Source organism: Vidua macroura, chromosome 32, assembly GCF_024509145.1.
Source record: "Vidua macroura isolate BioBank_ID:100142 chromosome 32, ASM2450914v1, whole genome shotgun sequence".
In the NCBI taxonomy this organism is placed as follows: domain Eukaryota; kingdom Metazoa; phylum Chordata; class Aves; order Passeriformes; family Viduidae; genus Vidua; species Vidua macroura.
Genome location: NC_071602.1, coordinates 771,709 through 841,929, shown reverse-complemented (window position 1 = coordinate 841,929; position 70,221 = coordinate 771,709). Strand labels below are relative to the sequence as shown.

At 52.7% G+C, this 70,221-nt stretch overlaps 2 protein-coding genes across 2 annotated transcripts; both read right to left on the bottom strand.

The window, feature by feature from the left end:
- Positions 1–27,657: 27,657 nt before the first annotated feature.
- On the bottom strand, positions 27,658–31,740 carry LOC128820888 (uncharacterized). Its single transcript, XM_054001727.1, has 12 exons — positions 31,677–31,740; positions 31,207–31,354; positions 30,774–30,961; positions 30,549–30,686; positions 30,159–30,273; positions 29,845–29,985; positions 29,474–29,650; positions 29,185–29,340; positions 28,924–29,025; positions 28,575–28,677; positions 28,246–28,302; positions 27,658–27,955 (listed from the first exon to the last, which is right to left on the bottom strand). The coding sequence occupies exons 1-12, from the start codon at positions 31,709–31,711 to the stop codon at positions 27,756–27,758; spliced, it is 1,560 nt and encodes a 519-aa protein (XP_053857702.1). The 5' UTR covers positions 31,712–31,740; the 3' UTR covers positions 27,658–27,755.
- Positions 31,741–49,800: 18,060 nt separating this feature from the next.
- LOC128820905 (olfactory receptor 14A16-like) lies at positions 49,801–51,246 on the bottom strand. Its single transcript, XM_054001747.1, has 2 exons — positions 51,078–51,246; positions 49,801–50,808 (listed from the first exon to the last, which is right to left on the bottom strand). Exon 2 carries the CDS (start codon positions 50,783–50,785, stop codon positions 49,853–49,855), a length of 933 nt encoding a protein of 310 aa, XP_053857722.1. The 5' UTR covers positions 50,786–50,808; positions 51,078–51,246; the 3' UTR covers positions 49,801–49,852.
- Between the last annotated feature and the right edge of the window lie 18,975 nt (positions 51,247–70,221).

Here is a 70,221-nt window from a genome sequence, read left to right as displayed (position 1 = left end):
GTGCGGGGGCGAGCGGGCAACGGACAAACGGACACGGGGACAAACGGCCCCGGAGCTTCAGTTGCAGCGGCAGCAGCGGCAGCAGCAGCAGCAGCAGCAGACAGAGCAGCGAAAGCAGCAACTTTGTGGAGTCCCTCTTGCTCCTCCTCTCCCTCTCCCGCTGTCCCGCAGCCTCTCCCGCTCTCCCGTTCCCCCTGTTCCCTCCTCTCTCGGTCTCTCTCTCCCCATGCCCCGCCGGGCCATGCCCCCGGCCCCCACCTGCATTTTACTTCCCAACTGCTCCCTCTTTTCCCCCAGTGAGTTCCCAGCACGTGGCAGTCTCCATCACACTGTTGCCTTCCTTGATGCCCCTCACCACGAGGAAGGCCAAGCCCCTGGCTTAGGGACTCATCCTGTCACTGGCTGAGGAGCAGCAATGTCTCAGAGGTCTGGTTGGATTTTAGTGGCATTCAGAGCTGCTCTCCAGCCCTCAACTCTCCTCACTGCTGAGCTCCCACTCCCTTTTCCTTGTCCTTTCAGCAGGATGAGCTCTGTGAATCCCCTTGGGCCTCCCCACTCTTCCCAGCCCATGCACCCACCTCAGCTAGGCTGAAGCTGCAGCTTCTCTGTCTCCTCTGGCACACCAGTCCAGTCCCCTGTGCGGGGAGCCCCAGCCCCAGAGCGCAGCACCCAACAGTGCCGTCCGGGCTGGAGCAGCTGCCCTGCAGCCCTGGCTTGGCTCTTGGTGGCAAGGGAATGCTCCCTGTTTGCAGCTGTCCCTGCAGGATGGCCCCAGGGCAGAGACCAGCTCCCACTGCAGCCCTGAAGCTTGGGGCAGACAGTGGTCCCAGAGCTGAGGTTCATGGGGAGCACCCGCAGCTGTGCCTGGCACTCTGTTGCCGTGTGTCGCAGTGCAGGCTGCCTTGTACTGGGTGAATGGACCAGCCCCTGCTTTGACTGACAGGGGCCTCGCCCATCACATCTCTCCCAAGGCTGCAGGCATTTCACAGGCCAGAATCTGAAGGGGCGCAGAGATCCGACCAGTGAAATTATCCAGACTGGCTTTTTCAAAGGCCCCTTAGAAGGAAGGGCTTGAGCACAAACGCTCTCTGTTTGCCCCATGAACATTGGGCTGAGTGGTCTCTTTGGCTCCAACCCACTTTCCTCCTTGAGCCAACGTTACCCACTGCCTCCCACATCCCCCCCGTGCCTTCCCACTGCCTTGTCCTGTCAGGGCTTTCACAGCCCCTCATCCCTTGGTGGCCCCATCCCCTCAGGGTCTCCCTCAGCCCGGCCAACCTGCCCGGCAGCAGCGCCGCAGCCCCACAGGAGCTCCCGAGGAGCCCCATCCAGAGGCACCTCGGAGCCCTCAGCAATGCAGCCAGCAACACACGGGCAGGAGGACACAGATGGCAGTTCCTGCCTGGGACAGGGCTTGTGGCCATCTCCAGGCACCGGTCTCACAGGGATCCCTGGAACTCCGGCCCCTGCCCACCAGCTCTGTTGGCAGCACAAAGGCTTCAGCAGAACCACCAAAGGCCAAGGGGCTTCTGGCCATTTTCCCTGCAAGCCTGCACGTGCCTGGGCAGCTTGCTGAGCCCAGGCACCCTTTGCTCCCTCTTCCCCTATGCCCTGCAGAGCCTGGGCAGCAAAAGAAAGATCCTGGGAGTCTGTCTATTACAACACATCCTATATTTATATTCTACAGAAAAGCAAAAAGAACGAAAGAACAATCTTGAAGATATTAAACACTCCTGCTGGCTCAGGTGGCCCCAGCAGACAGAGCCTCTGGGATCAGCACTCTGCACAGCTCCGGCAGCGCAGCCAGCCGAGCCCCAAGAGACGAGGCCGTGTCCTCCATGCCCTGCGCAGCTGATCATGCAGGCTGTCCAAGAGGGAATATCCACCTCTCTCTACTGCCTGGAGGATGTACAACGTTTGAATTGCCAGGCTTCCAACGGCGACGCTGATGTCATTTGCCGTGCCTTCAAGGGCTGAAAGAGAGAGCAACAGAGCCATGGTCAGATCCCGGATCTGAGGGGACCCGAGGAGACCTCCCTGCCAGGGCCATCCCAGCCGGCTCCGGCCACGGCCAGCAGGGAATAATGGACAAATGGGATCAGCCCGAAGCTGCTGGCCACGAATCCCCCAGGTGGCCCTGAAATCTCCGTGTGCTCTGCCCACGCCGCCCCTCGTCCGCACAGGGAGCAGAGCCCTGCGCAGCCGGGGCACGGCTTGCAGCTCCCCCGCCAGCCCCGCTGACAGCCCGCTGCCCTCACTCACCCTCACAGATGAGCTGGAGCTCTTCCTTCTTCCCCCTCAGCTGCCGCCCGGCCATCCCTGCCAACACAGAGCCTGTTACGGCCCAGCGGCACAGCTCCCTGCCAGCGGCGCTGCCAGCCCTGTGGCCACACGGCCTCCTGGCCCGGCAGGGCTCAGCCGGGCCCTTGCCGCACGCTGCCGCCCAAGGGCACGGCTGCGAGAGGGCGGCAGCAGCGCCCAGGCCAGCCGGGGCTCCACCCCGCCGGGCCCGGATGGCGCTGCCGGGGCAGCAGGCGGGGCTGGGGCCGAGCTGCGGCGGGGCGGGGAGGGAGCCCGGGCTCGCGGCTCACCCAGGAACCTGATGGCTGCCTCTCGCAGGGGCTCCTCTGGGCTCTCCAGGTAGGGCATGGCCTGGCGCAGGTGCTCGGCCGCTCTGCTGCTGTCGTCTGCCAGCTGGAGAGAGCGGCAGGAGGGAAGGCTTGGCGCGGGCTCAGCCCCTGGACCGGGCACTCCCTGCGCCCAGCCCCAGCCTCCCCTGCCCGCACCGCCGTGAGCTCGGGCCCACAGGAGCCTGGAGAAGAGCCCGCGCCGCCTCTGGCTGCAGCAGCGGGCAGGGGCACAGCTGCCAGCCCCGCACACTGAGCACCGCGCTCAGGGGGATTCTCCAGCCTGAGGCTGGCACTTCCAGGCCATCCTTACCAGGCACTCGGTGAACTTCCACAGCTTCTTCTTCTTCACCACTTTTTCCAGATCCCTCCTCTTCAGGAACTGGGCCACACAAAGTAGCGTTTCCTGAGAAGCCTGGAGAGCAGCAGAGACGCGGAGATGGCCCCACAGCCCAGGGCGCAGGACCTGTGTCCCTGTGCCAAGGCCTGGAGGAGGCTGCAGCCCAGCAGGCGCCAGGGCAGGAGGCAGCTGAGCCGCCTCCCAGGGGGACAGCAGCAGCCCACGAGTCCTCACCTGTGCCACACGCCCATCCTCATCATGGCAGTGGAAGAAGAGTGGCAGCAGACTCTGGTGCACGTGTGTCTTCAGGGCCTTTTTGTCCTTTTGCAGTGGAAGAGACACCAATGTTTGGAAGAGCAGGATGGAGAGCAGCTGCACCTGGCTATTGTCCTGTATGAAAGGAAGAAAAAAAGACCTGAGCATCGGCTGCATGGGGCTCAGCTTGTCTCAGGCCTGGAAATCCACAGGGCACAAAGTGTCCGGGCAGCAGCCAGTGGCTGTGGCTGGAGGCAGCGAGCCTTACGTGGTCAAAGAGTGGCAGGAGGGCCTCAACCAGCCGCAGTGCAATGGAGCTGCCTATCAGCATGTCCTTGTCCCGGGAGATAAAGCTGAGGAGCGTGACTGTCATGCTAACTATCTCTCCATCTGCGTCGCACAGGAGCTCCACAAGACTTTCAGTCAGGCTCCCCATTTTTTCACTCTGTGCGGAACACAAGTTTGTGAAACGCCATCCTGCTGCCGCAGGGCCTAGAGGCCAAAGGGCTGTTGCGGAGCACTTGGGCAGCTGAAGCAGGAGGCAGGAGAGCTGGGAGCAGCTGCCCCAGTGCCTAAAGCCCAGCAAAGCCCAAGCGACTGCATTCCCGAGCGCAGCCTCAGCCGCTGCCCCCTTCTCACCATCGAGGGATTGTCAATGAGCTTGAGAAGGGCCCTGAGCGCCAGGCGACGCCTGTCCCTGCACTTGCTGTGCAGGTGCCTTGACAAGATTTGCAGGACTCTGTTAGCACTGCCTCCACTCAAGTTCAGGCACTCGAGGACCTGAAAGGCACAGGGCAGTGACAGGGGACCCGGCCGGCAGGAGCCCGGAACCGCACAGGGCTGGGCCCAGGCAGCAGCACAGGGCGCGGGCACCCGTCCCAGGCAGCTGCGGCTACGAGAGGGCAGAGAGCTGGGAGGCAGCTGAGCGAGGCAGCGCTGGCCATCAGGCTCACCTCCACAAGGAAGGCCAGGGCGGGCAGCTCCCAGCGTGGCTCCAGAGTGTTGAGCAGCTGGAGCAGGTAGCGAGCGATCCGGGAGCACAAGGGGATGGAGACACGGGATATCTCCCTGGCAGGAGAAAAAGTAACCAAGACTTTGGGCTGGGGGACAAACCTCTCCCAGGACAGACTCACAGAGGTCTGGTCTTTCCCCAGCATCCTGCAATTTGGGGATTCCCAAATCCCTGGGCTATTTGGGAGGCAGCTCCTTGTGGGTACCCTCCTCTGCCAGCCTTTTCCAGTCTGCTTGGCTGTGCCTCGGTGACAAGGCCGTCTGGCCCACGACCACTGGGACTGTGTGGGGCACCCTGGGCACAGAGCACAAATGTCAGAGGCAGCGGGGAGAAGGGGGTCTCACCTGGCCAGCAGACCCACGGCATAGTGGTGGGTGTCAGCACACAGCAGCGTGTCCCAGCCACGCTTGCGTTCCATTGCCAGCACCACATCCTCGTGCTCCATTTGGCAGAGCAGGGACTTCAGGGTCCGCACTGCAAACCTGCGTGCAGAGCAAAGCCCAGGTCATGCTGGGAGCACTGGCTCCTGCACAGGGATGTGGCAGGGACAGAGGAGTGGGATGGAGTACCTGTTGGGGCTGGTGGCAAGGCCGTATTGCTGCTGGCATCCCTTCCAGAAGGTATCGACCTCCTCTGGCATATCCAGAGTGCTGAAGAACACTTGGAAGAGCAGATGCACAAGTAGGTGGGGGAAATACACCGTCACCATCTGTGGGACACAGGGCACCTGGAGGATCTTCCACATCACCACAGTTGCCTGCAAAGGACAAAGCCCCCCGAGACAGCGCTCAGTGCCGAGGTGTCCGTGTGGCAGGGCCCGAGCACGGGAGGGAGAGGCCCGGAGAGACGCAGGGGGAGCAGCGGGCCTGGTGCCCCTGAAGCTTCCCCGAGGCCGGGTTTCAGCCCAGCGCCTGAGGCAGGGAGATGCAGTGGGGCAAGGAGGATGGAGAACTGCTGGGCAGGTGGCCTTGGGGCCAGCAAAGGCCAGTTGCAGAAACTCACAGCCAGGACAAAGACACCAGTTTTGTCCCCATCAGAGGTGAACGTGCTGTGCTCTGGCCAACTCCCCAGCACATCGAGGAGTATCAGCTGCACTGGCTCGGCAGTCCTGGGCGAGCACATGATGCTCTTCCACATGGTGAAAGCAGCTCTGTGGGGTTAGAGCTCTGTCTCAGGGGGGTCTGGGACACAGCACTGTGGCCTGGGCAGCAGCGGGGACCTGAGCTGGCTGCCAGCTCTGCCTCTGCCCACTGCCCCTCGCCAGCAGCGCCCAGGCAGCCCAGGCCTGTGGGGACAGGCCCCTGAGGGGCAGCGAGGGAGCATGGCAGCAGGCTCGGGGGCTGAGGTGCCAGGGCTGGCAAAGGGAGCAGCCAGAGGGCCCTGGGGACTCTCTGTTGGTCAGACACCTGGCACAGGCTGTACAGGCTGATGGGCTGGGGAGCCCTGAGCCCTCTGGGCAGGTGGCCCCATACCTGTCACAGGATGGGGCCACACACAGGAGCGTCATTACTACATTGGCAGGCTCTTCTTCAGTGAGATCCAGGAGGGCCCTGTTCAGTCTCTGCTCAGCAAACTGATTGTCCATGAGCCACTCGTGGATGTACCTCACCATGGCGGGCACCTGGAGAAGGCACGGGGAGACTTGGAAAGCTGCCAGAGGGAGGAATGTCCCCAGCTTCCCCAGAGAAGTGCTTCCCTTCCCACCACACTGCCATGGCCTCAAAGGCTTCCAGGGACCAGCAGATGTGGCTTGGGAGGCCAGGCAATTCCTGGGAGGATCAAACCCTCAAACCACAGGCTGCTTATTTGCTTTGGATTGCAAAACCCCCCCTCTATGAGCATATCCAGCAGGGCAGCACAGGTCTTGGTTTTGAAGGTGTGTGAATATGCTCTGAGCCCTTTGCCCATGGTGCTGGTCTCTTTCTCCTGAATCCTCTTGATGAATTTGCAAACCAAGTGTAGGAGAAGGGCAGGAAGCCAGGGATGTTCCACGGAATGCTCCAAGCGCGGTGCTCGGCTGAGCGGTGCCAGCAGGCCCAGCCCAGGTGGGGATGGCTGCAGGTACCTCCACTGTTCTGCGGAAGAGGCCACGGGCGGGGTCCTGCTCTTGTGTGCGGTCCACGGCTGCATCTGGCAAAGAGCGAGCGCAGCCAGAGCTGAGGGGCTGCGGGAGAGGCTGGAGAACACGGCCCAGCCCTGAGCTCCCCAGGCAGGGACAGCCCCGGGATGCCCCAGGGGATGGAGCACAGCCACTGCGGGGTGTCTGCCCAGCCCCTCTTCTGTCCTGTCCGTGGGCATGTCCCCAGGGGATGGGATGGGATAGAATGGGATGGGATGGGATGGGATAGGATGCCATGGGATGGGATGCAGTGGGATGCCATGGGATGGTGCCAAGCTGGCTGCAGGCACCAACCCTAAGCCCAGCTCTGCCACTCACCCTCCTGTAGAGTCTTGAACCGCACCACCTCTTTGATCTCCTCTACTGGGGCAGCTCCAGGGCCTTCTTCCTCCTCCTGCACCCAGGCCAGCTTGGGCCCTCTCAGGGATCTCTGCTCCATGGCAGTGACTGGATTTGAGGCGAGTTGCAGGAGAGATGCCTTGGAAAAGCTCCGAGTCAGCAAGTCCTGCAGTCGTGCCTGGAAGGCACCTTCAAGAGAGAAGCCTCAGGAAGGCTACAGGACAGCAAGTCCTGCACTCTGGTCTTGAGGGCTGCTGCCACAAGGACAGGAGACTCCTGTCAAGGATTGATTGTGGTCAGGCCTCGAGGGCACCGGTGGCAGGGATGGGAGATGCCTCCGGGGCACCAAGTCCCACGGTCTGCCCTCAAGGGCACCTGCAGAAGAGAAGCCTCGGGAAGGCCACAGGTCACCAAGTCCTGTGGTCTGGCCTCGAGGTCAGCTGCAGGAATAACGCCTGGGAAAAGCTCCGGGTCAGACACGAACGAGTGCGCTGTGCGGGGGCTCCTCACGGCACCGCTCTGTCCCGTCCTGTCCCGTCGCGTGCTCCAAGCACTCTGGCGTGGTCTTGTCACCGCCAGCTCCTATGTCACCCCGTGTCACAAAGGGCCCTTGGACACGCTGTCCCGTTCCATGACACGGTGACCACGCAGCACCGTGTCACAAAGGGCCCCTGCACACACTGCCCCCTGCCCTGGGGCCACCCCCGACCCACCCAAAGTGGCCCATGTTGGAAGGAATTCCTCACCCCAAGAGTCTAAGAGAGCCCAACAGGGTCTTTAGGAACGGCTGAAACCATCAGCAAATGCTGCCCTGCTCTGTGGGCTCAGGGCAGCAGAAGGAGCCCCCAGGGCTGCCGACACAGCTGTGCTGGGAAGGGCACGGGGCCTTCCACAGAAGCTGGCACGGCCTCCTTGGGACACGTCCCGGCTGGTGGCCATCCTAAACCCGCGGGTGTGACACAGACAAGGAACGTGTGGGCCAGAGCACCAATGCTGCTTGGACCCCTGGGGCCCGGGGAGCGCTGACATCAGCAGGTGTGGCAGAGTCCCTGCCCAAGCAGACCTGCCACCCCCCGGGCCCTGGTAGCTCTGGTGCCCTTCTCCTGCCCCAGAGACCTGTGCCCGTTGGGGGCTTCTGTGCCAGAGGGAGCCAAAGCCCACGTGCATTGGGGGCTGCGCTCCTGCCTGCAGGGGCTCTTGGCAGGAGCACCTGGAGCAACTGCTGGCAACACTTGGTCTCTGTCAGAAGCTCTTACTCCATGCTGAAATTATTTTCTCATTGAAGTTCTTGCCTTCTGCACAAAAACACCTTAGTGGCCAAGGCACGGAAGAATCTGGCAAGTAAGAATCCTCAGTTCAGGAAACCTTTCCTTCCTGTTGTTCAACTCAAGTAGTTCCAAAAATTTGCAAGCTTCCCAAATTAATTGGGATGGCCTGAGGAGGTGAAGATTTGGAATTTTGCTTCCCATCTCAAAGCAGCAACTCATTTGCCTTAACCTCATCCACTGAGGGTCACTTCACAGAACCTAACACTACACAAAAAAAGGGCAAAAACAAGGGCCATTCTTTGGTTTTCTATGAAGGGATGATAATATCCTAATTCTCTTAAGGAATAAAAGCTCTCAAGAAATCAAAGTCCACTCAGTGGTACAAAATTAGCCCAGAGAAATGAGTAGATGGCAAAAGGGCGAATCCTCCCCCTGGTACAGATATCAAAGTGGCCAGTAAAGTGCAGCTCTCTCCTCTTGTTCCCTGCAGCAGAATCAGGAGCATGAAGAGGAAAAGTCACAGATATTCTTTCTGCCCTCCCTAACCAAAGCTGTGCCAAAGCACAGATGCTGCCTTCCAACTGACTCCAATTCCAGCCTAGACCTCTCACCTTCCACACAACTCCTTCTCCAACACCCCACCAGCACCAACCCCCCCAAACTCCCGCACAGAAGCCCTCAACACCCTGCCAGGAGCCCCAGGTGTCCCCGTCCCTCCGCAGAGCTTTCCCAGCCTCCAGCAGACGCCCTGGTTCCCTGCAGGTGCCGTGGGATGGCACTCAGGAGGATCTGCTCCAAGGCCTTCCCCTGGAGCAAGCTCAGGCTGCCAGGCCTATGGTTCCTGCATCATCCTTCCCACCGAGCCTTCCTGTGCACGGCTGTTCCATTTGCACCTTTGTGCTCAGCTCGGACTTCTCCACTGAACCACGAGTGCTGGGGAAGGATGGAGAGCAGCCTGGCAAGCTCTTTCTCCAGCTCCCTCTTTACTCTCAGGGAGGTAGAACATTCCACAGGAAAGCAACTGCTGCCACAAGGAGCGGGTGGCCTCAGGCACCTTTGGCAAGGAAACAAGGCCTTTGTTTGACAGAAGGAAGCACAAGCAATTCACAGGAGTAAACAAGTAATGAGCACAGACATACTGAAGTACTTAGCAGCAGTTAGCATAAGAAAAACCTGGCAGGCCTAACTTGACCTGAGAGTGACTTGACAAAAAGCTTTAGCCATAGTCTACCAGAAGAACTAAGGGCAAGTGTGGAGTCAGGCCTGTGCAGGGAAGCCATGAGGAAGACTGTGCTGCTTTGGGGCATGGAGACGGCTCCTGGCCAGGGCCTGGACATCAGCTTCAAGTACAGCAATCTGACACAATGTATTTCTAACCCCCTGCCTATCGAATCACCTCAGCAGTGTAAAGATGGATGGTATGTTTGATACAATTCCTACATCAACCCCCTGAAATTTATAGGTGGTGGAGAAACATTTCGGTGGGTGCAGACCCCTGCCCTCTTGCCAGGTCAGTAAAAGGGCTTTTGGCAGACAGTGCATTTGTCTGCCGATTTCTTTGAATAAGGGAGACCCCTCAGGACTGCTGTATCCTGAGGGAACACCGTTGACCTTGACCTGTAGGCACCTGCACCAGCTTAAAATCAGCTGCCTCAGCTTCCAGGACCTCTCTTGGCCAGCATCCTGATGTGGATGCAGGACTGCTGCGAGGCACTGCTGGGACCCAGCGGGACGGGACCGGCTGTCTCGTGTCCACGTAGCCCCCCCTGACACAGCCAGGGTCATCCCGAAACCAGAGAAACGCTCACGTGTCAGCACAGGGGAGCAAGGAGCACTGGGCTCCTCTCAGGGTATCTCAGCTGGGCTGGCTCCACAACACAGCCCCATTTCAAGGCCTGCTGATGCCCAGCTGCCAGAAATGCCTACCTTGCTCTCTCCAAGATGCACAGGGAGAGCCAATGAGCAGGATGCCTTGGGAGGCAAACCTTCCCAGCCTTTTCTGAGGCCAGGGACACACCAAGATCAAACAAGACTCTCCACGCTGCGTGGTCCACACAGCCCAGCTCTGTGCTGGCCCTGGGCCACAGCAGCATCCCCCAAGCAAGAGGCAAATGCATATTGCCAAGAGTTGAAACCCAGCAGACAGGGAAGATGTGAAAAGTGTATGCATAAAGGCCTTTTAATTCACAGCTCTCAAAGAGAGCTTTGGGGCTCGTGGCTGGACAGAGGCGCTCCTGCTCACACCTCTGTCCAAAGGGGGGAACACACCCTAATGCTGGTGCTTGGGTTGGTCTGCATAGGTCCAGGCGGATGCCAAACCTGCTCTTCACAGCCTTCTCCCTTGCCCTGCCCCTCTGCCAAGTGCAACGAGCCTCAAAGACTGAAAGGACCACAGAGAGACAAAGGGGGACACTTGCACCTGCCTCCCTGGGAAGCACTTCCCTTGAGAAGCAAGCCCCTTTCCTCCAAAGGCATTTCCCCAAACGTGTAGCTTTCCTGGGGAACACCAACACACTCTTAAGAAAAGCTGGCAAGGCTGAATGACTTCAGGTCCTTTCAGGACAGGCACTCCAGCTGTAGCTCCTATTCCCCCAAGTGTGTTTCCAGGTGGAGGTTCAGAGGTGCAGCCCCAGGCCCTCTACAAACACAAGCTGCCCGCTGCCTTTTCAGCTGTCTGAACGCCTGCCTGGGGTCACGGCAGCAAAACCAGGCTGTTCCAGCCAGAGCCCAGAGCCCTGTTCCTGCAGGACACTCTTGCCACCATCTTCCTGCAAATGAATATCATCTAGGATATCATGCCCTGGTTCCACGAGAAATTCCCCTACACATTCCCCTTTTTCTTTCTGGACAAGCCAGGCTCTATTTACAATAGACTCTAAACTTTTCTTCATACACAAAAAAATACTGCCAAAGATAATAAGCACAGCAAAAGTGACAAGAAGGATTCTACTTCCTTCCATCAAGAAGGTTTTCAGCCATCCAGAAATTCCACATTTCTTGAGCCATTTGTCCAAAGGATTTTCAACAATAGTAAGCTTTTTCATATTCTCTTGAAGTAGGGAAAGTCTCTTGGGAATGGAAACAGAGTGATCAGAAAGATTCATGCAACACATTCCTTCAAAATCCTCACAGCTATGTCCTTGAGCCAGTAACAAGAAATCAGTTGCGGCACGATTCTGAAATCCAGCGTGTCGTCTACTGCCAACGTCAGTGGTGAGCTCACTTAATATTTTGGAGGTGATATTACTTTGTTTCCCTGTCCAACAAGCCAGTCGTCTCATTAGTTCAAAAGCTCGAGCAGAAGCAACTCATGGTGCAAAAATTGATGCTGAAATGACAGATGGTCGTCCCCACAATTGAACATCATCTCTACAGTCAGGTCCTAATTCTAATTGGCGTACGCTACGCTTAACACATTGAGACTTGTGACTTATGGTGAGTACCTGTTGGATGCTGGGGGCAAATGATGTTAATTTGCCAAAGTAACATGGTCCTCCTGCTGCTTTAGCAGGTATGGCAGGCCAGGCACGATCCGCACAAATGAGGAATACTCCTGGAGGTTACATCTGTGCCGTGGCCCTAAACCATGGAACAGGCCAAATCCAATTGTCACAAACAGCAGGAATGTTGTTGTACCAAGGGGATCCAGGGGCAATGCAAGTACTATTACTTCTTGGTTTGAATGCCTGAAGGTTTTCGGAGCTAATGTCCTTTCTCTGAAATCCAAAAACTAGACAGTAATTTCCTGGAGCAGACCCTAACATGTCAAGCTCCTGAGGTTCTTTTTATACCTGTAACATTCAGTCCTTTTTGCAATTAAGAATGCTCGGGACCCTAGGGGGGTTGGTTGAAATGTTGAGTTGTTTGCAGCAATTAATTGGAACGCCTTTTGTTTCATTTCATTGTTGTGGATATTCTCAGTTCAGTCAGAGAGAAAAAGAGAGATTTCTACCAGGCTGGGCCTGGGAGAGAGTTGGAAAAGAATGTAAAGAATTCAGTATGTCTCTTGTTGTTCATATTGTTTATAGATATATTCTGCCACCGTGCGTCATTCAGAGCGCACCAATGGTGTGAGATGATTTTACTTTAAGACCAATGAAATTTGTCTGCACAATGTTCTCTCTAAAGAGAGTGGTGCATTTGAAATAAATCAGTTTTCCTTCTCGCCTTCTGAACTGGAGTTCTTTGTTCCTGTCCTGCTACAACAACAACAACAGGCGGTAGTACAAAACTCTTCTGCTGCTTGTTCAGGCTTGGGATATACTTTACTTTTTGTCCAAGGCCTGAATTCTGTGAGATTGTTCAAAGGAACTCTGATTAAAGAAGTACAAAAGGGATCAGAGGGGGTAGCTAGTGATAAACAGAATGATTTTTGCCCTGTCTGATTGGCCCAGGTAACCCACATATTTGTTCATGATTGGATGTTAATCCATGCTGTCTTCTCCAAGGACAGTTTTGTCAGTCCTAACAGCCCTATAATCAAATGAAACAAGAATTTTGTAATTCTTGTTCCTAACTGGCAAAATGAACACCACAGGCTAAGAGCTTGCGTTCTTTTTGTGGCTAAGACAACAGTGTAAGCCTTGGTTAAAAGATGCCAAAAGAAAGCTTCGTATAGGCCTTCAATATTTTCTGGTATCCATGTTTCTGGAAAAGGCTGATCTGGCTCAAGGTTCAGAAATGCCCTACCAGGTTCTTCAAAGGTAATACTAACAATGACATCTCAGCAGTCTGAGCACAAAGCATGATCATTTTGCAAGTGGTTCCACTGTATAACAAAATTCTTTCTACAACTACTGCAATGTACCACTATGTCAGCTTGCTTTCCACAATTCTCACAAGCAGAATTTTTATAGCACTTTCTTAACACAGCATTACAAGCTAGCAGACCAAATGATTGTCCTGCTATTATTTTTGACACGATGTCTTCTATGGAAGGTGGGATTGGTCCGAGTTCTTTGTGGAGTCTCTTGAAGATTGGGAAGAAGTAGAGTTGATATCGATATTCCCTTCATTCTTCTGAGGTTGACATGCAGGGCAGACAAATCTGCTAGGGACCCACAAAGGTTCTTTACCTGTGGAAATACAGAAATATCCTTGACCAATAAAGAACACTGGACTTGGTCCCTCCCAGTTGCCCGTAGTCATATGTTTTTATAATGAACTTGCATCCCTGGAATGGTTTGATTTTGACTGTTTTGAATAGCCTGATGATGTATAACAACAGGAGGCCCCTCTCTTCTTTCTGTTAGAGACAAGTAATTCCATGTAAAAATTACTTTATTTAACCGTTTACTTGCATCCATCTCAGTTGTCTTTTCTTTCCTCAAGTATTCTTTTATTGTGCGATTTGCTCTCTCGACTATGGCCTGTCCTGTAGGGGAGTGTGGAATTCCCCTGACATGTTTCACCCCCCATGTTATCATAAATCTAGCAACCCATAAACTACTGTAAGCAGGACCATTATCTGTTTTGATTTCTGCAGGCACTCCCATAACTGCAAAACAGGCTGTTAAATGTCTTTCAACATGAACTGCCTTTTCTCCAGCCTGGGCAGTGGCCCAAATGAAGTGAGAGTATGTATCAATTGTTACATGGACACATCTAGACTTTCTAAATTCAGGAACGTGTGTTACATCCATTTCCCAAATTTGGAACGCTTTTAAACCTTTTGGGTTTAAATGCTATACCAGAACCACGATGACTACACTGAGGACAGGAACGAACAATTCCTTTTGCATCTGCCAAAGGGATTCTGTTCTGTCGATGCAATGATTTTGCATTTTGATGAAACATTTTGTGAAAAATGCCAATCACTTGTTTTTAGAATTTTTAAAAGTTTAATAATAATAAAATGGTTATAAAAATAGCAATACAATTAGAGCAATAAAAATTTAGGGTTGGGTCAATTACAAGACAATTGAAAGCAATGACTTACAGACATCCGGATGTTCTTGGGCGCTAAGCTGCCAAAAACATGCCTTGAGAACAAAGGAATAACCCTTAAAAGCAACAGCCTGTTGCATATTCATCTATCTCATATATGATGCATAAATTCCTTGCTACTTAAGAACTTTTCTGGTTTTTGTCAACTTCTTCCCCTTCATCCTGGTGCTTCCATAAAGATGGAGAGAAGGTAGAAGGATCTTTGTCGTTTCCAATAAGGAGGCCGTAACTCTTTGTGTCCTGTCACTGCTATCTCTCTGCGGAGTTTCTTGATTACCTTATTGTTGTGGTGTGTCTTCTCCCTCCTAGATGTATAAGCCCTTCCCCAGCGCTGCCATTGAGCTCAGCAATGGGGCAAGCCTGGGCGTGTTCCCACAGGAAATATTGGTGTCCCCATTATCTTATCCCTTTCTTGAGCTAGTAAAAAATCTTACATTGCAGAGTTTCTATGTTAACATTATGTTATAACCTAAAACTATATTTAACACACCACTCGAGAGAATTAATACAGCATAACTTTCTACTATTACGCATATCATATTCATTTTAATATTTGTGAAAAGCCAGTCATAAAAGATGCATTTTCACAATTTCATGGCTGTTTCGGGCTTCTTCGAATTTGTTTCTTGGAGGTCTTATTGCAAAACAACTGACTGCTTCATCTGCTTGTGCGTTGCTTTCGCCTAATCTAATGTTCTACTGATTGCTTCTGATATGCATCATGCAGAATTCTTGCTCTCTTTGCTGAAGCGTGGTATGTAACTGTACAAACAGTTCACCAAGCTGCTGCTTTTTTCTTTCTCGTAGCAAAGCATCTTCAATGCGCTGCACTACGCCGACTACACACAATGAATCTGATGCTATGTTTACAGGCGTATCTTTCCAGTTTCCAAAAGCCCAGCACATGGCTTTCAGTTCTAAGGTTTGGAGGCTGTGTCTCTGTTGCCCAAGGATGATGTGCTTCTGCCAGTGATTTTCTGATTGCCACACACATGCAGCCTTCTTCATTTTTCGCCCCGCATCTGTAAACACCGTTGGCCCTTTGACTGGCCTTTCAGAACAGAGTGTCCTTTTGACCCGTATCATTCAAGCATCTTCCAAAGAGGCCCTTTTGGTCGATTATTATGTACAGTTCCTGTAGAGCCTATCAAGGCTTCTTGCACTTCAATCGAATGCCACAAGAGCCATTCCAAATCATCTCCATGGACCAGGATGCTGATGTCTGCAGCCTCAGCTCCATCTAGTTCAATGATTCTGTCCCTCCCTTTTCTTACCAAAGCTGCTAATGCTTCTGACCGACACAAAATACGATGCCATAGTTGCATTGGCAAAAACACCCACTCAAGAATGATGGCCGTGTCCTCCCCCTTTTTCTTTTGGCATTGTAGGATAATGGCAAGGGGAGAAGTGGTGGCGTTGCAGATCAGAAGAGATAATGACTGATCTGGCAATCGGCGATTACTCCATCCTGTTTGAATCTTACGAGCTACTGCATCCAGGGCAGCCTGTTGTTCTGGTGAACAGGTGTGGGGTCTATGTGCCTCGGTGCCATGCAGCCAAGACTGGAAGGGGAGGAGGTCATCATTGGTGATGCCAACTAGATTACGAACCCATTGTAAGTCTCCCAAAAGCCTTTGAGCATCATGCAGGGTACCGATCTGTGCAGTGATGGTTACCTTTTGTGGCCTGATCTGAGCGTCCGAGACGAGCCAACCCAGGTATTTCCATGGTACAGAACGCTGGACCTTTTCAGGGGCGACAGTCAGTCCACAGGAGTGCAAATGGTTGATGATCCACTCGAATTCACTATCTGTTAAAGCAGATTCGGCAGCAAACAAAATGTCATCCATGTGGTGATAAATGAGCATGTGAGACCATCGCTTTCGCACAGGCTGAAGTGCCCAATCCACAAAGATTTGACACATACTTGGACTCTTTCTGGACCCCTGGGGTCAAACTACCCATTCATAGTGTTTGGCAGGGGCTGCACAGTTGACAGATGGCAGAGTAAATGCAAACCTCTGTGTATCATCAGGGTGTAAAGGAATTCTGGAAAAAAAAGTCCTTTAAGTCTATTATTATTATGATTTGCCAATTTTGTGGGATCATTGTAGGAGCAGGAAGGCCACTTTGCAGTGCACCCATACCTAACATTTGATCATTAACTTTTTGTAAATCATGTAAAAGTCGCCACTTGCCAGATTTTTTTCAGGATGACAAATATAGGAGTGTTCCACGGGCTTGTGGAAGGTTGAATGTGACCTGCTTTTAGCTGCTCCTGCACTAACTCTTCTGCAGTGCGCAGCCTTTCTGAGGTCTTCAGACACTGGTCTACCCACTCTGGTTTTTCAGTTAACCATGTAATTTTTAGAATGGGCGGCTGCCGCCCAGTGGCCGTGGCACAAAATGCTGATCTGTTGTCAGGACCAGTCCCGGTTGTGACAAAACATCCCGTCCAATCAATCCTGGTAAAGTGTGTGGAAGTTGCATTACATAAGGTTTAATTACAATTGTTTGGCCGCCTTCAAACTGCAAAGTAATTAAGTCTTTACTTTGTTTTGGTGCTTTTGCTCCTCCCACCCCCACTGCTTGGGCAACTGGAGATTGTAATTCCCATGTCCGAGGCCACATATGTTGATTAATGATGGTGAGATCTGCTCCAGAGTCTGGTAATGGTTCTAAACTAATTTGTTGACTGCCCTTTTTCAGTTGAATTTTCGGATATGGTCTTTGATTAAGGTCCAATGTGAAAAACACACCATATCCAGAGGATCCAAAACCTTTATTTCCTCTTACTTTAGCTACTTGGCCTTGTTTTTTGAGTTTTTCATAATACTCTCAATGTGTAAGAAAGTTTTCATAGGGAAGTATTTGTGCAATCTTGCTGCCTTTAGGAATTGTTACAGGTGGTTGTAAAGCACAGGCCATGATTTGTACTTGCCCTATGAAATCTGCATCTATTACTTCGGGTAATGCAATTACTCCTTGTTTGCTTGTTGACGACCTGCCAAGTAAAAGCCCTCCGGCTGGAGACTCAGCCCTGAGCACAGGGCCTTTTACTTCAGCTGGAATCAATGTTACCTCTTTGTTGCTCAGGGTTACCTCTACTGTGGTTGCCACGTCCACTCCGAGACTCCCTCGGGTGGCTGGGACGCGCTGGTATAGGAAACCGTATTTTTCATCTGTGTCGAAGGGGTGTGTTGGGTTGAAGGGTTCTGTACTTGTGTCTTTGTGCGGAGACAGGTCGTGCTGCTCTGCATGTTTCTTGATGGTTTGTGAGCACAGGCAGCGGTGGCATGAGTGTCAGAGTTACACACATGACACCAAACGGTTTTGGAACAGCTTCGCCACATATACCCAAATTCACCGCATGGGAAGCAGGTAGCAGTTTTAATCTTTCTGTTATTTTGACCTTTTATTTTATCTTGCTTGCCTCTGTTTCCAGACAGAGCAGCTGCAATTACATGACCTTGTTCCTTTAATGTTTCTTCCATCGCTGCCGTGAAGGCGGCTGTCTGATTATTCTGTTCTGCCCGAGTGGCTCTTGTAAGCATTTTGTCAACTGGGCTCCCTTGTGGTAATGTTGCCAGGATTGCTCTCGTTCTGGCATTTGTTCCTTCAAAAGCGAGAGTGCGGAACATATGTTCCTGGAGTTCAGGAGGCAAATCTGCATTATCTTTTATTGCTGCTGACAAACGGTCTAGGAATAGTCCACAGGGCTCTGTTCTTCCCTGGCGGACAGTGGTCTAAGGTGCAGGATTTTCTTATCAGGTACAGACAAAAGAGCTCAGTGGGCTAAAGTCTGGGCAATTTGGTGCATTTGAATAGGATATGGTAGCTGAACCTGTGTGTTAGAATAGGGTCCTTGCCCAGTTAGCATGTCTGCCTGTATACCATACAGAGGATCTCCTACTATTAAATGTTTATTTGCTTCTTCAACTGCTAATCTTTTCCATTCTCTTTCAAACAACAAATACTGAGACAGAGTGAGGAGAAGGGAAGCAACTCTTGCACAGTCAGCAGGGGCAAGGACATCTGCTGTAGAAATAAACGGAATAATTTGTCGGGTAGCTTCTGATCAAATACCATGGCTAGGAACTGCTTGTTTTGCTGGTTGCAATATTTTCCAATCATGAGGTTCCCAATTTGCTTAATTATTACTGAGTATTACAGGGCAAGAAAGAGAACTGGCAGCCTGCCATTCACCTTCTACGATAGCATCTGGAATCACACCCAACCATCGCTGTTGAATTGGATCTTTTTCCGGCCTTGGTGTCTGCGGGGGTATTGCAAGGCATCCGGGCATCGGTGGAGCAGTCGGCTCCACAGGGGGTGTCACAGGGACTGGGACGGAAAGGGGTGTCGGAATAGTCTTTAGCACTGACAGTCTCTGTTCGTTTTTCCAATTGTTCCTGCCGTATGGATAATTCTGCTAATTTCTTTAACACTTCTTGAATTGAGTCATTAGAATGCGATTTTTTAGCTTTGTACTTAGATTCAGAGCGCTTTGACCTTCTAACTCTATCTTTTTCCTCTTCCTCGGACTCAGCCGACAGCATAGATTCGTCTGATGCTATGTCAGGCAAAGGAGGGCACAGGGAAGGGCAGCATTCTTTTCCTTTCCTTTCTGCTCACAAGCTGAAGCTGCCTTTTTTGGCCTTGCATCATCCACCGCCTCAGGAATTTCTTCTATTTCTGCTGCTTCAGGCACTGCTTCCATATCTATGGCTCCTCTTGAAGGGGGGATCAGTTACTTTTTCTAATTTTTGACCAGCTGCAGCAGACTTTGATGGGGCAACCTCTTCCTTTTGTGATGGATTATTTAGCAACTCTTGCAAATTAGAGCAAACAGGGGCAGAGATTCCTTTCATGGGGACCTTTCCAACTCCAAAAAAGTTAGCGAGACGTGGTGGCTTGGAAGGAACTTGTTGCTTTGTTCCATTCACATCGCCTCCCAAATCCTCAATGGCTGCGGCAGCTACCTTTTTCTCAGCTTTCATAGTCTCTAAAGTATTGGTGATAGATTTCCAAGTAACTCCTAACTCCCTTGCTTCTTTTCCATTTTTTCCACCTTCTATCCTGAGGTCCCGGAGGTAGTTTCCTTCCTCTTGCCACTCAGATTCACTAAAGAGCACAGCAGGTTCAGAAAGCTTTCCTTTTTTACATGCCCATTTTATTAGGGCTATTACTTCTTCTTCTTTGGTGCCCTCACCTCTCTTTGAGAGGATAGTTGTCAGTAATTTAACTGCCGTGTCTAATTCCACCCTGGTCTTACCTTGGCAGGGCCTTGATCGGCTGCTCAAGCTCCGGACTGTGCTCTTGCGTTTGCCTACCAGGCCTCTCCTGCCTCCAGCTCTCCGGCTCCCAAATCAGGTGCTTGCCTGATGCTTGGGAGCCTTCCGCATTTAAGTGATCCGCATTTAAGCAAAGGAGTCCCTGTTCATGGTGCCAGTATGAAGAGGGTCCCACGGAGAGCTGGCCGGAATAAGGACACTCAAACCACTATGGCTCGATGTCATCCTCATTTATGGTCTAATTTATCCATATTTTATACCCTACTGCCTTACATCATACAATAGCTAATTAACATTCATTGGTTAAGGTCATGTGATTACATCTACAAGTCACTTATTGATTGGCTGTTATACTGCAAGCGTCTGATCAGGTTATAGTACGTGACAGTTTTCAGCATCCAGCATAGACTATTGTATTCATACAAAGCTTATTGTCTTTCCAAGGATGTCCTAAATTCTTCTAAAGTAACAAAAGTATCTCCGTAATCTGCAGGCTAGGGTTGTCCAGTTCCTGCAAAGAAATGCCATGAAGGATATCATGCCCTTGTTCCATCAGAAATTCCTCTACATTTCTCTGATGTCACTCAGCTGGTCTCGAATGTCACAGCCTGTTCTGTGATGTCATAGCCTGCTCTGTGATGTCAGACCTCTGCCCTGTGATGTCACAGCTGACTCTGTGATGTCACAGAGACAGCCTATGATACCATAGTTGCACGATGACCTCACATAACCCACTCTGTGATGTCATATCCCACTCTGTGACCTCATGTTCCCAGATGATAAATTGTCTCCACCTGCTGAGCACACACAATGCTCGTTCTGCAAAACCCCGGGCCTATGGAAACCACACAATGCCCATTGTGTGAGGAAGGGAACTGAAATTCACCAGCCTCAGTGTCCTGCCAGCTCAGCCAGGCTGATGGGAACATTGGGGTCCACGACCACCAGGGACCACCAGAGAGACCCCCCAGGACAGAAGAAGGCATGCAAAAAATGGGAGGGGAAATGTGTGTCGTAATCTCCTCCAGATTGTGGTGACTCCGGGTGGTGGTAAAGTCTCTCCTCCCACCCGTGCCTCCAAAGAAAGACTCAGTAGTCTTCAGTCGTCTGGTCTCAAGGCAGTTTATTGCATGTTATCTCAAGGCACTCAGACTTCCTGACATTCTCCCTGACTCCTTCTCCCTCTGCGTCTCTCTCCGTCTCCCTTCGTCTTCGTCTCTCCCACCCAAGGGGCTGGTGCCATCTTTTATATCACACATTATGTATTAAATGTTTATAGTTTTCCCCCAATGCCTATTACCTATATTGAACAGTGGCTTTCTACTCTGGACCAATCTGTAAGTGCCAACATCACCAAGAACATGTGGAATAGGAAGGAGAAAGAAGGAGGACAGGGCATGCCCAAATCCCTCCATCTTAGAACTTCTGACCCCCATGTACAAAACTCAGACCCCTCTGTACAAGGCCTAAAACCCCCCTGTACAGCACTCAAAAATCCTACCTTTTACTTTGTGATTACTTGTATTATAATATCTAAACTTTTGTGATTTCTTGTTCTTCCTGCAAAGTTGGTAAATTGTTCCATGGGTCAAACTCAAAACCACAGGGGTTTCTGGCTGTCTGCTAGGGTCTCAGAGGCTTCTGCCCTGGACCCGGAACATCCAAGAGTGTCTGAGGGACACCTTGGGTTCCGACATCTCCCCCTCCTGTTTGCACCAAGAAGACCTGTCTTGCCACTTTGTCCATGACCCGCCGAATGCATAGAAAAATGCACGGCAGAACAAGCAGAAGAACTAGGATATAAAATGCTATCTTCAAAAGCTCCCTCCACAATGGTGAGAGACTAAAAAGGTTAATGAAGTCATCCCACCAGGATCCTGCAACCTTTTGCAATTTGCTGATGCTGTTTTGCATTTGTTTTATATTTTCATGGATAGATTTCGAGTGATCAGACAAGTTCATGCAGCACATCCCCTCAAATTCTTCACACCCATGTCCATGTGATAGCAGCAAATAATCAATTGCCGCCCTGTTCTGAAGTGTTGCTTGTCTCGCACTGTCGATATCTGTTAACACGTTGCTCAGTGCAGAAGAAATGGCATGAGTGTGTTTGCTCAACCAACACGCCATGTGGTCCAATTGTGTCAAGGCCACCCTCAATGCTGCTTGGGGTGAGAAAATTGCTACTGCAATTCTCCGAGCCTTGATCCAGGTATAAACCTCATCATCACAGTTTGGGCCATATTGTTCAATGGATCTTATTTCCCTGCGTGACTGTTCCCTCAAAGTTTTCAAATTGGGTCTTATCAATGAGAGTTCTCCAATGCTGCATGGACCACCCCTGATTTTTGCAGGGATAGCAGGCCAAATTCTGTTCCCACAAATCAAGAAAATTCCTTTTGGTAAAACAGCTGGATTCTGGAGGGATAGTTTGCTCATCATCTTGGTGTAATTGCACCAGGATGATGCATTTCTGTAAAAAAGCTGGTTTGGAGTGACATCTATCGTGTGGTTATCTGTCTCTGTCACTCCCGATGGGTTGAATATGATGCAAAATTTCATTCTTGTTGACCCAAAGATGTCCAATTCCTGGGGTTCGAAATGAGCCACAGGAAGGAACTGTGTCCAAACATGCCATCCTTCCACAGGATCCGAAAAAGATTTCAGAACCTTTGGAGGGATGTTCTTTGGGATCGGCCATTCCTTCACCAGCACACCTACCAAACATGTCAAGAATGGTTTCCCCGGCCTTGAATGAGTCAGACAAATGCTGTCCAGACCTGCTGCCTTTGCCAAAGTTTCCCACACATTTCCCTTTGGCTGTCTCATGGGAAAATGTGCCCTATTGCTCATGGCAACAGGTAAAAGAATGAAGCACATGAACACTATCTGTCTGAACCCCATGCCCATGTCCTCACTCTCTGTGAGAAACCTTGCAGTGCAGCAACACCTGAATGACACTCGAGTCCCAAGAAGAACCCCAAGTCTCTGAGTTGTCAATCGTTGTCTGATGAGATGTTTGCAGCGCCGTTGTCTGCCTTCGTTTGCGTGCCTGTCTCTTTGCTTCTTGGATCTGTGTCCGCTTGCGTCTGCACCCGGTAAGGTTTCACGTGCCTTGCTGACACCCACTTCAGCCCTCGCCCTGTGGAGACACAAGCGAAACCCTTGCCCCAAGTGATTAATGTGAATGGGCCTTCGATTTGTCCTGTCTCTGAGTTTCGGATCAGAACTAAAGGATTTTCCCTTAGTTTTGCTTGTGTGTTGTTCGTGAAGTGTCTGATAATTGGTGGAGTGGGCTCTGAGAAAGAGCCATTTAAAAAATTCAACAAATACAGAGCTTTGTTCAACCGCATATAAGGTGTTGCACCTGCCTCCCCCCTTTTCTCTTTATCCAAAAGGGATTTCAGAATATGATGTGTTCTTTCGATGATTGCTTGACCTGTGGGAGAATGAGGAATACCGAAAATGTGTTTGACTCCCCATTTTTTTAAGAATCTGTCAAGCACTTTGCCTGTGTAGGTTGGTCCATTATCTGTTTTTATTTGTTGTGGCACTCCTAATGATGCAAATGCTTGTAAAAAGTGTCTGCAGGCATGTTCTGAGGTTTCCCCTGTATGTAATGATGCAAAAATTGCCCCTGAGAATGTGTCAACTGAAACATGGATGTTTTTGAGCCGCCCAAAAGATGGGTATTTTGTGACATCAGTTTGCCACAGCTGGAGACTTTGCAATCCTCTTGGATTGACTGCTCCTGTGGATGCAGGTGGCTGCACAAGTTGACAATCTGGGCAAGCACTGATGATTTCCTTCGCTTGGCTTTTTGAAAGGCGAAAGGATTCCATCAATGCTTGAGCATTTTGATGGAAGAATGCATGGCTCAATTTTGCTTGCTCGAAAATGTCTGGCAGTATCTGCAAGATGGACATTGTGAGCTTGTCTGCACGAGCATTCCCTTCTGCTAAAAACCCTGGAAGTGAGGAATGCGCCCTGATGTGTATAACAAAGTATTTTTGTTCCCTATTTTCTAGGATTGTTCTCATGCATGATAAATATGAATATAAAATTTCGTTATCTGTGTGCTTCAAAAGTGATCCCTCCAATCGTTTGACCACATTCGCAACATATGCTGAATCTGTAATCAGATTGAGAGGTTCTGGAAACAACTGAAAAGCCCTGACCACTGCTGCCAATTCTACAATTTATGGTGAACCCTGCACTGTCTTGATGTCTGATTCCCATTCCTCTGTTTTTGGGTTTTGCCATGTGATCACTGATTTGTGAGTTTTCCCTGAAGCATCAGTGAACACTGTCACCCCTTCCACTGGTTCCTGACTTATTTTTGGTTTTTCTCTAAAACTTATTTTTGCATTTAGCATTCTGTGAGGTGGGAAATGAACTGTGCAAACCCCTGGATACCCTAACAACGCGATGGAAATATCTTGTCAGTTTTGCATTGCCCATTCAAAATAATCTTTCTTCAAAGGTAAATGAATGATTGAGAAATCTCTGCGTGACATTGTCAGCAACCTTGTCCTTGCTTTGATGATGATCTGAGCCATCATCTCCAAGTCTGTGAGAATTGTTTTTGAGGGCCTGTAAGCTAAAAAACCCACTCTATCATCAGAAGAGGGTCTCCTTGAGATGAATCCCATTGAAAAATCAACCCATACAGTTGTGCTGTTTCCCCCAACACCGCCAAATGGAAAGGCAGCGATTCCGCAAAGCGATGTGCCTGTCTCTGTTGAATCATATCTGTGATCTTTTCAAGATCTTTCCGTGCTTCAGGCGTGAGAGTTCTGGGAAATCTGATGTTGTTGTCCCCTCTCAGGAGATCGAGCAGTGACGAAAAGTCATCATTTGTGATTCCCAAGATCGGTCTCATCCAGTTGATCTCCCCCAAAAACTGTTGCAAGTCCTGCAGATTGGTGACTTTTGTGTTGATCTCCAGTTTGTGTGGCCTTATTGTTTGCTTTGTGATCCTCCATCCCAGATATTTCCAAGGTGCAATTTCTTGTATTTTTGAGGCACTAATTTCCATTCCTGCTTTTTGAACCTCTGCGATCACACAGTTGCGGACTCTCTGCACCTCCTGTTTTGTTGGTGCCGCGATGAGCAAATCATCCATGTAATGAACGATTTTTGTTTTTGGATGTTTCTCCCGTGCTGGACGCAAAACTTGAGCCACATACCATTGACAGATGGTCGGAGAATTTTTGAGACCCTGTGGAAGAACGGTCCAATGGTACCTTTGCAGGGGTTCCTCCCTGTTGAAACTTGGGACGGAAAATGCAAAACGTGGAGCATCATCTGGATGGAGTGGAATGCTGAAAAAGCAGTCCTTGAGATCGATGATAACAAGCGACCAATCTCTCGGGATCATTGAGAGAGATGGAAGTCCCAGCTGGAGTGGCCCCATATCTTTGATGACCTCATTGATCTTCCTGAGATCGTGAAGCAGTCTCCAAGATCCTGAAGTTTTCTTGTGAATGACAAACACTGGGGAATTCCATGGGCTATTCGTTGGTTTGATGTGTCCCTTCTGCAGCTGTTCCTGGACTAACTTTTTCAATGCACTCAATTTCTTTCGTTCAAGGGGCCACTGATCCACCCAAACAGGATCATTGGTTTTCCAAGTCAATTTCAGAGTGGTGAGTGCCACAGTGACCCCCGTTAAAAATCCAATTCCAATCTCGGTCCCCACTGTGCTAAGAGGTCTCTTCCCCACACTGTGATGAGTTTTTGCACAATGAAAGGACGAATGATTGCTGTTTTTCTTCCTGGACCTTTGATAACGAATGCGTTCTCACTCTGCATGCATAGGGAACTTCCTCTTATGCCTGTGAGAGAACCCAAAGGTGCAACCAAGTCCCATTCCTGGGGCCAAAAGATGTATGAAATGACTGTGACATCTGCCCCTGTGTCAAGCATCCCTGTAATGACGACTGTTTTTTCGTTACAAGTCAACTGACAGGTAATAAAAATAAAAAATAAATAAAAAGCAAAGAATTACGGACGTCCGGATGCTCTCGGGCACTTAAGCCACGACAAGCATGCCTTGTGAACAAAGAAATCACCTTAAAGACAATAGCCTGTTGCATATACAAAACACTTCATGATTATGCATATATTTTATTTAAAACAAGAAATTCGTCTGGTACTTGCTAAAAAGTTTCTATTAATCCCCAGGCGCCTTCGAGTCTAAGTCAGGCTTGAAGAAGTTCGTTTCTGTTGATAAGGAAAGCCATAAATCCCTCTCCTCTGGAAAATTTAGGGGTTTCTGAAATTGTTATCTTTGTGCGAAGAATTCCTTGATTATCTCATCTCTTTCTTGAGCTAGTTAAAAAGGATCTTACATAGTATAGTTTCTATTTTAACATTGTGTTATAACCTAAAAATACATTCAACACACTACTTGAGAGAATTAATACAGCATAACTTTCCAACATTACACATATAATATTCATTGTAACTATTGCGTAAAGCCAATCATAAAATATGCATTTTTCACACAGCCAAAAAGGAATGAAGAGTGGGACAGACAAACCATCCTGGGGAGGTCCAGGCATTCAGCTGGGACTGTGGAGAGTTTGGTCCTTGCCAATGGGATGTGTGTCCCCAAGCGCAATCTCCTGGCCTGCAGGAGAGTCTCGCTCACCTGCCAAAGCAGAAAGCTCAGGGCTGTGCTCGGAATGGGCTTGTCTGATGCAAAGATGTCAGAGCAATGTGAGGGCAGAGCCAGCCCAGCTGTGCCCAAGGCGTGGCTGCTCTGGGCTCTGCCAGGGCTCTGCTGGAGCTCAGCACCGGGACAGAATCAGCCCAAGAAGAAATGGTGTGACCTGCAGCACAGACTTGCTTGAGCGTTTCAGCAACACAGCTCAAGTTTGCAGAGTGTACACCTCCAAGGGAAAACATGCCACCACCCAAAAATTCAACTTGTTCAATAGCTTCTGAAATGAAATCAATCTGGGATGACCCCAAATGCCATTTTTCAGCTTGCTCAAGCTGTAGCTCAGGCCTTTGCTGAACAATTCTCTCCCCCACCTGCATTTTACTTCCCAACTGCTCCTCTTTTCCCCCAGTGAGTTCCCAGCCTGTGGCAGTCTCCATCACACTTCTGCCTTCCTTGATGCCCCTCACCACGAGGAAGGCCGAGCCCCTGGCTTAGGGACTCATCCTGTCACTGGCTGAGGAGCAGCAATGTCTCAGAGGTCTGGTTGGATTTTAGTGGCATTCAGAGCTGCTCTCCAGCCCTCAACTATCCTCACTGCTGAGCTCCCACTCCCTTTTCCTTGTCCTTTCAGCAGGATGAGCTCTGTGAATCCCCTTGGGCCTCCCCACTCTTCCCAGCCCATGCACCCACCTCAGTTAGGCTGAAGCTGCAGCTTCTCTGTCTCCTCTGGCACACCAGTCCAGTCCCCTGTGCGGGGAGCCCCAGCCCCAGAGCGCAGCACCCAACAGTGCCGTCCGGGCTGGAGCAGCTGCCCTGCAGCCCTGGCTTGGCTCTTGGTGGCAAGGGAATGCTCCCTGTTTGCAGCTGTCCCTGCAGGATGGCCCCAGGGCAGAGACCAGCTCCCACTGCAGCCCTGAAGCTTGGGGCAGACAGTGGTCCCAGAGCTGAGGTTCATGGGGAGCACCCGCAGCTGTGCCTGGCACTCTGTTGCCGTGTGTCACAGTGCAGGCTGCCTTGTACTGGGTGAATGGACCAGCCCCTGCTTTGACTGACAGGGGCCTCGCCCATCACATCTCTCCCAAGGCTGCAGACATTTCACAGGCCAGAATCTGAAGGGGCGCAGAGGTCAGACCAGTGAAATTATCCAGACTGGCTTTTTCAAAGGCCCCTTAGAAGGAAGGGCTTGAGCACAAACCCTCTCTGTTTGCCCCATGAACATCGGGCTGAGTGGTCTCTTTGGCTCCAATCCACTTTCCTCCTCAAGCCAACGTTACCCACTGCCTCCCACATCCCCCCCGTGCCTTCCCACTGCCTTGTCCTGTCAGGGCTTTCGCAGCCCCTCATCCCTTGGTGGCCCCATCCCCTCAGGGTCTCCCTCAGCCCGGCCAACCTGCCCGGCAGCAGCGCCGCAGCCCCACAGGAGCTCCCGAGGAGCCCCATCCAGAGGCACCTCAGAGCCCTCAGCAATGCAGCCAGCAACACACGGGCAGCAGGACACAGATGGCGGTTCCTGCCTGGGACAGGGCTTGTGGCCATCTCCAGGCACCGGTCTCACAGGGATCCCTGGAACTCCGGCCCCTGCCCACCGGCTCTGTTGGCAGCACAAAGGCTTCAGCAGAACCACCAAAGGCCAAGGGGCTTCTGGCCATTTTCCCTGCAAGCCTGCATGTGCCTGGGCAGCTTGCTGAGCCCAGGCACCCTTTGCTCCCTCTTCCCCTATGCCCTGCAGAGCCTGGGCAGCAAAAGAAAGATCCTGGGAGTCTGTCTATTATAACACATCCTATATTTATATCCTACAGAAAAGCAAAAAGAACGAAAGAACAATCTTGAAGATATTAAACACTCCTGCTGGCTCAGGTGGCCCCAGCAGACAGAGCCTCTGGGATCAGCACTCTGCACAGCTCCGGCAGCGTAGCCAGCCGAGCCCCAAGAGACGAGGCCGTGTCCTCCATGCCCTGCGCAGCTGATCATGCAGGCTGTCCAAGAGGGAATATCCAGCTCTCTCTACTGCCTGGAGGATGTACAACGTTTGAATTGCCAGGCTTCCAACGGCGACGCTGATGTCATTTGCCGTGCCTTCAAGGGCTGAAAGAGAGAGCAACAGAGCCGTGGTCAGATCCCGGATCTGAGGGGACCCGAGGAGACCTCCCTGCCAGGGCCATCCCAGCCGGCTCCGGCCACGGCCAGCAGGGAATAAGGGACAAATGGGATCAGCCCCAAGCTGCTGGCCACGAATCCCCCAGGTGGCCCTGAAATCTCCGTGTGCTCTGCCCACGCCGCCCCTCGTCCGCACAGGGAGCAGAGTCCTCCGCAGCCGGGGCACGGCTTGCAGCTCCCCCGCCAGCCCCCGCTGACAGCCCGCTGCCCTCACTCACCCTCACAGATGAGCTGGAGCTCTTCCTTCTTCCCCCTCAGCTGCCGCCCGGCCATCCCTGCCAACACAGAGCCTGTCACGGCCCAGCGGCACAGCTCCCTGCCAGCGGCGCTGCCAGCCCTGTGGCCACACGGCCTCCTGGCCCGGCAGGGCTCAGCCGGGCCCTTGCCGCACGCTGCCGCCCAAGGGCACGGCTGCGAGAGGGCGGCAGCAGCGCCCAGGCCAGCCGGGGCTCCACCCCGCCGGGCCCGGATGGCGCTGCCGGGGCAGCAGGCGGGGCTGGGGCCGAGCTGCGGTGGGGCGGGGAGGGAGCCCGGCCTCGCGGCTCACCCAGGAACCTGATGGCCGCCTCTCGCAGGGGCTCCTCTGGGCTCTCCAGGTAGGGCATGGCCTGGCGCAGGTGCTCAGCCGCTCTGCTGCTGTCGTCTGCCAGCTGGAGAGAGCGGCAGGAGGGAAGGCTTGGTGCAGGCTCAGCCCCTGGGCCGGGCACTCCCTGCGCCCAGCCCCAGCCTCCCCTGCCCGCACCGCCGTGAGCTCGGGCCCACAGGAGCCTGGAGAAGAGCCCGCGCCGCCTCTGGCTGCAGCAGCGGGCAGGGGCACAGCTGCCAGCCCCGCACACTGAGCACCGCGCTCAGGGGGATTCTCCAGCCTGAGGCTGGCACTTCCAGACCATCCTTACCAGGCACTCGGTGAACTTCCACAGCTTCTTCTTCTTCACCACTTTTTCCAGATCCCTCCTCTTCAGGAACTGGGCCACACAAAGCAGCGTTTCCTGAGAAGCCTGGAGAGCAGCAGAGACGCGGAGATGGCCCCACTGCCCAGGGCGCAGGACCTGTGTCCCTGTGCCAAGGCCTGGAGGAGGCTGCAGCCCAGCAGGCGCCAGGGCAGGAGGCAGCTGAGCCGCCTCCCAGGGGGACAGCAGCAGCCCACGAGTCCTCACCTGTGCCACACGCCCATCCTCATCATGGCAGTGGAAGAAGAGTGGCAGCAGGCTCTGGCGCGCATGTGTCTTCAGGGCCTTTTTGTCCTTTCCCAGTGGAAGAGACATCAATGTTTGGAAGAGCAGGATGGAGAGCAGCTGCACCTGGCTATTGTCCTGTATGAAAGGAAGAAAAAAAGACCTGAGCATCGGCTGCATGGGGCTCAGCTTGGCTCAGGCCTGGAAATCCACAGGGCACAAAGTGTCCGGGCAGCAGCCAGTGGCTGTGGCTGGAGGCAGCGAGCCTTACGTGGTCAAAGAGTGGCAGGAGCGCCTCAACCAGCCGCAGTGCAATGGAGCTGCCTATCAGCATGTCCTTGTCCCGGGAGATAAAGCTGAGGAGCGTGACTGTCATGCTAACTATCTCTCCATCTGCGTCGCACAGGAGCTCCACAAGACTTTCAGTCAGGCTCCCCATTTTTTCACTCTGTGCGGAACACAAGTTTGTGAAACGCCATCCTGCTGCCGCAGGGCCTAGAGGCCAAAGGGCTGTTGCGGAGCACTTGGGCAGCTGAAGCAGGAGGCAGGAGAGCTGGGAGCAGCTGCCCCAGTGCCTAAAGCCCAGCAAAGCCCAAGCGACTGCATTCCCGAGCGCAGCCTCAGCCGCTGCCCCCTTCTCACCATCGAGGGATTGTCAATGAGCTTGAGAAGGGCCCTGAGCGCCAGGCGACGCCTGTCCCTGCACCTGCTGTGCAGGTGCCTTGACAAGATTTGCAGGACTCTGTTAGCACTGCCTCCACTCAAGTTCAGGCACTCGAGGACCTGAAAGGCACAGGGCAGTGACAGGGGACCTGGCCAGCAGGAGCCCGGAATCTCACAGGGCTGGGCCCAGGCAGCAGCACAGGGCGCGGGCACCCGTCCCAGGCAGCTGCGGCTACGAGAGGGCAGAGAGCTGGGAGGCAGCTGAGCGAGGCAGCGCTGGCCATCAGGCTCACCTCCACAAGGAAGGCCAGGGCGGGCAGCTCCCAGCGTGGCTCCAGTGTGTTGAGCAGCTGGAGCAGGTAGCGAGCGATCCGGGAGCACAAGGGGATGGAGACACGGGATATCTCCCTGGCAGGAGAAAAAGTAACCAAGACTTTGGGCCGGGGGACAAACCTCTCCCAGGACAGACTCACAGAGGTCTGGTCTTTCCCCAGCATCCTGCAAGGGGCCCTGGGCTATTTGGGAGGCAGCTCCTTGTGGGTACCCTCCTCTGCCAGCCTTTTCCAGTCTGCTTGGCTGTGCCTTGGTGACAAGGCCCTCTGGCCCACGACCACTGGGACTGTGTGGGGCACCCTGGGCACAGAGCACAAATGTCAGAGGCAGCGGGGAGAAGGGGGTCTCACCTGGCCAGCAGACCCACGGCATAGTGGTGGGTGTCAGCACACAGCAGCGTGTCCCAGCCACGCTTGCATTCCATTGCCAGCACCACATCCTCGTGCTCCATTTGGCAGAGCAGGGACTTCAGGGTCCGCACTGCAAACCTGCGTGCAGAGCAAAGCCCAGGTCACGCTGGGAGCACTGGCTCCTGCCCAGGGATGTGGCAGGGACAGAGGAGTGGGATGGAGTACCTGTTGGGGCTGGTGGCAAGGCTGTATTGCTGCTGGCATCCCTTCCAGAAGGTATCGACCTCCTCTGGCATATCCAGAGTGCTGAAGAACACTTGGAAGAGCAGATGCACAAGTAGGTGGGGGAAATACACCGTCACCATCTGTGGGACACAGGGCACCTGGAGGATCTTCCACATCACCAGAGTTGCCTGCAAAGGACAAAGCCCCTCGAGACAGCGCTCAGTGCCGAGGTGTCCGTGTGGCAGGGCCCGAGCACGGGAGGGAGAGGCCCGGAGAGACGCAGGGGGAGCAGCGGGCCTGGTGCCCCTGAAGCTGCCCCGAGGCCAGGTTTCAGCCCAGCGCCTGAGGCAGGGAGATGCAGTGGGGCAAGGAGGATGGAGAGCTGCTGGGCAGGTGGCCTTGGGACCAGCAAAGGCCAGTTGCAGAAACTCACAGCCAGGACAAAGACACCCGTTTTGTCCCCATCAGAGGTGAACGTGCTGTGCTCTGGCCAACTCCCCAGCACATCGAGGAGTATCAGCTGCACTGGCTCGGCAGTCCTGGGCGAGCACATGATGCTCTTCCACATGGTGAAAGCAGCTCTGCGGGGTTAGAGCTCTGTCTCAGTGGGGTCTGGGACACAGCACCGTGGCCTGGGCAGCAGCGGGGACCTGAGCTGGCTGCCAGCTCTGCCTCTGCCCACTGCCCCTCGCCACCAGCGCCCAGGCAGCCCAGGCCTGTGGGGACAGGCCCCTGAGGGGCAGCGAGGGAGCATGGCAGCAGGCTCGGGGGCTGAGGTGCCAGGGCTGGCAAAGGGAGCAGCCAGAGGGCTCTGGGGACTCTCTGTTGGTCAGACACCTGGCACAGGCTGTACAGGCTGATGGGCTGGGGAGCCCTGAGCCCTCTGGGCAGGTGGCCCCATACCTGTCACAGGATGGGGCCACACACAGGAGTGTCATTACTACATCAGCAGGCTGTTCTTCAGTCAGATCCAGCAGGGCCCTCTTCAGCCTCTGCTCAGCAAACTGGTTGTCCATGAGCCACTCGTGGATGTACCTCACCATGGCGGGCACCTGGAGAAGGCACGGGGAGACTTGGAAAGCTGCCAGAGGGAGGAATGTCCCCAGCTTCCCCAGAGAAGTGCTTCCCTTCCCACCACACTGCCATGGCCTCAAAGGCTTCCAGTGACCAGCAGGCGTGGCTTGGGAGGCCAAGCAATTCCTGGGAGGATCAAACCCTGGCCACAGGCTGCTTATTTGCTTTGGATTGCAAAACCCCTCCTCTATGAGCATATCCAGCAGGGCAGCAGAGGTCTTGGTTTTGAAGGTGTGTGAATATGCTCTGAGCCCTTTGCCCATGGTGCTGGGCTCTTCCTCCTGAATCCTCTTAATGAATTTGCAAACCAGGTGTAGGAGAAGGGCAGGAAGCCAGGGATGTTCCACGGAATGCTCCAAGCGCGGTGCTCGGCTGAGCGGTGCCAGCAGGCCCAGCCCAGGTGGGGATGGCTGCAGGTACCTCCACTGTTCTGCGGAAGAGGCCACAGGCGGGGTCCTGCTCTTGCGTGCGGTCCACGGCTGCATCTGGCAAAGAGCGAGCGCAGCCAGAGCTGAGGGGCTGCGGGAGAGGCTGGAGAACACAGCCCAGCCCTGAGCTCCCCAGGCAGGGACAGCCCTGGGATGCCCCAGGGGATGGAGCACGGCCGCTGCGGGGTGTCTGCCCAGCCGCTCTTCTGTCCTGTCCGTGGGCATGTCCCCAGGGGATGGGATGGGATGGGATGGAATGGGATGGGATGGGATGGGATGGGATGGGATGGGATGGGATGCCATGGGATGGGATGGCATGGGATGGGATGGGATGCCATGGGATGGGATGCCATGGGATGGGATGGGATGAGTTGGGATGGGATGCCATGGGATGCCATGGGATGGGATGCCGTGGGATGGGATGCAGTGGGATGGGATGCAATGGCGCCAAGCTGGCTGCAGGCACCAACCCTAAGCCCAGCTCTGCCACTCACCCTCCTGTAGAGTCTTGAACCGCACCACCTCTTTGATCTCCACTATTGGGGCAGCTCCAGGGCCTTCTTCCTCCTCCTGCACCCAGGCCAGCTTGGGCCCTCTCAGGGGTCTCTGCTCCATGGCAGTGACTGGATTTGAGGCTACTTGCAGGAGAGATGCCTCGGAAAAGCTCCAAGTCAGCGAGTCCTGCAGTCGTGCCTGGAAGGCACCTTCAAGAGAGAAGCCTCAGGAAGGCTACAGGACAGCAAGTCCTGCACTCTGGTCTTGAGGGCTCCTGCCACAAGGACAGGAGACTCCTGTCAAGGATTGATTGTGGTCAGGTCTCGAGGGCACCGGTGGCAGGGATGGGAGATGCCTCCGGGGCACCAAGTCCCACGGTCTGCCCTCAAGGGCACCTGCAGAAGAGAAGCCTTGGGAAGGCCACAGGTCACCAAGTCCTGTGGTCTGGCCTCGAGGTCAGCTGCAGGAATAACGCCTGGGAAAAGCTCCGGGTCAGACACGAACGAGTGCGCTGTGCGGGGGCTCCTCACGGCACCGCTCTGTCCCGTCCTGTCCCGTCGCGTGCTCCAAGCACTCTGGCGTGGTCTTGTCACCGCCAGCTCCTATGTCACCCCCGTGTCACAAAGGGCCCTTGGACACGCTGTCCCGTTCCATGACACGGTGACCACGCTGCACCGTGTCACAAAGGGCCCCTGCAAACACTGCCCCCTGCCCTGGGGCCGCCCCCGACCCACCCAAAGTGGCCCAGGTTGGAAGGAATTCCTCACCCCAAGTGTCTAAGACAGCCCGACAGGGTCTTTAGGAACGGCTGAAACCATCAGCAAATAGAAAAGGAGGAATCCCCAAATTTCCCCCCAAAATTCCCGATTTCCCCCCCCCCAAATCCCGAATTTTCCCCCCAAAATTCCTGAATTTTCCCCCAGATCTCCTCAGGAGCCTTCATCCCTCCCCCCTCCTCCTCCTTCTCATCTTCCTCCCCGTTCCCACTTTTCCTTCCTCACCTTCCTCCTCCTCCTCCTCCTCCCGAGCCTTCCTCCCCTCCTGGCTCCATCCTCATCTTCCTGAGCCTTCATCTTCCTCCTCCCCGCAGCTCCTTCCTCTTCCTCACCTCGCTTTTCCCTCCTCCTCCTCCTCCTCCCAAGCCTTCATCCCCTCCCGGCTCCATCCTCTTCCCCCCAGCTCCGCATCCCCACGCCTTCCTCTTCATCTTCCTCCTCCTCTTCCCGAGCCTTCCTCCCTTCCCGCATCCTCCTCCTCCTCGCGCTGCTCCTCCTCTTCCTCCCCCCTGAGGTCTCCTTCATCTTCCTCCTCCTCCTCTTCTTCATCCCCTCACTTTCTTCATCTTCCTCTTCCTCCTCTCCATCCTCCTCCTTCTCCTCCTCCTCCTGGGCCTTCCTCCCGCTCTTCCTCCTCTCCCCGGTCCCTCCTCCCAGGCCTTCCTCCTCCTCCTGCTCCTCCTCCTCCTCCTCCTCCCACTCTTCCTCCCTTCCCGCTGCCGCATCTTCCTCCTCCTCTTCCTCCTCCTTCTCCTCCCCCAGATCTTCATCCCCTCCATCCTCCTCCTCCCGCTCCTTCATCCCCTCCTTCTCCTCCTCTCCATCCTCTCCCCCCCATCCCGAGCCTTCATCCCCTCCATCCTCATCCTCCTCCTCCTCCCGAGCCTTCATCTCTTCATCCCCTCCATCCTCATCCTCCTCCATCCTGGTCCTTCATCCCCCCCCCCCCCCTTCCTCCTCCTCGAGCCTTTATCCCTTCATCCTCTCTATCCTCTTCCTCCTGCTCCTTCATCCTCCTCCTCCTCCTCTTCCTCTTCCCAGTCCTTCCCCCTCCTTCTCCCGAGCCTTCATCCCTTCATCCTCTCCATCCTCTTCCTCCCCCCGTTCCCCCCCATCCTCCTCCTCCTCCTCCTCCTCCCGAGCCTTCATCCTCCCCCCCATTCCCATCCTCCTCCTCATCCTCCCCCTCCTCCAGGGCCTTCATCCCACCCCCCCCCCCCCGTTTTCCCACCTCCTCCTCCTCCTCCTCCCCCTCTTCCTCCTCCTCCTCCTCCTCCTCCGGGGCCTTCATCCCTTCATCCTCTCCATCCTCCTCTTCCTCCCCCCCCTTTTCTTCCGCCTCCTCCTCCTCCTCCTCCCCCCAGGCCTCAGATCCCCCAGGGCTGCCGACGCAGCTGTGCTGGGAAGGGCACGGGGCCTTCCACAGAAGCTGGCACGGCCTCCTTGGGACACGTCCCTGCTGGTGGCCATCCTAAACCCGCGGCTGTGACACAGACAAGGAACGTGTGGGCCAGAGCACCAATGCTGCTCGGACCCCTGGGGCCCGGGGAGCGCTGACATCAGCAGGTGTGGCAGAGTCCCTGCCCAAGCAGACCTGCCACCCCCTGGGCCCTGGCAGCTCTGGTGCCCTTCTCCTGCCCCAGAGACCTGTGCCCGTGGGGGGCTTCTGTGCCAGAGGGAGCCAAAGCCCACGTGCATTGGGGGCTGCGCTCCTGCCTGCAGGGGCTCTTGGCAGGAGCACCTGGAGCAACTGCTGGCAACACTTGGTCTCTGTCAGAAGCTCTTACTCCATGCTGAAATTATTTTCTCATTGAAGTTCTTGCCTTCTGCACAAAAACACCTTAGTGGCCAAGGCACAGAAGAATCTGGCAAGTAAGAATCCTCAGTTCAGGAAAGCTTGACTTCCCATTGTTCAACTCAAGTAGTTCCAAAAATTTGCAAACTTCCCAAATTAATTGGGATGGCCTGAGGAGGTGAAGATTTGGAAGTAATTAGCACAGACATACCGAAGTACATAGCAGCAGTTAGCATAAGAAAAACCTGGCAGGCCTAACTTGACCTGAGAGTGACTTGACCAAAAGCTTTAGCCATAGTCTACCAGAAGAACTAAGGGCAAGTGTGGAATCAGCCCTGTGCAGGGAAGCCATGAGGAAGACTTTGTGCTGCTTTGGGGCATGGAGACGGCTCCTGGCCAGGGCCTGGACATCAGCTTCAAGTACAGCAATCTGACACAATGTATTTCTAACCCCCTGCCTATCGAATCACCTCAGCAGTGTAAAGATGGATGGTATGTTTGATACAATTCCTACATCAACCCCCTGAACTTTATAGGTGGTGGAGAAACATTTCAGTGGGTGCAGAGCCCTGCCCTCCTGCCAGGTCAGTAAAAGGGCTTTTGGCAGACAGTGCATTTGTCTGCCGATTTCTTTGAATAAGGGAGACCCCTCAGGACTGCTGTATCCTGAGGGAACACCATTGGCCTTGACCCGTAGGCACCTGCACCAGCTTAAAATCAGCTGCCTCAGCTTCCAGGACCTCTCTTGGCCAGCATCCTGACGTGGATGCAGGACTGCTGGGAGGCACTGCTGGGACCCAGCGGGACGGGACCGGCTGTCTCGTGTCCACGTAGCACCCCCTGACACAGCCAGGGTCATCCCGAAACCAGAGAAACGCTCACGTGTCAGCACAGGGGAGCAAGGAGCACTGGACTCCTCTCAGGGTATCTCAGCTGGGCTCGCTCCACAACACAGCCCCATTTCAAGGCCTGCTGATGCCCAGCTGCCAGAAATGCCTACCTTGCTCTCTCCAAGATGCACAGGGAGAGCCAATGAGCAGGACGCCTTGGGAGGCAAACCTTCCCTGCCTTTTCTGAGGCCAGGGACACACCAAGATCAAACAAGACTCTCCACACTGCGTGGTCCACACAGCCCAGCTCTGTGCTGGCCCTGGGCCACAGCAGCTTCCCCCAAGCAAGAGGCAAATGCATATTGCCAAGAGTTGAAACCCAGCAGACAGGGAAGATGTGAAAAGTGTGTGCATAAAGGCCTTTTAATTCACAGCTCTCAAAGAGAGCTTTGGGGCTCGCGGCTGGACAGAGGCGCTCCTGCTCACACCTCTGTCCAAAGGGGGGAACACACCCTGCTGCAGGTGCTTGGGTTGGTCTCCATAGGTCCAGGCGGATGCCAAACCTGCTCTTCACAGCCTTCTCCCCTGCCCTGCCCCTCTGCCAAGTGCAATGAGCCTCAAAGACTGAAAGGACCACAGGGAGACAAAGGGGGACACTTGCACCTGCCTCCCTGGGAAACACTTCCCTTGAGAAGCAAGCCCCTTTCCTCCAAAGGCATTTCCCCAAACGTGTAGCTTTCCTGGGGAATACTAACACACTCTTAAGAAAAGCTGGCAAGGCTGAATGACTTCAGGTCCTTTCAGGACAGGCACTCCAGCTGTAGCTCCTATTCCCCCAAGTGTGTTTCCAGGTGGAGGTTCAGAGGTGAATCCCCAGGCCCTCTACAAACACAAGCTGCCCGCTGCCTTTTCAGCTGTCTGAACGCCTGCCTGGGGTCACGGCAGCAAAACCAGGCTGTTCCAGCCAGAGCCCAGAGCCTTGTTCCTGCAGGACGCTCTTGCCAGCACCTTCCTGCACATGAATATCATCTAGGATATCATGCCCTGGTTCCACGAGAAATTCCCCTACACATTCCCCTTTTTCTTTCTGGACCAGCCAGGCTCTATTTACAATAGACTCTAAAGTTTTCTTCATACACGAAAAAATACTGCCAAAGGTAATAAGCAGAGCAAAAGTGACAAGAAGGATTCTAATTCCTTCCATCAAGAAGGTTTTCAGCCATCCAGAAATTCCACATTTCTTGAGCCATTTGTCCAAAGGATTTTCAACAATAGTAAGCTTTTTCATATTCTCTTGAAGTAGGGAAAGTCTCTTGTGAATGGAAGCAGAGTGATCAGAAAGATTCATGCAACACATTCCTTCAAAATCCTCACAGCGATGTCCTTGAGCCAGTAACAAGAAATCAGTTGCGGCACGATTCTGTAATCCAGCGTGTCCTCTACTGCCAACGTCAGTGGTGAGCTCACTTAATATTTTGGAGGTGATATTAATTTGTTTCCCTGTCCAACAAGCCAGTCATCTCATTAGTTCACAAGCTCGGGCGGAAGCAACTCCTGGTGCAAAAATTGATGCTAAAATGACAGATGGTCGTCCCCACAATTGAACATCATCTCTACAGTCAGGTCCTAATTCTAATTGGTGTACGCTACGCTTAACACGTTGAGATTTGTGACTTATGTTGAGTACCTGTTGGATGCTGGGGGCAAATGATGTTAATTTGCCAAAGTAACACGGTCCTCCTGCTGCTTTAGCAGGTATGGCAGGCCAGGCACGATCCCCACAAATGAGGAATACTCCTGGAGGTTACATCTGTGCTGTGGCCCTAAACCATGGAACAGGCCAAATCCAATTGTCACAAACAGCAGGAATGTTGTTGTACCAAGGGGATCCGGGGGCAATGCAAGTACTATTACTTCTTGGTTTGAATGCCTGAAGGTTTTCGGAGCTAATGTCCTTTCTCTGAAATCCAAAAACTAGACAGTAATTTCCTGGAGCAGACCCTAACATGTCAAGCTCCTGAGGTTCTTTTTATACCTGTAACATTCAGTCCTTTTTGCAATTAAGAATGCTCGGGACCCTAGGGGATTTGGTCGAAATGTTGAGTTGTTTGTAGCAATTAATTGGAATACCTTTTGTTTCATTTCATTGTTGTGGATATTCTCAGTTCAGTTAGAGGGAAAAAGAGAGATTTCTACCAGGCTGGGCCTGGGAGAGAGTTGGAAAAGAATGTAAAGAATTCAGTATGTCTCTTGTTGTTCATATTGTTTATAAATATATTCTGCCACCGTGCGTCATTCAGAGCGCACCAATGGTGTGAGATGTTTTTACTTTAAGACCAATGAAATTTGCCTGCACAATGTTCTCTCTAAAGAGAGTGGTGCATTTGAAATAAATCAGTTTTCCTTCTCGCCTTCTGAACTGGAGATCTTTGTTCCTGTCCTGCCACAACAACAACAACAGGCGGTAGTACAAAACTCATCTGCTGCTTGTTGAGGCTTGGGATATACTTTACTTTTTGTCCAAGGCCTGAATTCTGTGAGATTGTTCAAAGGAACTCCGATTAAGCAAGTACAAAAGGGATCAGAGGGGGTAGCCAGTGAGAAACAGAATGATTTTTGCCCGGTCTGTTTGGCCCAGGTAACCCTCATATTTCTTCATGGTTGGATGTTAATCCATGCTGTCTTCTCCAAGGACAGTTTTGCAAGTCCTAACAGCCCTATAATCAAATGAAACAAGAATTTTGTAATTCTTGTTCCTAACTGGCAAAATGAACACCACAGGCTAAGAGCTTGCGTTCTTTTTGTGGATAAGACAACAGTGTAAGCCTTGGTTAAAAGATGCCAAAAGAAAGCTTCGTATAGGCCTTCAATCTTTTCTAGTATCCATGTTTCTGGAAAAGGCTGATCTGGCTCAAGGTTCAGAAATGCTCTACCACGTTCTTCAAAGGTAATACTAACAATGACATCTCAGCAGTCTGAGCACAAAGCATGATCATTTTGCAAGAGGTTCCACTGTATAACAAAATTCTTTCTACAACTACTGCAATGTACCACTATGTCAGCTTGCTTTCCACAATTCTCACAAACAGAGTTTTTATAGCACTTTCTTAACACAGCATTACAAGCTAGAAGTCCAAATGATTGTCCTGCTATTATTTTTGACACGATGTCTTCTATGGAAGGTGGGATTGGTCCGAGTTCTTTGTGGAGTCTCTTGAAGATTGGGAAGAAGTAGAGTTGATATCGATATTCCCTTCATTCTTCTGAGGTTGACATGCAGGGCAGACAAATCTGCTAGGGACCCACAAAGGTTCTTTACCTGTGGAAATACAGAAATATCCTTGACCGATAAAGAACACTGGACTGGGTCCCTCCCAGTTGCCCATAGTCATATGTTTTTAGAATGAACTTGCATCCCAGGAATGGTTTGATTTTGACTGTTTTCAATAGCCTGATGATGTATAACAACAGAAGGCCCCTCTCTTCTTTCTGTTAGAGACAAGTAATTCCATGTAAAAAATACTTTATTTACCTGTTTACTTGCATCCATCTCTGTTGTCTTTTCTTTCCTCAAGTATTCTTTTATTGTGCGATTTGCTCTCTCGACTATGGCCTGTCCTGTAGGGGAGTGTGGAATTCCCCTGACATGTTTCACCCCCCATGTTTTCATAAATCTAGCAACCCATAAACTACTGTAAGCAGGACCATTATCTGTTTTGATTTCTGCAGGCACTCCCATAACTGCAAAACAGGCTGTTAAATGTCTTTCAACATGAACTGCCTTTTCTCCAGCCTGGGCAGTGGCCCAAATGAAGTGAGAGTATGTATCAATTGTTACATGGACACATCTAGACTTTCTAAATTCAGGAACGTGTGTTACATCCATTTCCCAAATTTGGAATGCTTTTAAACCTTTTGGGTTTAAACGCTATACCAGGACCACGATGACTACATGGAGGACAGGAACGAACAACTCCTTTTGCGTCTGCCAAAGGGATTCTGTTCTGTCGTTGCAATGATTTTGCATTTGGATGAAATATTTTGTGAAAAATGCGATCACTTGTTTTTAGAATTTTTAAAAGTTTAATAATAATAAAATGGTTATAAAAATAGCAATACAATTAGACCAATAAAAATTTAGGGTTGGGTCAATTACAAGAGAATTAAAAGCAAAGAATTACAGACGTCCGGATGTTCTTGTGAACTAAGCTGCCAAAAACATGCCTTGCGAACAAAGGAATAACCCTTAAAAGCAACAGCCTGTTGCGTATTCATCTATCTCATATATGATGCATAAATTCCTTGCTAATTAAAAACTTTAGTGGTTTTTGTCAACTTCTTCCCCTTAATCCTGGTGCTTCCATAAAGATGGAGAGAAGGTAGAAGAATGTTTGTCTTTTCCGATAAGGAGGCCGTAACTCTTTGTGTCCTGTCACTATCTCTCTGCGGAGAGTTTCTTGATTATCTTATTGTTGTGGTGTGTCTTCTCCCTCCTAGATGTATAAGCCCTTCCGCTTTCCCCCACTCCAACACCTGCTGTGAGCCCTACTTGTCAATCTTGGAAGAAGTCCAGACAGAGCATCGAGTGATTGGCACATTCAAAAGATTCCCCCTGCCTCCCAGGGAGTATTGGGCAATCTAGGTGCCTTTTTCTCCCTGGGACCCATCTCCCCTCACCTGGTTGGTTAATTCCCTGCCCCTGCCCTCCCCCCTGCCCCCAGGATAAAACCGGGCACCGGCCATGCGGTCGGCACTTCTGTTGGAGCTGTTGCTGGATTCAGAAGCTCGGAGCTGGAATAAACACTCTGGATTTAACCCTCTGGCAGAAGTGACTCCTTCCTTCACCATAGCCCAAAGTCTCTCCACTGAGGAATACCGTCCACTGGGGTTTCTGGCAAGCTTGCAGCTGCCTGCAGCCTCTGGGTGAGCCTAAGGGTGTCTCTGGGGTTAAACCACCCCAGCGCTGCCATTGAGCTCAGCAATGGGGCAAGCCTGGGCGTGTTCCCACAGGAAATATTGGTGTCCCCATTATCTTATCCCTTTCTTGAGCTAGTAAAAAATCTTACATTGCAGAGTTTCTATGTTAACATTATGTTATAACCTAAAACTATATTTAACACACCACTCAAGAGAATTAATACAGCATAACTTTCTACTATTACGCATATCATATTCATTTTAATATTTGTGAAAAGCCAGTCATAAAAGATGCATTTTCACAATTTCATGGCTGTTTCGGGCTTCTTTGAATTTGTTTCTTGGAGGTGTTATTGCAAAACAACTGACTGCTTCATCTGCTTGTGCGTTGCTTTCGCCTAATCTAATGTTCCACTGATGGCTTCTGATATGCATCATGCAGAATTCTTGCTCTCCTTGCTGAAGCGTGGTGTGTAACTGTACAAACAGTTCACCAAGCTGCTGCTTTTTTCTTTCTCGTAGCAAAGCATCTTCAATGCGCTGCACTACGCTGACTACACACAATGAATCTGATGCTATGTTTACAGGCGTATCTTTCCAGTTTCCAAAGCCCAGCACACGGCTTTCGGTTCTAAGGTTTGGAGGCTGTGTCTCTGTTGCCCAAGGATGATGTGCTTCTGCCAGTGATTTTCTGATTGCCACACACATGCAGCCTTCTTCATTTTTCACCCTGCATCTGTAAACACCGTTGGCCCTTTGACTGGCCTTTCAGAACAGAGTGTCCTTTTGACCCGTATCGTTCAAGCATCTTCCAAAGAGGCCCTTTTGGTCGATTATTATGTACAGTTCCTGTAGAGCCTATCAAGGCTTCTTGCACTTCAATCGAATGCCACAGGAGCCATTCCAAATCATCTCCACGGACCGGGCTGCTGATGTCTGCAGCCTCAGCTCCATCTAGTTCAATGATTCTGTCCCTCCTTTTCCTTACCAAAGCTGCTAATGCTTCTGATCGACACAAAATACGATGCCATAATTGCATTGGCAAAAACACCCACTCAAGAATGATCGCCGTGTCCTCCCCCTTTTTCTTTTGGCATTGTAGGATAATGGCAAGGGGAGAAGTGGTGGCGTTGCAGATCAGAAGAGATAATGGCTGATCTGGCAATCGGCGATTACTCCATCCTGTTTGAATCTTACGAGCTACTGCATCCAGGGCAGCCTGTTGTTCTGGTGAACAGGTGCGGGGACTATGTGCCTCGGTGCCATGCAGCCAAGGCTGGAAGGGGAGGAGGTCATCACTGGTGATGCCAACTAGATTACGAACCCATTGTACGTCTCCCAAAAGCCTTTGAGCATCATGCAGGGTACCGATCTGTGCAGTGATGGTTACCTTTTGTGGCCTGATCTGAGTGTCCGAGATGAGCCAGCCCAGGTATTTCCATGGTACAGAACGCTGGACCTTTTCAGGGGCGACAGTCAGTCCACAGGAGTGCAAATGGTTGATGATCCACTTGAATTCACTATCTGTTAAAGCAGATTCGGCAGCAAACAAAATGTCATCCATGTGGTGATAAATGAGCATGTGAGACCATCGCTTTTGCACAGGCTGAAGTGCCCAATCCACAAAGATTTGACACATACTTGGACCCTTTCTGGACCGCTGGGGCAAAACTACCCATTCATAGTGTTTGGCAGGGGCTGCACGGTTGACAGATGGCAGAGTAAATGCAAACCTCTGTGTATTATCAGGGTGTAAAGGAATTGTGAAAAAACAGTCCTTTAAGTCTATTATTATTATTATTATTTGCCAAGTTTGTGGGATCATTGTAGGAGCAGGAAGGCCACTTTGCAGTGCACCCATACCTAACATGTGATCATTAACTTTTCGTAAATCATGCAAAAGTCTCCACTTGCCAGATTTTTTTCAGGATGACAAATATAGGAGTGTTCCATGGGCTTGTGGAAGGTTGAATGTGACCTGCTTTTAGCTGTTCCTGCACTAACTCTTCTGCAATGCGCAGCCTTTCTGAGGTCTTCGGCCACTGGTCCACCCACTCTGGCTTTTCAGTTAACCATGTAATTTTTAGGATGGGCAGCTGCCGCCCAGTGGCCGTGGCCCAAAATGCTGATCTGTTGTCAGGACCTGTCCCAGTTGTGACAAAACATCCCATCCAATCAATCCTGGGAAAGTGTGTGGAAGTTGCATTACATAAGGTTTAATTACAATTGTTTGGCTGTCTTCAAACTGAAAAGTAATTAAGTCTTTACTTTGTTTTGGTGCTTTTGCTCCTCCCACCCCCACTGCTTGGGCAACTGGAGATTGTAATTCCCATGTCTGAGGCCACATATGTTGATTAATGATGGTGACATCTGCTCCAGAGTCTAATAATGGTTCTAAACTAATTTGTTGACTGCCCTTTTTCAGTTGAATTTTCACATATGGTCTTTGATTAAGGTCCAATGTGAAAAACACGCCATATCCAGAGGATCCAAAACCTTTATTTCCTCTTACTTTAGCTACTTGGCCTTGTTTTCTGAGTTTTTCATAATACTCTCAATGTATAAGAAAGTTTTCATAAGGAAGTATTTGTGCAATCTTGCTTCCTTTAGGAATTGTTACAGGTGGTTGTAAAGCACAGGCCATGGTTTGTACTTGCCCTATGAAATCTGCATCTATTACTTCGGGTAATGCAATTACTCCTTGTTTGCTTGTTGACGACCTGCCAAGTAAAAGCCCTCCGGCTGGAGACTCAGCCCGGAGCACAGGGCCTTTTACTTCAGCTGGAATCAATGTTACCTCTTTGTTGCTCAGGGTTACCTCTACTGTGGTTGCCACGTCCACTCCGAGACTCCCTCGGGTGGCTGGGACGCGCTGGTATAGGAAACCGTATTTTTCATCTGTGTCGAAGGAGTGTGTTGGGTTGAAGGGTTCTGTACTTGTGTCTTTGTGCGGAGACAGGTCGCGCTGCTCTGCATGTTTCTTGACGGTTTGTGAGTACAGGCAGCGGTGGCATGAGTGTCAGAGTTACACACGTGACACCAAACGGTTTTGGAACAGGTTCGCCGCATATGCCCAAATTCACCGCATCGGAAGCAGGTAGCAGTTTTAATCTTTCTGTTATTTTGACCTTTTTTTTAGCTTGCTTGCCTCTGTTTCCAGACAGAGAAGCTGCAATTACATGACCTTGTTCCTTTAATGTTTCTTTCATCGCTGCCCGAGTGGCTCTCATAAGCATTTTGTCAACTGGGCTCCCTTGTGGTAATGTTGCCAGGATTGCTCTCGTTCTGGCATTTGCTCCTTCAAAAGCGAGAGTGCGGAACATATGTTCTTGGAGTTCAGGAGGCAAATCTGCATTGTCTTTTATTGCTGCTGACAGACGGTCTAGGAATAGTCCACAGGGCTCTGTTCTTCCTTGGCGGACAGCGGTCTAAGGTGCAGGATTTTCTTATCAGGTACAGACAGAAGAGTTCACTGGGCTAAAGTCTGGGCAATTTGGTGCATTTGGATAGGATATGGTAGCTGAACCTGTGTGTTAGAATAGGGTCATTGCCCAGTTAGCATGTCTGCCTGTATACCATACAGAGGGTCTCCTACTATTAAATGTTTATTTGCTTCTTCAACTGCTAATCTTCTCCATTCTCTTTCAAACAACAAATACTGAGACAGAGTGAGGAGAAGGGAAGCAACTCTTGCACAGTCAGCAGGGGCAAGGACATCTGCTGTAAAAATAAACAGAATAATTTGTCGGGTAGCATCTGATCGAATACCATGGCTAGGAACTTCTTGTTTTGCTGGTTGTAATATTTTCCAATCATGAGGTTCCCAATTTGCTTAATTATTACTGACTATTGCAGGGCAAGCAAGAGAACTGGCAGCCTGCCATTCACCTTCTATGATTTCATCTCCAATCACACCCAACCATCGCTGTTGAATTGGGTCTTTTTCCGGCCTTGGTGCCTGCGGGGGTATTGCAAGGCATCCGGGCATCGGTGGAGCAGTAGGCTCCACAGGGGGTGTCACAGGGACTGGGACGGAAAGGGGTGTCGGAATAGTCTTTAGCACTGACACAGTCTCTGTTCGTTTTTCCAATTGTTCCTGCCGTATGGATAATTCTGCTAATTTCTTTAACACTTCTTGAATTGAGTCATTAGAATCCGACTTTTTAGCTTTGTACTTAGATTCAGAGCGCTTTGACCTTCTAACTCTATCTTTTTCCTCTTCCTCGGACTCAGCCGACAGCATAGATTTGTCTGATGCTATGTCAGGCAAAGGAGGGCACAGGGAAGGGCAGCATTCTTTTCTTTTCCTTTCTGCCCGCAAGCTGAAGCTGCCTTTTTCGGCCTTGCATCACCCACCGCCTCAGGAATTTCCTCTGCTTCAGGAATTTCTGCTGCTTCAGGCACTGCTTCCATATCTATGGCTTCTCTTGAAGGGGGATCAGTTACTTTTTCTAATTTTTGACCAGCTGCAGCAGACTCTGATGGGGCAACCTCCTCTTTTTGTGATGGATTATTTAGCAACTCTTGTAAATTAGAGCAAGCAGGGGCAGAGATTCCTTTCATGGGAACCTTTCCAACTCCAAAAAAGTTAGCGAGACGTGATGGCTTGAAAGGAACTTGTTGCTTTGTTCCATTCACATTGCCTCCCAAATCCTCAATGGCTGCGGCAGCTACCTTTTTCTCAGCTTTCATAGTCTCTGAAGTATTGGTGATAGATTTCCAAGTAACTCCTAACTCCCTTGCTTCTTTTCCATATTTTCCACCTTCTATCCTGAGGTCCCGGAGGTAGTTTCCTACCTCTTGCCACTCAGATTCACTAAAGAGCAGGGCAGGTTCAGAAAGGTTTCCTTTTTTTACGTGCCCATTTTATTAGGGCTATTACTTCTTCTTCTTTGGTGTCCTCACCTCTCTTTGAGAGGATAGTTGTCAGTAATTTAACTGCCGCGTCTAATTCCATCCTGGTCTTACCTTGGCAGGGCCTCGATCGGCCGCTCAAGCTCCGGACTCTGCTCTTGCGTTTGCCTACCAGGCCTCTCCTGCCTCCAGCTCTCCGGTTCCCAAATCAGGTGCTTACCTGATGCTTGGGAGCCTTCCGCATTTAAGTGATCCGCATTTAAGCAAAGGAGTCCCTGTTCATGGTGCCAGTATGAAGGGGGTCCCACGGAGAGCCGGCCGGAGTAATGACACTCAAACCACTATGGCTACATGTCCTCCTCCTTTATGGTCTAATTTATCCATATTTTATACCTTACTGCCTTACATCATACAATAGCTAATTAACATTCATTGGTTAAGGTCATATGATTACATCTACAAGTCACTTATTGATTGGCTGTTATACTACAAGCGTCTGATCTGGTTATAGTACGTGACAGTTTTCAGCATCCAGCATAGACTATTGTATTCATACAAAGCTTATTGTCTTTCCAAGGATGTCCTAAATACTTCTAAAGTAACTAAAGTATCTCCGTAATCTGCAGGCCAGGGTTGTCCAGTTCCTGCAAAGAAATGCCATCAAGGATATCATGGCCTTGTTCCATGAGAAATTCCTCTACGTTTCTCTAATGTCACACAGCTGGTCTCTAATGTCACAGCCTGTTCTGTGATGTCATAGCCTGCTCTGTGATGTCAGACCTCTGCCCTGTGATGTCACAGCTGACTCTGTGATGTCACAGAGACAGCCTATGATACCATAGTTGCATGATGACCTCACATAACCCACTCTGTGATGTCATATCCCACTCTGTGACCTTATGTTCCCAGATGAGAAATTGTCTCCACCTGCTGAGCACACACAATGCTCGTTCTGCAAAACCCCGGGCCTATGGAAACCACACAATGCCCATTGTGTGAGAAGGGGAACTGAAATTCACCAGCCTCAGTGTCCTGCCAGCTCAGCCAGGCTGATGGGAACATTGGGGTCCACGACCACCAGGGACCACCAGAGAGACCCCCCAGGACAGAAGAACGCATGCAAAATGAGAGGGGAAATGTGTTCATGATTTTGGGGAAATGATTATCATCTGTGTGTTTAGTCCCAGACAATCAATGAGTATGTGTGCAAAATACAGAATATGAACAGAAACTTTCCTGCACTCAGCATGCTTGGCTTTGGGAGGAGCTCTCCCCCATGCATCCGGCTGAATAAAGAATGCTGCTTCCTAATGCTACATTGGGGTTAAGGAGTTTTCTGTTTTACCGAATTTTTGGTAACTCCCACTCCCAAGGAAAGCTCTGTCTCCTGCTGTTCACAAACAGAGAAGGGCTGGTGGCAAATGTGGTGCTCAGAGGCTGCCTGGGGCAGTGACCATGAAATAATCAAGTTTTCAATGTTCTGTGAAAGCAGGAGGGGCATCAACCAAACTTCTACACAGGAATTACGGAGGGCAGACCTGGGCTTATTCAGGATGCAGATTTGGAGAGTAGCGAATCAAGTACTGATTCTTTCAGGGAAGCAGCCCTTAAAAACAAAGAGGTCCAGGAAGGATGGACACATCTCAAGAAAGAAATCCTAAGGGGGAAGGAGCAGCCTGTCCCTCTGTGCCGAAGTTGAGCCAGCGAGGAAAAGGGACTGTTCTGTCTGTGCATGGAGCTTTTGTGGGAACTCAGGAAAAAAGAGGGTGCATCAACTTTGGAGAGAAGATCAGGCATGTCAGGAAATCTCTCAGGATGTTGTTAGGTCGTGCAGAAAGTAGAGTGGTGAAAGGTCAATTAGAGCTTAAGCTGGCCACTTCTGTGAAAAAGAATAACAAGTGGTTTAAAAATAAACTAATAGCAAAAGGAGGGATAAGTAGAACTTCTACTCTTTATTGGATGCAGTGGGGAATAAAGTACCTAAAGATAAGGAAAAGCTGAGCTGCTTAACGCCTTCTTTGCCCCAGTTTTCAACATTAGGACAGGTCATGCTCAGGACAAGTGTTCTCCTGAGCTGGTGGATGGGGACAGGGAGCAGAACAGCTCCCTGGAATCCAGGAGGGAGCAGCTGGGGACCTGCTGAGCCACTCAGATGCTCACAGGTGTGTCTGGCACCAGATGGGATCCATCCTAGGGGGATGAGGGAGCTGGTGGATGAGCTCCCCAAGCTGCTCTCCATCATTTCTCATCAGTCCTGGCTCACCAGGGAGGCCCCAGAGGACTGGAGGTGCCAGTGTGAGCCCATCCCCAAGAAGGGCTGGAAGGAGGATCTGGGGAACTGCAGGCCTGTCAGCCTGACCTCGGTGCCCGGCAAGGTTCTGGAACAGATCACCCTGAGTGCCATCACAGGGCACCCACAGGATGGCCGAGGGATCAGAGCCAGCCAGCGTGGATTTCAATGTCTGCATTGATGATCTGCATGAGGGGACTGAATCCACCATCAGGAAATTTGCAGATGACACCAAGCTGGGTGTGAGTGTGGATGTGCTGGAGGGTAGGAGGGCTCTGCAGAGGGACCTGGACAGGCTGGATCCAGGTCCAACAAGGTGAGGTTTAACAAGACCAAGTGCCGGGTCCTGCACTTTGGCCACAAAACCCCTGCAGAGCTACAGGCTGGGGACAGAGGGGCTGGAGAGCAGCCAGGCAGAAAGGGACCTGGGGGCACTGATGGACAGCAGGCTGGACATGAACCAGCAGTGTGCCCAGGTGGCCAAGAAGGCCAATGGCTCCTGGCCTGGATCAGGAATGGTGTGGCCAGCAGGAGCAGGGCAGTGATTCTTCCCCTGTACTGGGCACTGGTTGGGCAGCACCTCGAGTGCTGTGTCCAGTTCTGGGCCCGCAATTTAGTGGTTTCCCTGGCATCCCCCAGCCCATCCTGGCCCCAGGGGCTGATGGCATTTGTGCTCCCTCAGGTTCATGTCCCCACAGCACCAGCACCGGGGTGCTCCCACCTGCTGTGTGCAATGCAAACAGGGGCTCCTGAGCCAGCGCTGCTGTGTCTGTGCCTGCAAGGATGGGCTACCTGTGTGAGCTGGGGGAGAGGCCAGGGCTGCAGAGGGGGGATTTGTTGTTGGCAGCTCCATGAGGACGCTCTGGGACGCTGCCCTGGGCTGTCCAGCACAGTGGGGATGGATCAGCCCCTGCTCTGCTGCTCCTTCCCGTCTCCCCCAGGGCCCTGGCAGGGCACCAGCCGTGCTGTTTGCCCCCAGCCTGCCCACGGCCAGCCTGGGGCTGCTGACGGGGGTTTTCTGTGCTGAGCATTGGCCTGGCTGTGTTCTTGAGAGAGCCTGGGCAAGGAGCCTGGAGCCCCCAGGCCCTGGCCTGCGGTGTCAGCGCTGCTCCAGCAGTGCCCATGGCCTGTCCCTGCTGCAGCCCCGGCACTGCCACCCCCAGGACTGTGCCCGGCCCCGAGAGCACTCAGGCCCTGCAGCAACACCAGGGCCACCAGGGCAGCGGGGCAGGGCCACGGGAGCAGCACTGGCAACACCAAGTGCTGCTGCTGCTGCTGGGCACAGCTGCTGTGCCAGCACTGATCTGCCCCCAGCTCTGCACACAGACATTGCTGCTGCAGCCCCAGAGAAGGCAACAAAAGGGCATCTCTGCAGAAAACTTTGCTGGCAGATCCTTGAGTTCCTTTGAAGACACTAAGAGCGCAGCCCCTCATTGACACAGTCTGTGGCTGCAGGGAAGGTGGAGAGAAACAAAATGAGAAATGGCACAAACAATGACATTACTTTGTGGACAATATTGAAAAAAAAAAAAATGAAGAAAACAAACCTCCAAAACGAAACCAACAAGAAGAATCAAAGATTACTTTTATTTGAAGTGATTTGGCGAATTGCCCAGAAGTTTAATGTTCCTGAATGCATCCAGTCATCAGTCTCCACACTGCAGCCTTGAGCTCCTGGTTCCTCAGGCTGTAGATGAGGGGGTTCAGGGCTGGAGGCACCACCGAGTACAGAACTGACAGGGCCAGATCCAGGGATGGGGAGGAGATGGAGGGTGGCTTCAGGTGAGCAAACATGGCAGTGCTGAGGAACAGGGAGACCACGGCCAGGTGAGGGAGGCAGGTGGAAAAGGCTTTGTGCCGCCCCTGCTCAGAGGGGATCCTCAGCACAGCCCTGAAGATCTGCACATAGGAGAAAACAATGAACACAAAACAACACAAGGATAAAGTGGCTGTAACCACAAGAACCCAATGTTCCCTGAGGTAGGATTTGGAACAGGAGAGCTTGAGGATGTGTGGGATTTCACAGAAGAACTGGCCCAGGGCATTGCCCTGGCACAGGGGCAGGGAAAATGTATTGGCCGTGAGCAGCAGAGCATTGAGAAAGGCAGTGGCCCAGGCAGCTGCTGCCATGTGGGCACAAGCTCTGCTGCCCAGGAGGGTCCCGTAGTGCAGGGGTTTGCAGATGGACACGTAGCGGTCGTAGCACATGATGGTCAGGAGGAAATACTCTGCTCCAATGAAGAACAGAAAGAAAAAGAGCTGAGCAGCACATGCTGAGTAGGAGATGGTGCTGGTGTCCCAGAGGGAATTGTGCATGGCTTTGGGGACAGGGGTGCAGATGGAGCCCAGGTGGCTGAGGGCCAGGTTGAGCAGGAAGAAGAACATGGGCGTGTGCAGGTGGTGGCCGCAGGCTCCGGCGCTGATGATGAGGCCGTTGCCCAGGAGGGCAGCCAGGGAGATGCCCAGCAAGAGGCAGAAGTGCAGGAGCTGCAGCTGCCGCGTCTCTGCCAGTGCCAGCAGGAGGAAGTGGCTGATGGAGCTGCTGTTGGACATTTGCTGTGGCTGCACAGGGGGACCTGTTCATGGAGAAAGGACAGGGAAGAGCTAGAGGAGATACCTGTAACCAAAATCAAAGCCATTTCCCATACACCCTCCTCTGTAGCACACACGGACACAAATCTGTGTTTAAGAGTTCTGGGGTTTTCTTTATAAGCTCCCCAATATTTTTCCTAGTATTCTTGTTTATCAAAATCTCTGCATTTCTGTTTCTCCAGGGAGAACAGAGCAAGTTGTATGAGGCAAAGTGATGAGAGGAGAGTGAGGGGAGATGGTCTGTCATTCTGACCTGTTCAGACTTTCTCGGGGCTTTAACCTCTCTCAGGTGGAGGGTGATCACATTCTCCTACTTCCCCTAAAATGTCACCAGGTACTGCTGAGAACAGATGGATCCACCACAGCCCAGCTCCACATTTGTAGCCAAGGACTCACATTGCTCATTTCACCAACCCAGCAACATTTTCACTGTCACAACACCTCTGTCTTTCCCCATCAATCTTATAACTCAGAGATGCTCTAGGACAGGTTTGCATCCTGGATTGGAGCTCCCAGCTTGGACTGAAATCTCAGGGAGACTTCCAAGAATCCTTCTGATGGCATTGGATGAAGGGAGATGCAGCTCCTTCCCTGGCTGCACTGCCAGCATTGCCCAGAGCCGGGCCCTGGGGACAGCTGTGTCACCCTGAGCCAGCTGTGCCCCCTGCCAGAGCCCCCAGTGCCGGGCAGCTGCTCCCAGCCCTGTGCTCTGCAGAGGGAACTGGGCCCGGGGCTGCAGAGCTGCCCCACGGCTCTGCTGCAGCTCTGCCTGCACAGGAGGGGCTGCACGCCTTGGAGCCCCGGCCCTGAGGGCAGAGGCTTGGCTGGGGGCACAGGAGGGAGGGGGCTTGTGCAGAGGGAGGGGCTGCACTGGAGGGGATCCTCTGCACATCTCTAAACTCTGCCTGCCACAGCACTTCTGGGTTTTGTTCTCTCTCCTTGCCTGATCTTCTCTCTGCTTCCTGGAGATTTCCCTCCTGCAGGTGTTTCCCTGTTCCTGACCTCTCCGTGCCAGCACTCACAGACCCCAGATCTCTGTGCACTCTCCTTGGCCTGACAGAACCCTGCCTGTTTGCAGAGCACTGGCTGGGGGCAGCTTCTGTTTGCAGCTTGGAGAAAGGAGAGCTCAGACTGAGCCTGATGGCTCCAGCAGAGGTGATGCTGCTGCTGTCCATGGGCAGAGTGGCTGAAAGCACATTAGGGATCTCCTGTGAACTTATTGATCACTAAAAGTAACAGTTTGGATGTCGCAGGCACTTGCCAAAATTCACAATTAATAATTCATAATCAACGTTTAATATTTATCCCCCCTCCTTGCCATTCTCCAACACTAGGAAATTGAATGCCAAAACTTTAGAAATTTCCTCATTTTTATCAAAATCCTTGTCTTGGAAATATTCTATGAGTGATCCAAACCCCTCAGCATGTCAGAGCTTCATGAGCATTTCACCTGTCCTGCACCAGAAATACTCAGAGTTGTACTCATAGGGTCTGTGGGCATTGGGATGTTCCAGCTTGAGGAGATCACTGCAGGAGCTGCAGCTGCCTTGTCCTGCAGCCAGAGGTTCCTGTGCCAAGGGCTGGCAGTGATTCTGCCCCAGGCACTTCTCAGCACCTTCCCAGCCCTGACTGATTGAAGCTCTCTGTGCCTCTGGGCTGTGCCCGGGCTGGCTGCAGGCAGTGCCCCAGCCCTGCTGGGCTGGGAGAAGAGCTGCTCATCCAGAGAAATGTGCTTTTGAAGCTCTTCTTGGTTGCCAGGCTCACCCTCTGTGCCAGGAGCTCGGCCCAGCTCAGCAGCACAGACACTGCACAAGGACTTGAATGAGCCTCTGGGGCTTTGTGCTCAGGCCCTGAACATCAGGCCCTGAGAGGGAGCTGAAGAAACCTCTCCAGAACTCCAAGTCAGAATCCAACTCCAAAGTTTCTTTGACTTTTAATGGGTCCCACTGAGGGACACGACTGAGAAAGTGTCCCCAGGCTCCAGCCAGAGCAGAGAACTGGAGGCACTGATGACAGGTGGGGACAAAGAGAAGCCAAGTCCTGGTGGCCTGGGGCACAGCAGGGTCTGTGCCACCAAGGGCTGTGAGGAGACACCTTGTCCTGAGGCACTGGGGCCTCCTGGCACAGCCCCAGCCAGGCTGGCCACTGTCAGCCCCTTGTCCTGCCCTCAGCATCTCCCCCTAGCCCACATCCCAGTGGCCTCAAGGATCTGCTGGAAGGAGTCCCTGGGGAGCCTTGCTCAGGAATGGCCCTGGGGGCTCCACAATGCTCCCAGGCACTGCAGGTTTTTCAAAGGACTTTGGCTTTGGCTTTTGCCTTGGAGTCTCTGAGAGCTTTGTGCAATCATGGCCTCCAATTATCTGATGTAATTAGTCCCTGGAGAGGCTTTGTCAGGAACAGCACTCAGTGGGGCTCATTAATGCTTCAAGGTACTCAGTCATTTTAAGGTACTTGGTGTTTCCCTTTAGATACAGACTCTCTGAGAGGTTTGTGCAATCATGGCCCCAATTATCTGCTTTAACGAGTCCCTTGAGAGCTTTGCACTGACACTCAGTGGGGCTCAAGATTTTTAAGGTACTTTGGATTTTCCTTTCCATACTGAGAGTTTTTTTGTGCCATTTTGAGTGTCTGAGAGGTTTTTGTGCCATCCTGGCCTCCAGTTCTCTCCTCCAAGGAGTCCATGAGGAGCCTATGTTGGGGAAGGACCTCAGTGGGTCCCATTAATGCTTTGAGACACTTTGGGCTTTTCTTCTGCCTTGGACTCCTGGAAAGGTTTGTGCAATCTCCTCTCGGGCCCTGAGGTTCCAGGGCTCAGCTCCAAATGCACCACGGGGCTCATAAGGATCAAGCAAGTCCGGATAAGCCATGGCTCTGCCTTGATTTCCCTCTGGCCTGGTGCAGTTCATCAGTAAGTTTTCCTACTACAGTTATGGAGAACTATTTCAAGAGCTTCTAAGAAATATTTATTCCTATTTTAAAGGGTATATTTCATTACTGTTCTCTTTCTAGCAGAGGTGATTGCAGTATTCAGTGATTCATAGTGACCCAGGGATTCTCTTAATAAGGTCTGGCCTGCTCAGAGAAGCTGTGCCTTGAGATGTGACCCAGTGGGGACAACCTTGCTCCACATTCCCCAACCCATCTTGCCTCTCCTTCCTCATCTGGGGCCTGCTTTGCTTGGAGAACTCATTGCACACAGCCAAAGAAGGGTTTTCTTCTTCTTTTTTAAGCAATCTAAATCTCCCAAGTTGCCCACTAAAAACAGACACCCTCCTCAAGGGTGTGCCAAGACCAAGCTGCCTCCAAGGAGGTACAATTGCAGTGACACTCGTTGGTGCCGCCAGGTGCCACGGCCACGGCCACAGGGACCCGTTCCTTAGTTTGGTGCCACGGCAACCAAGGCCTGGAGGCGTTGTGATGGTTGGTTGCCATGGAAACCTGCCCTGGGCCCCCTGCTCAGGGCTGCTCTCACTGCCCAGAGCCAGAGGGGATCCCGTGCTGGGGCCTTGTGCCACGGCCACCTGCCCTGTGCCGCGCTGGCTGCTCAGGCGCCGCGGAACCAGCAGCAAACGCCAGGGCCAGGGCCAAAGGCCAGGTCAGCCAGACAGAAAGGGGCCGTGCTGGGCACTGTTTCCATGGCAACCCTCACTGGCTGTGACACCTGGGTCACCTGTCCTGGCAGTTGCCATGGCAACCCGGCTCACTGGAAAGACAAGGGTGGACAAAGGTTTTAGTAGGGCCTGTCACAACAGGACAAAGGGGAGTGGTTTTAAACTAAAGGAAGGGAGGTTCAGATAAGAAGAGATAAGGAAAAAATTTTTGATGATGAGATTGGTGATACACCAGGAGAGGTTCCCATGGAGGTGGTCAATGCCCCATCCCTGGAAACATTCAAGTCCAGCTGGGACAGGGCTCTGAACAACCTGATCTGCTGAAAGATGTCCCTGCTCATCGCAGGGTTTGGATGAGATGAGCACTGCAGAACTCTTCCCATCTAAACCATTCCAGGATTGCATGGGGAGAAGGGGATTCTCAGTGGACTTTGCTGGCTGGTCCTGGTACCTGATCTCCACAGTCTCTCCTATCCTACTCAATCTTCTTCATCCATGTGTGTTTCCTGCCTATTCTAAATTTCTGTTTGTGTGTCTGTGTGTGACTGCTGAGCAGGGACAAGGAGGCAATGAGGGCCCAGGCCTGCAAGGGTCACTTGTCCCCTCCTGGAGCCAGGGCCAGCAGCCACGGCCAAAGTGCTGCACAGGTTGGCTCTGTCAGGGCCTTGCAGCTGCTGCACATGCCTGTGCCCTCTGCAGCCCAGGCTGTCCTACGGTGTCCCTGCCCTGCGCCTCTGTCCCTGCAGGCTGTCCTCATCCCCCGGCTGCCCCACCTGGCTGGCCCCTTCCTTTGCTGACAGCTCTGCCTCCTGCCTGCCCCTGCCTGGCCACACAAAGCCTTGGGCTGCTCCAGGCTCCTTCTGGGGACGTGTTGCACCACAGCCCTGCCCTGGGAGGGAAATTCCTTTCTCCTGGTGTCCAGTCTGGGCCTCCCCAGCTGTACTTGGAGTCTTTATTTCCTTCTCATGCTTATGTCCTCTATGAAGAAAAGCTCCAGCCTCTCTGAAACCACCCTTCAATCCCTCCCAGGCTTCTCCTGTTCTGTCCTCAGTCTCCACACCACTGAGCCCAGAGCCCGCAGCCTCTACCTGCTGATTATGTGATGAGGCCTCCAAACCCCATCTTGGGAGATTTTTGGCTCCTCTCCAAGGTCTATGAAAACGGAAACTGTGATCAAAGTTATTTTCTCCCAAAACTTGCAGTGACAGAAGAAGAGTCAATCTCTCTAAACTGAATGAGGGTCGATTTTCATTTGTTAGAAGGAGGAAATATTTTACAATGATGAGAGTGGCACAAAACTGCAACTGTTTTTCCAGAGAAGTGGATGCCTCATCCCAGGAATGCTCCAAGAGCAGGAGCTTTGTGCAGCCTGACCCAGGGAAACCCCGTCCCCTCCCCAGGGGATGGAATTCCTGTTGTGTGGGTTCTCTGATGTGCTGGGTGCTCTCACAGCACTTCTGGCCAGAAGGTCTGCTGAGGGCAGCCAGGCTGCTGCAGGGGCTGTGACCTCACAGCCATCACCATTGCAGCCCTGTCCCCTGGGCCTGGCTCTCCCCTTTCCTCTGCCCCTGCCTTGTCTCTGCTGGCATGAAGAGTTTTGTCATTAAGATCTTGTCCCCAAGGTGCTGGGGCCAATGGCTTCCCTGTCAGGCTCCTGGAGCAGAAGTGGCTTTCCAGAGCCCAGCCAGAAATGAGCCCTGAGGCAGCAGCTCTGCAGTGCTGGCCACCAGGCCGGCTTGCCAAGGGAGGCTTCTGGCCATGCCCTGCAAGCAGCTGCTGCTGCCAAGGTGCCTTTGGTGCCTCAGGCTCTGCCTGGCACAGCTCCCAGCACGGCACTCTGCCCTTGTGCCCGAGGCCTTCCCTGGGCTGGGGCTGGCCTGGGGCTTTTCCTGCAGCGGGACCTGCGCTGCTCCTGGCACAGGAAAGGCAGTTCCTGCTGGAGCAGGAGGCTCTGCCTGCAATGAGCTCAAAGAACTCCAGCAAGGCCCTGTTGCCTTCAAAATTGGTTCCCAGAGCACAATATTAGAATAATTGTTATAGCTTCTGGACTGTGGAGTAAATAACTCTGGTTAAGATCCTTCTGTCTAATCATGATCAGAATCAATCAGAGCTGTATTTATATAAATATTTCTGGTATTCCATCGTTAATCCTGTGGGACAAATTGCATTAAGGTCCTATTCCACCTGTCCAATCTTTTACACCTTTGACAAATTGTGGGGCCGGGATTGGATCCAGTCACTCCCAGTCTCCTCTCTCGGGTCCTGCAGTGGTTTGAGGCTACATGGCGGCTGCTGGGTGTCATTTCTCCATCTCATGACTCAGCAGGACTTTCTCCAATAAAGAAATAAAGCTTTAGCCTGAAGCTCCCACTCCGCCCATGACGGGAACCCCTGTGATTGCCTGTGCCATCCTGGCTCTTTGGCAGCCTGGGGACTCCTGGGATGTCACCGTGGAGCCCCCGTGAGTGCCTGTGACAGATCGGTGCCTGAGCAGCCCAAGGTGCCCTGGGATGTCACCATGGAATGGCTGTGACTGCCTCTGACCACACGGCTCTTGACCATCCCCAGAAACCCGTGGGAGGCCTCCATGGAGCCCCTGTCTCTGCCTGTGACATTCCAGCTCCTGAACAGCCGGGAGACTCTTGGAAAATCCCCATGGAACCCCTCTGAGGGCATGTGACAAATCTGATCCTTAGCAGGCAAACATCACCAGGACCCATTGCTGTGTTCAGTATCCATGGCAACCATCACCAGTCCCTGCTGCTATGGTCAGTTTCCATGGCAACCATCACATCCCCTGTTGTGATGGTCAGTTTCCATGGCAACCATCATCACCACCCCATTTGCTATGGTCAGTTTCCATGGCAACCATCACCAGGACCCGTTGCTATGGTCAGTTTCATTGCCAACCATCATCATATCCCCTGTTGCTATGGTCAGTCTCGATGGCAACCATCACCAAGAACCGTTCCTGTGGTCAGTTCCCATGGCAACGATCACCAGGACCCGTTGCTATGGTCAGTTTCCATGGCAACCATCACCAGCCTCTGTTCCTATGGTCAGTTTCCATGGCAGCAATCAACATCCCCTGTTGCTATGGCCAGTTTCCATGGCAACCATCACCAGGACCCGTTGCTGTGGTCAGTTACTATGGCAACCACCACCAACCCCTCTTGGTATGGTCAGTTTGCATGGCAACCATTACATCCCCTGTTGCTATGGTCAGTTTCCATGGCCACCATCATAACCAGCCCCTGTTGCTATGGTCAGTTTCCATGGCAACCATCACATTCCCCTGTTGCTGTGGCCAGTTTCCATGGCAACCATCATCACCAGCCCCTGTTACTATGGTCCGTTTCCATGGCAACCATCACCAGCACGTGTTGCTACAGTCTGTTTCCATGGCAACCATCACCAGCACGTGTTGCTGTGGTCAGTTTCCATGGTAACCGTCATCACCAGCCGCTGTTGCTGTGGTCAGTTTCCATGGCAGCCATCACCAACCCCTGTTGCTATGGACAGTTTCCATGGCAACCATGATCACATCCCCTGTTGCTATGGTCAGTTTCCATGGCAACCATGATTACATTCCCTGTTGCTATGGTCAGTTTCCATGGCAACCATCATCACCAGCCCCTTGTTGCTGTGGTCAGTTTCCATGGCAACCATCACATCCCCTCTTGCTGTGGTCAGTTGCCATGGCAACCATCACCAGGACCCATTAATATGGTCAGTTTCCATGGCAAGCATCACATCCCCTGTTGCTATGGTCAGTTTCCATGGCAACCATCACATCCCCTGTTGCTATGGTCAGTTTCCATGGCAACCATCATCACCAGCCCCTGTTGCTATGATCAGTCTCCATGGCAAACATCAGCAGGACCCGTTGCTGTGGTCAGTTTCCATGGCAACCATCATCACCAACCCCTGTTGCTATGGTCAGTTTCCATGGCAACCATCACCGTCCTTGTTGCTATGGTCAGTTTCCATGGCAACCATCACCAGCCCCTGTTGCTATGGACAGTTTCCATGGCAAACATCATGAGCAACCCCTGTTGCTGTGGTCAGTTTCCATGGCAACCATCACCGTCACTGTTGCTATGGTCATTTTCCATGGCAACCATCATCACCAGCCGCTGTTGCTATGGTCAGTTTCCATGGCAACCCTCTTCACCAACCCCTGTTGCTGTGGTCAGTTTCCATGGCAACCATCATCACCAGCCCCTGTTGCAATGGTCAGTTTCCATGGCAACCATCATCACCAGCCCTTGTTACTATGGTCAGCTTCCATGGCAACCATCCCCAGGACCCGGCGATATGGTCAGTTTCCATGGCAACCATCATCACCCCTGTTGCTATGGTCAGTTTCCATGGCAACCATCATCACCAGCCCCCTGTTGCTATGGTCAGTTTCCATGGAAACCATCACAGTCCCTCTTGCTATAGTCAGTTTCCATGGCAACCATCACATCCCCTGTTGCTATGGTCCGTTTCCATGGCAAGCATCACCAGCACCTGTTGCTATGGTCAGTTTCCATGGCAACCATCACCATCCCCTGTTGCTGTGGTCAGTTTCCATGGCAACCGTCATCACCGGCCCCTGTTACTATGGTCCATTTCCATGGCAACCATCACCAGCACGTCTTGCTGTGGTCAGTTTCCATGGCAACCGTCATAACCAGCCGCTGTTGCTGTGGTCAGTTTCCATGGGAACCATAATCACCAGCCCCTGTTGCTATGGTCAGTTTCCATGGCAACCATCATCACCCCATGTTGCTATGGTCAGTTTCCATGGCAACCATCACCAGGACCCGTTGCTGTGGTCAGTTACTATGGCAACCACCACCAACCCCTCTTGGTATGGTCAGTTTGCATGGCAACCATTACATCCCCTGTTGCTATGGTCAGTTTCCATGGCCACCATCATAACCAGCCCCTGTTGCTATGGTCAGTTTCCATGGCAACCATCACATTCCCCTGTTGCTGTGGCCAGTTTCCATGGCAACCATCATCACCAGCCCCTGTTACTATGGTCCGTTTCCATGGCAACCATCACCAGCACGTGTTGCTACAGTCAGTTTCCATGGCAACCATCACCAGCACGTGTTGCTGTGGTCAGTTTCCATGGCAGCCATCACCAGCCCCTGTTGCTATGGACAGTTTCCATGGCAACCATGATCACATCCCCTGTTGCTATGGTCAGTTTCCATGGCAACCATGATTACATTCCCTGTTGCTATGGTCAGTTTCCATGGCAACCATCATCACCAGCCCCTGTTGCTATGGTCAGTTTCCATGGCAACCATCATCACCAGCCCCTGTTGCTATGATCAGTCTCCGTGGCAAACATCAGCAGGACCCGTTGCTGTGGTCAGTTTCCATGGCAACCATCATCACCAACCCCTGTTGCTATGGTCAGTTTCCATGGCAACCATCACCGTCCTTGTTGCTATGGTCAGTTTCCATGGCAACCATCACCAGCCCCTGTTGCTATGGACAGTTTCCATGGCAAACATCATGAGCAACCCTTGTTGCTGTGGTCAGTTTCCATGGCAACCATCACATCCCCTCTTGCTGTGGTCAGTTGCCATGGCAACCATCGCCAGGACCCATTAATATGGTCAGTTTCCATGGCAACCATCACATCCCCTGTTGCTATGGTCAGTTTCCATGGCAACCATCACATCCCCTGTTGCTATGGTCAGTTTCCATGGCAACCATCATCACCAGCCCCTGTTGCTATGATCAGTCTCCATGGCAAACATCAGCAGGACCCGTTGCTGTGGTCAGTTTCCATGGCAACCATCATCACCAACCCCTGTTGCTATGGTCAGTTTCCATGGCAACCATCACCGTCCTTGTTGCTATGGTCAGTTTCCATGGCAACCATCACCAGCCCCTGTTGCTATGGACAGTTTCCATGGCAAACATCATGAGCAACCCCTGTTGCTGTGGTCAGTTTCCATGGCAACCATCACCGTCACTGTTGCTATGGTCATTTTCCATGGCAACCATCATCACCAGCCGCTGTTGCTATGGTCAGTTTCCATGGCAACCCTCTTCACCAACCCCTGTTGCTGTGGTCAGTTTCCATGGGAACCATAATCACCAGCTCCTGTTGCTATGGTCAGTTTCCAGGGCAACCATCACATCCCCTGTTGCTATGGTCAGTTTCCATGGCAACCATCACCCACCCCTGTTGCTATGGTCAGTTTCCATGGCAACCATCATCACCCCATGTTGCTATGGTCAGTTTCCATGGCAACCATCACCAGTCCCTGTTGCTATGGTCAGTTTCCATGGCAACCATCACCCACCCCTGTTGCTATGGTCAGTTTCCATGGCAACCATCATCACCCGCCCGTGTTGCTATTGTGAGTTGTCATGGCAAAACTCACATCCCCTATTGCTAGGGTCAGTTTCCATGGCAACCAACACCAGGACCCGTTGCTGTGTTCAGTTTCCATGGCAACCATCATCACCAACCCCTGTTGCTGTGATGAGTTTGCATGGCAACCATCACATTTCCTGTTGCTATGGTCAGTTTCCATGGCAACCATCACCATCCCCTGTTGCAATGGTCAGTTTCCATGGCAACCATCATAACCAGCCCTTGTTGCTATGGTCAGTTTCCATGGCAACCGTCATCACATTCCCTGTTGCTATGGTCAGTTTCCATGGCAACCATCATCACCAGCCCCTGCTGCTATGGTCAGTTTCCATGGCAACTGTCACATCCCCTGTTGCTATGGTCAGTTTCCATGGCAACCATCACATCCCCTGTTGCTATGGTCAGTCTCCATGGCAAACATCAGCAGGACCCGTTGCTGTGGTCCGTTTCCATGGCAACCATCACCAGCACGTGTTACTGTGTTCAGTTTCCATGGCAACCATGATCACCAACCCCTGTTGCTATGGTCAGTTTCTATGGCAACCATCACCAGCCCCTGTTGCTATGGTCAGTTTCCGTGGCAACCATCATCACCCCATGTTGCTGTGGTCAGTCTCCATGGCAAACATCAGCAGGACCCGTTGCGGTGGTCAGTTTCCATGGCAACCATCATCACCAACTCCTGTTGCTATGGTCAGTTTCCATGGCAACCATCACCAGCTCCTGTTGCTCTGGTCAGATTCCATGGCAACCATCGCTAGGACCCATGGCTATGGTCAGTTTCCATGGCAACCAAACCTCACCCCATGTTGCTGTGGTCAGTTTCCATGGCAACCATCACCAGCCCCTGTTGCTGTGGTCAGTTTCCATGGTAACCATCCCCCTCCCCTGTTGCTATGGTCAGTCCCTGGGCAGCTCCATGGAGACCCCATGCCAGGGGTGGTTGCCATGGACACCAGCTCAGGCCTGGAGCCAGAGCCTGTTGCCATGGCTACCATTGGCAGTCCCATCCCCAGGGTCATGGGATCCCAGAGCCACAGAATTGGCTGAGCTGGGAGGGACCCATCAGGATCCTCGAGTCCAACTGCTGGCCCTGCACAGGACACCCCAACAATGCCAGCCTGGGCCTGGCAGCGCTGCCCAAACGCTGCTGGAGCTCAGAGAGCCCTGGAGCTGTCACCCTTCCCTGGGCAGCCTGGGCAGTGCCCCAGCAGTCTCTGGGCAAAAACCTTTTCCTGAGATCCAACCCCAGCCTGCCCTGACTCAGCTGCAGCTGCTCCCTCCACTCCTGTCCTGGGCACCAGAGTGAAGAGGTTCCCACAGCCCCAGCCAGGGACCCTCTCCCAAGGCTGTTGCCGTGGCCACCAGGGCTGGCACCAGCTGGGATGCTCGCTTTCCACGGGCCGGGGTTCAGGAATGGGATTCCCCAATTTCCTGCTCCCACCAAAACCGTGCTGCTGCTCACTGCCCTCCCACCTCCCATGGAAAGCACAGAAGGCAAAGATCCTGGGCTGGGATAAGAACAATTTCCTGGGAATATCAACGAGACAAGGAACAAACAGGAACAGAAACAATATTGATAACAGAAGGGATAAGAAAAACTATTTACAGGGAAAACTACATCACCACCAACCGTCCCTTCCCAGCCATGTATTTCCTCCTGCCTGGAAAGGACACCCTTCTCCTCAGGGACAGAGAGAGAGAGTCTCTTTCCTGCCCCTGGCAAAGACCTGAGGTGGGAGTGAATGTCATGACAGGGCCATGTCCAGACCTCCATGTTCTTAACTCCCACATAAAGCCATTGGCAGGGGCAGGAGAAGGTACAGGTGTCTTCCCAGCATGGATCACAGGGAAAATGGGTCACCAGGGCTCTTCCCAGTGTGGGTTCTCCAGTGGGGGATGAAGCTGGAGCGGTGCATGAAGCTCTTCCTGGAGATGGGGCATTTGCAGGGCTTCCCTTACCGGTGACTCCACTGCTTTCTGGTCAAGTTCAAGCTCTGGGGGAAGTTCTTCCCACACTAGGGACACTCGCAGGGCCTCTCCCCAGTGTGGATGCGCCGGTGCCTGACAAGTGTGGAGTTGTGCTTGAAGCCCTTCCCGCAGTCAGGGCAGCGGAAGGGCCTCTCCTCGGTGTGAATCCGCTGGTGGCAGAGGAGATCTGAGCCGGTGTGAAACCTCTTCTGACACTCAGGACACTCCTAGGGCCTCTCCCCAGTATGGATGCGTTGATGGATGATGAGGTTGGATCTGCAGCTGAAGCCCTTCCCACACTCCCCACACTCGTAGGGCCATTCCCCGGTGTGGATCATCTGGTGGCAGATCAGGTGGGAGCTCCGCCTGAAGCTCTTCCCACACTCCAGGCACTTGTAGGGCTTCTCCCCATCATGAAGCTGCTCATGGACCAGCAGCTCTGAGCTCTGGCTGAAGCTCTGCCCACCTTCCTGGCACAGGGTGGGTCTTCCCTCCTCAGAGCACCCTGGGCTGGCTTTGCAGCCCCTCCTCCTGTGGAATCTCTGGGGCTTTTCCTTCCCATTGGATTCCTGTGCCATGAAGCTACTCAAAACAGCCTCTGCCATGAGGTTCTGCTGTGGGGATTTGTCCTCCCTGGTCTCCATCCTCAGCTCCTGGTCTGGGGGAGGAAGGACAAGGAGAGGATGGGATTTGCCTCTGGGCCAGAGGGAAGGGGAAGGAGATCCCCCCAGTGCATTCCCAGCAGGACGGCGTCGGCAGCGGGGCTGTCCTGCAGCTGGGGGCCGTGCTGGGCTGGGAGATGGAGCAGGAGAGAGGGGGAAAGGGGCACTGACTTCCTCCTCACCTGCCTGGTTGTCCCTGGGCACCTTTCTCTTCCTCGCAACCTTCTCCTCCATCTAGCCAAGGTTTGAGGATGGGAAATTCTGTTTTGGGAGGAAAACAAGGGATAAGCACGTTGAGTTTTGTACTGGTTTGAGGACAAACCAGGGGGAGAGGCTAAGCCAGAATTACAATTTAATAAGAAATTAAAATCAAAGCAATGATACAGAAACCCTGGCTTACACGGACAGAGTCAGGATATAACCTGACACACCACTGGTCAGGGTGGTGGTAGCCGTCTGATGAAATGGTGGCTGCAGTCCTGTTGGAGTGATGAACGTGATTCTGTCAAAGCAGGGATCCTGTAGAAGGGTCTGGTCTTCCTCTGAAGGTCCAGTGGTGGTTATGGAGCTCTTGTCCTCTGGGAATCCAGTAGGCAAGGTACTCCTGGTGTTGCAAGGGTGAGATTATATCCAGGTAGGAATGCTTGGTTCCTCCCCCTGGGCGGAGCATCCCACAATGGGATGATGTAATTTTATCAGTCCTGCAGTGACACTCAATGGCCCATTAACAGAAGATGGCCCCTGGAGGGCGTTAGCAGGGCTGAGTCATGGAAGAGATAAAGAACACTGCCCCACCTGTTTATAGCAGTTCATGAAGATGGTGACTGAAAACATACTTTTGGTTACATCTTACATTGTCACCTGAAACAGTGAGGCAATCTCTGCTCGGGGTGGGGGGTGAACACCACCCCCCTTACCCAAACTGGCTCTGGTGTAAAACTCCCACTTTGGGAAGGCCACACACACAGGGGACAATGTCACACTTGCCCTGCCCCAGGGGAGGTCTCTGTCCCTGTCACTCCCTTGCTCTCCCCCCATTTCTCCTTCCTTCCATCTCTCTCTCTACCTCATATTTATTGTTCAATAAAATCCACTTTGGATTCGGTCTCCTTAGCACCTTAATTTGGGCAGAGGCATCTCTCTAACAATTTTATTTACCAGATTGTTGTGGGTATTCTCAGCTCAGTCAGAGAGAAAGAGAAAGGTTTTCTAACCAGGCGACAGCCTGAGAAGCAGGTGGGAAAGAATGTAAATAATTCCCTAATCTATCTTGTTATTCACATTGGTTATAGATATGTTCTGCCTCTGTGCGTCATTCACTGCACACCAATCGTGTGGGATGTTTTTATTCTAAGACCAATGAAATTAGTCTTCTCAATGTTCTCTATATATAGAGGGGTGCATTTGAAATAAAGGAGAGAGTTCATTTTCTTTGCCTTCTGATCTGGAGTTCTCTGTTCCCGTCCTGCTCAACGGTGTCAGATTGTGATATTATTTTGGCACAGTGAGTTCAGGGCAGTGTTGTCTGACACCAAGTGCCTTTGACAACAGCATGGTTCCCTCCTCTGAGCAGGTTCTGGCTCTTTCTGGAGGAACTCCAGGAAACTTGGACGCAGCTTCCTCTGAGCGACTTATGGGAGAACTTATGAGGAAAATGGCTCTTGTGGCTGGCCAGTGTAAAGAAAATATTTTGTTGTCCTTCCTTGAAAAGTTTGTTCAAATCACTGGAGGAAAGGGAGCAAATGATATCAGCAAGACTGACAAGGATGATTCACCACAAGCTGAGGAAAACAAGGCTACTCAAGTCCTACAAGAAGCCCAGCTCAAGAAGTTAAATTCCCAAATAACTCCCAAATTCACAGGCTTGGGGGCTTTGCCAAATGTGAGAATCATTATTTTCTTCATCCCTGTCACCTTTTTGACAGATACACTGAGCTTTCCCTTCCTTTTAATAATCTGTATTGGGCCGAATTTCCACTTTTCTTTTCTCGGAACCTGTCAGCAGCTGAGCTGGAGCTGTGCAGGAACCGATGAAATTTGGAATTGCCACAGAATTGCTTCTGTTGTAGATTTCTTCATGTTTGGGATTTGTCTGCGTTTCCATCACAAGTGACTTGTGGGAAGAGCAAATATTCCTCAAGGCACTTTATGTAGCCTTAAGTTTGATTTCTGCTGAGTTTATTTTGTCTAGTGCCCAGGGGATGCTTGAGGGGTCTCTGTGCCTCTCGCCCTGGGTGATGCTTGGGAGGGGCTTGGGGGGGTTGTCCCTGCCCCTGTCACCCCAGGCCATTCCCTAGGCAGTGTCTCTGTCCCTGTCACCCCAGGCCATTTCCCAGGGGTGTCCCTGTCCCTCTCACCCCAGGGCATTACAGAGGAGGTGTCCCTGTCCCTGTCACCCCAGGGCATTCCCCAGGGTGTCTCCATCATTCTCACCCCAGGGAATGCCTGGGGGTTCTCTCTCCCTCTCACCCCTGTGCCAGGGGTGCTCCAGGGATTCTCTGTCCCTCTCAGCCCAGGGAATGCTCAGGGGTCTCTGTCCCTTCACCCTGGGGGATACTCGGGGTCTCTCCATCCCTCTGGCCTCGGGGAATGCTTGTGCAGGGCTGGGGACCAGGGGCTTTCTCTCCCTCTCACTGCTGAGGGTGCTCGGGGCTGGGGGGGCTCTCCGACCTTCTCATCCCTGAGGAGGCCAGGGGGGGTCTCTGCCCCTCTCAGCCCTGGTGTGACCCTGCCCAAACATCATCGGGGTCAGAGGGACAGAGACACCCCCAAGCCCCCAGAAGGCCTGAACCTGGGATTTGATTTGGGATGAGGATTTAGGAAGGGGCTGGAATTGGGGCTGGGGTTGGAGTTGGGGCTAAGATTTAGGTTAGAGCTGGGATTGGGGCTAAGGCTAGACATGGGATTGGCTTTAGGGCTGGGGTTGGGATTGGGTCTGAGGCTAGATGAGTCTGGCACTGGGATGAGATTAAATACAGAACTGTGAGTGTGCCGGTTGGGCCGGCACGCAGCTCTCTGACCCCTGGCCGCAGCACCCCCACGCTCTCCGGGCACAAGACCAGCGGCTGCATTCCCAGAACTCATCCCCCCTGCCCCCCAAACGTGAGCGGGAGGGGCGAGGGGCCTCGAGCTCCGGCGAGAATCCCCCACCCAAGCAAGAACTGGACCAAGAAAAACACGGTTCCCCGGAAAGGCACTAAACTTCATAACTTTCATTTTCGCGGCAGCTGCAAGGAGCTGCCGAGGAGCGCCAGCAGCAGAGAACAGGCTGGGAGGGGACCCCGGGCTGATTGGAGTCGGCGGGGTCCGCTCCAACGCGGCCCCGGGCTGCTGCTGCTCGCTGCTGTTGCTGCTGGCAGCGCCTGGCGACCCGGCGAAAGCCGCGGGAGGCGGCGGGGCAGCCGGGACCAGCGGGGCCGGCGCGGGGGCCGCTGCGGGCGGCGTCTCCGGCCCTGCCGAGGTGGCTTCAGGCCGGCTCTCAGCGGCGGGTGCGTCTCCCAGCTCCGAATGGGCAGGAGGAGGAGGAGGCACGGCTGCAGGCGGGTAAACCGGCGGGCGGAGCGGCGTCTCCGCCTCCGCCGGGAGCGGCCCCGCACCCTCCGAAGGGGCGTGGAGGCGCGGCTCACACGCTGCAGGAGGAGGAGGAGGAGGAGGAGGAGGAGGAGGCTCCCTCTGCGCAGAAGCAGAAGAAAACTTCTGAGCCACGGACAAAGGCTCTGCCCCCGCCTTTTTGCGGGGAGGCACCTTCAGCAAAGACTGGATTATTGGAAAAGGGGTCCATTTCTGGACTATCGGAAGAAGCTCTAATTAAACTCTCATGGCCTGGGGTGACAGGGACAGGGGCACCCCTTGGGGTGGCTATTGGGGTCATTTGTGGTGCTGGGAGGGGGTTTGGGTTGGGGGTTAGGGTGACTGGGAGTCATTGGGATCATACTGGGAGGGATTGGAACCACGGCAATGGCCTGGGCTGGGTGATGTGGGGCCTCAGGGAGCGCAGGGAGCACTGTGACCCTGCGGGGCCCGATGGAACCAAGGGGACATTGTGACACTTGGGGGCCCGGCCTGGCCGTGGGGTGTTTTGGGAGCCCCAGGGTGCCCAGGGCAGCAGAGCAGAGCCCCTGGCTCAGGGGCAGCAGCTCCCCGGGACACCCTGGGCGGGCGGGCGGCAGGGGATGCCCGGGGAGAAGAGGAAGCCAAGGCCCAGCGCCCCAAGGGCGGCACCGGCTGAGGGACGGGGCAGGAGGGAGAGGCCACTGCTGGGACTGTGCTGGGGCTGCCCAGCAATGAGCCAAAGTTGTGTGACATCACAGGGGCTGTGTGACATCACAGGGGGCTGTGTGACATCACAGGGGAACATGTGACATAGTAGAGTTGGCTTTGTCACATCACAGGGGGCTGTGTGACATCACAGAACTGGCTGTGGGACATCACAGGGGGCTGTGTGACACCTCAGGTGCCTCTGTGATGTCACAGGGGCTGTGTGACATAATAGAGTTGTCTGTGCGACATCCCAGACTGGCCAGTGACATCACAGGGGCTGTGTGACATCATGGGGTGGCCGTGTGACATCACAGGGACTGTGTGACATCAGAGGACGATTTGCGGCATCACAGGAGGCTGTGTGAAATCACAGGGGGCTGTGTGACATCACAGCAGCTGTATGAGGTCACTGGGGAAGTCACTCTATACCCTGACCCCTCCTCACAGTTTTATTGTTTGGAGCTCCTGAGTGTTATGAACAGTTTCCAGGTGTTACCCAGAGACACGGGCAGGGCTTTCCTAGTTCCCATAGCAACACTAAAAGAAAACAACTAACTCTAGCTAAGTACCGATATTGAAATGCTAATTAGCTAATTGCTCTGTTTGTTTTCTCTAAACTACCTAGCCTCCCACCCCTCCACGCTGCCATTCTGGGACTAACATGCAAATAAAAACCCCTTAGGATCATGGGAGTATTTTTAGGAGATAAAAATGAATATAAATCAAAAACTGAACACAATAGAGGAGTCTAGATAAATGCCCTAGCTGAGGAAGAGGGAAACACATCCCCTGACTGGCTTTTAACCGTTGCCATCACCTAAGAGAGAACAGACTATATTAGGCTCTGAGAAGCCGGGAGATAGAGACAGAGAGCCCTGGTGCTGCCACCATGGAAGGAGCGGGGACAGCTGTTGTTCTGGACTTCAGCAACAGACTCTGCACACCACGCCTCCTCATCCTCGGGCCACTGGTGTGCCACAAGGAAAGGAGAAAGGACAGCTGCTGCTCGGGACTCCAGTGACCGACTCTGCACGCCGCCTTCCTTTCGTCTGCCTGGGAAAGCTACGACCGCGGGGGCGAGCTCTGCGTCGAGCCCCCTGCCCAGCTGATCTTTTTAATAAAGAGCTGAACATTAATAAAGGCATTAGCCCTGTTCATTTCAATTTGGGGGCTCGTCCGGGATAGCCACGCCCGAAGAGGACCCCCGGACAGCTGGACAGCTCAACCATCTGCTTCGAGGGACCCTCGGGAGTTGCTGGCTACCTTCGGACCCTAGGATCCGCGTGAGACAAGCAACGCAGAGGAGCATCGGATGGGTAAGAAAAACCAGGAGACGAGCGAATGAGTGAGTGAGTGAGACGGGGGCCGGCAGCTCAGACCCCCGAAGTGAGAGGGACCCGCTAGTACCGCGTTTCCGGACTCCTGCGAAGGGGCCGGCCGGGAACGGGGGGAAGCGAGTGGAATAGAGGAGCGACTGAGGCGTCTCCTTAGAAGTAAAGCAGGCCCTCCTCCGAGCGTGTGGAGGTGCCCTATGGGCAAAGTAAGTCCCTGGCAATCAGGGCAAGGGGAATATCCCCAGCAGGGCAGGTGGGATGTGGAGGTCCTAGAGGACATGTCCCCGGCGCCGGCAGGATGGGATAGGACGGCAGGTGGGATGTCCCTGGCAGGTAGGGCAGGGTGTCCTAGCAGGCAGGAGTGACATGTACCTGGCAGGTAGAGGGCATGTACCTGGCAGACAGAAAGCATGTCCCCGACAGGCAAAAGGCATGTCCCTGCCAGGCAGGACAGGACAACAGGGCAGGTGGGATGTCCAAGCAGGCAGGAGCGTCATGTCCCCACCGGGCAGAGGGCATGTCCCCGCCAGGCAGGAGAGGATAACAGGGCATGTAGGGCGGGATGTCCTAGCAAGCAGGAGCAGCAAGTCCCGCCAGGCAGAGGGCATGTCCCCAGCAGGCAGGACAGGATAACAGGGCAGGTAGGATGTCCATGGCAGGCATGGATGGAGGTCCCCGTCAGAGCAGATAGGGGAATGGCCCTGGAAGGCAGGACAGGATGTCCCCGTCAGAGCAGGCAATAACCCAAGTAAGCAGAAAGGCAGGAAGGCAAGGAAGCTAAGTCTAGTAGGAGAGTAAGGCAAGGGGGCTTGGCCGGAGTTCGAGTGTAAGGCTCGGCAGGACGTTCGACCTTGCCTCGGCAGGGAGACCAAGCTTGCCAAGCCTAGTAGGGTCAGGCAAGGGGGCTTGGCCGGAGTTCGAGTGTAAGGCTCGGCAGGACGTTCGACCTTACCTCGGCAGGGAGACCAAGCTTGCCAAGCCTAGTAGGGTCAGGCAAAGGGGCTTGGCCGGAGTTCGAGTGTAAGGCTCGGCATGACGTTCGACCTTACCTCGGCAGGGAGACCAAGCTTCCCAAGCCTAGTAGGGTCAGGCAAGGGGGCTTGGCCGGAGTTCGAGTGTAAGGCTCGGCAGGACGTTCGACCTTGCCTCGGCAGGGAGACCAAGCTTG

What these genes read in the sequence shown, in the direction of transcription:
- LOC128820905 (XM_054001747.1), bottom strand. Translation starts at nt 50,785, where the DNA reads ATGTCCAACAGCAGCTCCATCAGCCACTTCCTCCTGCTGGCACTGGCA.
- LOC128820888 (XM_054001727.1), bottom strand. Translation starts at nt 31,711, where the DNA reads ATGACACTCCTGTGTGTGGCCCCATCCTGTGACAG. An exon ending in CCCTGGCCTTCCTTGTGGAG is followed by an intron (nt 29,986 to 30,158) that starts GTGAGCCTGATG and finishes TGTGCCTTTCAG; the next exon opens with GTCCTCGAGTGCCTGAACTT. An exon ending in TCATTGACAATCCCTCGATG is followed by an intron (nt 29,651 to 29,844) that starts GTGAGAAGGGGG and finishes TGTTCCGCACAG; the next exon opens with AGTGAAAAAATGGGGAGCCT.